Source organism: Aristolochia californica, unplaced genomic scaffold (assembly GCF_029961685.1).
Source record: "Aristolochia californica isolate CCGP_79_NKW_82.1479 unplaced genomic scaffold, dmAriCali1.0.hap1 SCAF_8, whole genome shotgun sequence".
In the NCBI taxonomy this organism is placed as follows: domain Eukaryota; kingdom Viridiplantae; phylum Streptophyta; class Magnoliopsida; order Piperales; family Aristolochiaceae; genus Aristolochia; species Aristolochia californica.
This window is the reverse complement of record NW_027182279.1, coordinates 37,969,883-38,041,971: the sequence shown is the minus strand read 5'-3', so window position 1 is coordinate 38,041,971 and position 72,089 is coordinate 37,969,883. Positions and strand designations below refer to the sequence as shown.

Genomic DNA, 72,089 nt, shown 5'->3' with positions numbered 1-72,089 from the left:
TGATTTGGTTTGTTCTTATGATGCAACTGTGGGTCTTGCTTGGCTTTATCCATTTTCCAATCCAGAACTGCTAGTTTTGAACATTTTTTTCTATTGGGGGGTCTTGGGTTCAAATCTCACCAGGGTATGGGGGTGTTCAACATTCGAAAAAGAAAGATTTGAACATTTGCTCAAATGAAAAGAAGGAACTTTTTGTAATTTATTTCTGAGAGTTTGGGTCTTTTTAGCTTTGATTTGAGCATGGATGTGGTAAATCATTTTTGAAGTTTTTTTATTTGCTTCTTTTTACTTGTCTTTTCTGTTATTAATAATGACGTTTGTGGGTTCTAGGGATTGTGAGCAGTGAGCGAAAATGGATTGAAGTGGCTTTGCTGATGCAATGTTAAGAGCATTAGGTCGTGGGCTTCTAATCTCATCCTTTGCTATATCTGTTTCTGCTCGGGAAGTGAAATTTCCTCATTGTCATTGTGATGACGAAGGGCTCTGGACCCTTGAAAGCATCTTTAAATGCCAAAAAGTGAGTGACCTTTTGATTGCATTGGCCTACTTTTCTATCCCAATTGAGCTCGTTTACTTCGTTAGCTGCTCAAACCTGCCTTTCAAATGGGTCCTGGGCCAATTCATAGCTTTTATAGTTCTCTGTGGATTAACCCATTTATGTACTGCTTGGATTTACGAGCCACACTCCTTTCAACTCATGTTGGCTCTCACCATATTCAAATTTCTTACGGCACTAGTTTCATGTGCAACCTCTATAACCCTATTGACCATGATCCCACTGCTCCTCAGAGTAAAGGTGAGAGAGTTGTTTCTGAAGTTGAAAACTCGAGAACTCAACCGAGAAATGGGAATGATGAAGAAGCAGACAGAGTCTAGTTGGCATGTTCGAATGTTAACTCATGAGATTCGAAAATCACTCAATAAACATACAATATTATCTACTACGTTAGTTGAGCTGTCAAGGACTTTGGCACTGCAAAATTGTGCAGTTTGGATGGAGAATGAGGACCATTCCAGGATGATCATGACCTATGAATTGAACCCACGAAACTCAGTTAGTTTGTACAAACTTTCAATTTCAATTAGTGATCCAGATGTGCTTGAGATCAAGGGGAGCAAGGGTGTGAAGATTCTGAGGCCAGACTCTGCACTTGCACTTAAAAGTAGTGATGGGACCCTTGATTCAAACTCTGTTGCAGCAATCCGCATGCCAATGTTAAGGGTGAGAAATTTTAAGGGCGGGACTCCAGAAATCATGCCGGAGCATTACTCAATATTGGTTTTGGTTCTTCCTGGAGTTGAACAGAGGGTATGGAGTGATCAAGCAACGGAGATTGTGGAGGTGGTGGCTGATCAGGTGGCGGTGGCTCTCTCTCATGCTGCCGTTTTAGAAGACTCACAAATGATGATGGAGAAATTAGCAGAGCAAAATCGCATGTTGCAGCATGCTAGAAGAAATGTTATGATGGCTAGTCAAGCAAAGAACTCATTTCAGAAGGTGATGAGTCAAGGAATGCGGAGGCCAATGCATTCTATCTTGGGTTTGTTGTCAATGCTACAACAAGAACGTATGGATCCGGATCAGAGGGTAATAATTGATACAATGGCTAAAACTAGCAATGTTATTTCTACATTAATTAATGATGTAATGGACACAGTGGACCGTGGAAGGCTGTCACTGGATGCAAGGTTTTTCCATTTGCATTCTATGATTAAGGAGGTTGGTAGCCTTGGTAGGTGTATGTGTGTTTGTAAAGGGTTTGGTTTTGACATTGACGTTGACAAGAGGATTCCAGATCGGGTCATTGGGGATGAAAAGCGGATTTTTCAAGTGATGTTGCACATGGTCGGTAACTTGTTGAACAGGGCTGATGGTGGGGCTGTGATTTTCCGAGTGGTTGTGGAAAATGGCAGTGATGTGATGAAAGATCACAGGCGTTTCCCGTGGAGAGTAATGTCTTCCAATGGGAATGTTTATGTCAGGTTTGAGATGGGGATTAATAATGCTCCAACTGAAGAGACGGCGTCATTGGAACAGCTTCGTGGGAGGCTTCTCAGGAAAAGTTTTGAAGAAGACCTCTCTTTCGAAGTCTGTAAAAGACTTGTCCAGGTATGTCCTTATCGTTTCTTCAATTTTAATCATATATAGGTAGATGATCATATTTCATAGGTTGGATCTGCGTCTCTGAAGTGTCAAGGCTTGCAAAGAGTGGGTTCACGGCATTTATAATAAAGAATGATGACATATCAAGCTGTGGAAGCATAGTTGAAAGCATCTGCAAAGCAAATGTAGGAAACATGTCTTAATAGTCTTAAAACAGACCTCTAGAATGAAGGTCTCCAATGACAGAATCTTTTCCTTGGAAATCTTAAATGTGTTAAAGTGGGTCGTAGCTCAGAACCATCAGTATGGGTTGGCTGCACTAAAAGACCTTATAAAAATTAGTGTCAATTTGATTCTAGGGCCCTATCTCATATTTTTTTCTATTTTGTTTTCTTTTTCTGTCTAACCATGTTACCATGATCTGCAGATGATGCAAGGGATCATATGGGTAGCCCCTAATCCGGAAGGCCTTTCAGACACCATGATTGTCCTCCTCAGGTTTCAACTTCAACCGCCTGCACCTATCCAGGAATCTGCAGGCTCCTCGGAGAAGCTTTACCTCTCTAATTCTTTCTTCAAAGGCCTTAAAGTTCTTGTCTCAGATGATGACGATGTGAACCGAGCTGTAACAAAAAAATTACTGGAAAAACTAGGTTGCCAAGTCTCAGCAGTTTCATCTGGTATGGAATGCTTGAGTGCCCTGGGGGTAGGAAATTTCTTCCAGGTAGTCCTGTTGGATCTCCAAATGCCTGAAATAGATGGGTTTGATGTGGCCATGAGAATCCGAAAATACAGAAGTGGTCCCTGGCCTTTGATTGTGGCCTTGACAGCCAGTGCAGATGATGGTGTACGGGACAAGTGTCTTCATACTGGAATGAATGGGCTCATTCGGAAACCGGTATTGTTGCAGAGGTTAAGCGATGAACTCCGAAGAGTCCTCCAACAGGCAGGTTGATGGTTGAAGATGGCAATCTTGCAGTTCACCCTTTTAGAGGCTGGAGATAAGCTTAATAAACCATTACGTGCTGACCCATTATGCATCATTCATATCAGCCCAGGTTTGGCTAATTCAATCACCAATGTTCACATTCAAAAATCTAGCTATACAGAAATGACCCAGCCGGGTACTTACATGCCCTGCAAAGGTGCGCCATGCTATTATACTGGCATTTATTTTACCGTTTAGTTACCAGGATAAGGAAACCTGCATTGTAATTTTTACACTGAAAACTGGAGACTCTTATTGATCTATTCTCTACCAGTCTCCACCACAAAGGATCTGTGCAAGCATTTCATTTAATTTTGTTGTCTCTTTTATTTGCAATCTGGGTCGAGTGGCTGAGTTGCTGTGATGCAAAAACAAACAGGCTTTGGAACTCCTTTTCCCGAAGACGCTTCTCTGTAATTGTCACTGCCGTACTTCTTTTGATCATTTCAGTGCACTCTGCCAGAAATTGCACCTACAGATCGTGGAAAAAAGAGGCCAAGGAGATCTTCTGTAAAATAGTAGTATCGATAAAATGGTCAGAGCTAAAGTCAATGGAAACATCATAGGAGAGAGGACGAGTTAGTTCTCAGTATCAGACTCACCTTCATTACTAACAGTAAATCTTCCTCACTCAGACGGTGGACGCGCTGGTTCTCAGTCTAGGACTCGCCCCTAGTCCTCTCGCCGACTCTCCCCTAACTGGCCCAAGTCAGGCACTCTGAGATTAGGAGATATTGACATGACTCCGGCGACAACCCAGGTCGGATTTTATGAGAACCAACGAGTATGAGCATGGATTCCCTTTTCAGCAGCCCACATGCTGGCATCATCGTTCCCACTTCAATTTCTCGCATCCCCTTCTTCATTCGCGGTATTTTGTTTCAGCAAAGTAGCGGGTTTCTCTGCCCACAGATTCTTCTTCATCTTCTCTTTTGGGAAAATTCCTTTTTTAAAAAAATTAACAAAGAATCGACTCAGATTATCTCTCAACCTTCCAATCAAAATAATAAACTAGCCCTGAAAATTCCTGTTAGTTATCATGCAATGGTAGTGGGCATCCTTAGTTGAAAATAAACCTTCCTAATCATAATTAAACTGTCATTAGTGTCGGAAAATATCGAGATATTGTATCTATATTTCTCATATTAATTCGATCAATCTATACATCAAAATGTGTTGAATTCAAAAAAAATAAAAATGATAGAACTCTTTGAATAACATTGTTTAGATTTGAATGAACTAAATCAAGTATCGACAAGTAAAAAATTTGCAAGTGGACCAATGTGGGAATCTCTTAGTCAAAGTGATAATTAAAATAAGACGAAATTCACTCAGATCCCACCTTTCCCCACTTTGAAGACTTGAGCTAAATCTTCCTCAAAAAGCTGCCTTCTATATTATACTAGATGAGAAAATCATGGAATATAATTGGAAGCTCTCCATGGGTTTTGGTCAAGCTCTTGGGAGAATAAAACCCCTTGGTTGGGATGTGTTGATTTGGGTACCTATGGCTCTATCCTCCTTATATAAATAGTCTTCTTTGATTTGTTTAAGAGACTTAAGCAGATAAACAAGGCTTCTCACTATCATGAGTCTTCTTCATTTGAATTACTTTTTTAATGCATGGTGGAAAATCAAGAAATGGGTTTGCCATGGATGCAAACAAGGAGGAGGGGCTGAAATTGAAATAGAAGATTTTATGGGTTAGGTTGCAAGGTAGTTTTTCCAAGCATATAAGGAAAGCTAGTAACCGGTCGGCAATTTTTTAAGTGTAAGTGAAGAACTAACCCGAAGTGCTCCTCATATCTTTCCCTTTCGGTCTGTTTGGAACCCCTAGAAAAGAAAGAAAAATGAGAATTTGATCATTATTATTCCAAAAAATAGTTAGTAAAAATGAAATAATGATCAAATTTTCCTTCTGGCTAACTATTTTTGGGAATATAAATTGTCAAATTCTCATTTTTTTTTCTTTTCTTTTCCATGGGGTTCCAAACAAACCCTTTGACTTAAATGATCCTCTATGCATGGAGGTACAAAATCCAAGTAGTATCTCTTGGGTTGTCTTGGGTACGGATGTTGTTTTTGTTGATCAAGCATAGTTAGTTTTATGGAAGTGCAAAAACTGAAGGCAATAGTGTTTGGGGTTTATTGTGATAGAGATAAGGATAAGGGTTGATCGACAGTTTTTTAAGTGTAAGTGATGGACTAACCTGAAGAGCTCTTCATATCTTTCCCTTCGGGTCTGTTTGAAACTCCTAGAAAAAAAACAAAATGAGAATTTGACCATTTTTATTTTCAAAAATAGTTAGTAAAATTAAGATAAAGATCAAATTTTCCTTTTCACTAACTATTTTAGGAATAAAAATGGTCAAATTCTCATTTTCTTTTCTTCTCCATGGGCTCCAATTAAACCCTTTGACTCTGGAAATGATCCTCCATCCATCGAGGCACAAAATCCAAGTACTATCTCTTGGGCTATCTTGGAGTGTTTGGAATGTGGTGTCTAAGCATTGTATCAAATACCTAGAATGTTTGGGGTTCATTGTGATAGAGATAAAGATGCAGGTTGATCGAGTTCGAGACTGACTGTAACTCAAACTGTAAATCTTGTATCCAACTACGACACGATAGCTGAAGAATTGCTGACAACTGGGCCTTTTTTTTCTCTAATTTAAAGCCATCATAACTGGATTGAGTGAAGAGGTGGGCCTGGCCCATTGTTTGGGGGAGGTCCGTGTCTACGAGCCCTATGTTTCCAGGCGACTTGCGAGCTACGACGCTTTTGAACTTCCGGAAGAGAGAATGGCCGAAGAAACTCAGTACTTCTCCAAAGATTTCGATTTTGACGAGTTCCGGGCGGAAATCGAGAGCGATGCATCTCTACGTTACCACTGTGAACCATTTAAGGATTCGCCTTCTTCGCCGTGTCCTCCTTCGGAGTGCTCGGATGCTTGGAAAAGATTCTACGAGCGTCATTCCACGGGAAGGTTTTTCAAGGTTTCTGTCGCCTGGAACTCCTTGCTTCTTACACTAACAAGTTATTCTTCCCTGTTTTTCACCGTTTCAGTTATGAACCTTTACGTTTTTGTCTCCTTAGCTTGCATGTATGTATGTGTTCTTCGTTATTTGGTTCACATTACTTCCATCATCTTCTTTTTTCAACTTGGAATTTTTATGCTTCTTTAATGCGTTTGTCTCCAGTAACTGAAGTTTCAGTAGTGGTGAATATTTTTCAGTATTCAGCGTAGCTTCACTCACTGATTCCTCTCTGTGTTTGTCCTACTCGAAAGTGTTACAGTTGTGAGAACTTAAATCCGTTCTTATCCAGCCTCTCTCTTTGACCATTTCCTTTTTTTTTCTTCATTAATTTAGGTACCTCTTCTATTTGGTCACTTGAGTTGATCGAATTTGGATGCTCGGATTTCTCTTAGCAAAATTTGTTCCAAAATGTTGAATCCTGAATGACGCTCTGGAGCTATTTTAACGTCTTTATTTTCCCATTGCAGGAAAGACGTTATTTGCTGAAAGAATTTCCGGAGCTGCTTAAGGATGATGTATCTTCCAAACTTCTGGAAGTTGGGTGCGGGAATGGGAGCACTGTCCTTCCCATTTTGCGGTAATTTAACAGTTCCATTCTGTACCCACCCACTGGGCAATGTTTCTTCAGTTCTCTATTTGATTGACCCAAATCAGGCAGTTCTATACATCACGAGAATGGGCCAGTAGGAGGACTGCAGATTTCCAATTTCGTACACATTTTGATTTTGATGACTTTAGGGAGTGTGTTTTTATATGGAAAAAGAAAAACTACTTATCTGATCTCATTGCAGATCTTGTTACCCTAAATGAAGGGCTATGTGGGCTACATTTGATTGGTTTTTTTGCTTAGAGGAGCTCACCGTCCTATCTTATTTTTTTGCTGATAGACTATTTGATGTATACACATCACAGTATTCTAACTGATAATATTAGCATTACCAACTCACGGACAACTATCTTTTCAATTAATGCTGAAACTTGACATTCATTTGTTTTATGGTCATTGTTCCTGCACAAAGTTGGGTTATGAATTTCTCATTCAACTTTACTGGTGGACACATAATTCAACTTTGTCATTTTTCTCATTTCGGTCTGGCTCACCATAGTTTCTATTTCCCATTCTTACTCTTAAAGTCTAGTAAAAAAAGGAGACTAGAAGAGTACAAATCTCATCGTAACGATAAGGACTTGGTCTTTGAGATGTAAAAGATTTCCATACAAGAGGTGGTGGCCTTTAAAGAATGAATGTGAAGTACACCAAGCTTTTGACTTGTGAAACGGGATTCTGTTAGCCTTACTCATATCTTCATGGCGAGTATTAATTAATGGCCTCGAATCTCATAGTTGTTTGTGAAACTTGAGCTGAATGATGTGGCCAGCTAGTTTTTAGCTGATGAGGTTATAGCCATTATGACAGACCACTCGCTGATTTTAAAGGTGATAAGAAGTTTTGCCTCTCTTTGGTTTTAGTGTTTCTTCCTTTACTTATTCCTTTCAATACAACCGAACATCGTCATTCCAAAAAAAAAAAAGAAAAAAAAATTGGATAAGTTGTAAGTGGGCCTCAAAGGTGATTTTTTATTTTTTTGTTTTTAGAAGAGTGGGGAATTAAATTATGTGGTATGGGAATTAATTTATTATACAGTCCCAGGGGCTATATCAAAATGCTGGAGTTCTGATAGAATCAGAACTTCAGCATTTTTAGTTACTGAAATTTGACTCTTTTCCTTCCAATGCTGGTAAGTTTATTCCTTATCTAATCTGCCTTCCGAATAGAAGCAAGACCTGGATATTGTTAAGCATGACCGGAGAGAAACAATATTTAAATCTTAAGAGGCATGCTATGCTGATGGCAGAGAGTGGGAAAGAGATCAAAGTTTCAATTAGTGCTCGAAGTAAAATGAAGCTTGTATTTTCATATGGCTTATGTTCTATTATTTTAAATGTTTTTGTGTTCTACATCTTGTACTTTGTTAAAACTTCTATAATATAAAAAAAAGGAAAGAATAATAGGGCAATTGGAACGTTGAGGAGTAGTTGAGAGCTTCACGTATTTGTTATGTCCAATTATTGTTATGTATCACTAAGTTCTGCTATTAGTTCAACGGCCTTTTAAAGTTTGCAGGGCACAGAGTCCAAAATAAACTTCATCTGTCAAATGTGACGTCTTCCTTTGATTGCCATATCTTTCTAAATCTAGTTAATGTTTTATAATTGTTATTTCCATCTTTCTAATATGGCTTATTTTCTTTTGATAGGGGAAATCGAAGTATTGTTGCTTATGCTTTTGATTGTAGCACAGAGGCCCTTGAAAGGGCAAGTGAGATGATAGATGCTGCTGTTGAGGTCTCACTCAAACAACGATTCCATCCATATCTCTGTGACATTTCTGTCAATGGGTTTCCACATTGGTTAGCCTGCAGTTCTTGTCGTAAAAACTCTCCAGAAATTGAATCAGATTGTTTACTAGGTTTGTATGACCTGCATTTAGTTTCTTCATCCTGGTTTTCCATCAACTCCAGTTAGTGCTGAGGGCAGTTTTTTTTTTTTTTTTTGATTGTCATTGTTTTCATTATTTTTCGTATTGTTGCTATCTTCATGTTCCTTTCACTTCATAGTTTCCTATAGATTCCATAAATGAGAGAATTGAGATAGTCTGTTTGTGTTTTGGATTTTGTAGATGTGGAAGGGAAGGAGAAATCAGACTTAAACAATTCACCTCACTTTGAAGGAGGCGAGTGTTGCATTAGAAGAGTTGATTTTATTACCCTGGTAAGTATTATGTTATGTCAAGGATGACGGTTTGACTTACATACTTCTAGTTGATAACTGTGGTAATTTGAAAGTTCATGTCTGTACGTCATGCTACATGTTGACATTTGGATACAGTTTTCTGAATGCAGCCTACTCTGTAGTTTGTTCAGTTGTCTTGTTGCACTTGTGGATACAAAGTGCGGCCCATCAGTTGGAGGCTCCCTGGATGAATAAACATTGATTTAATATTTTCATCTATTCAAAGCCCTTTTTTTTTATTAAGATGTATCTATATTAACAAGAGAAAAATTACAAAGGAGGAGGGAGCAGATCCCTAACAACAAGCGATTGCAGGATTACTCCCTGTTTGGCAAGCACATCTGCTGCCGAATTTGCGGATCTCGGAATGTGAGACCAAATACAAGAAAATAGGGAGACAATTTCTAGAATCTCCTGAAAGATGTCCCAATGGCGCCTCGGGAGAGGGGATGCACACTCACACCAACTAATGACCACTTTCGAGTCCCTTTCAATGTGAAAGGGACCGCTGCACTTGTCTTTGAAAACACAGAGCCCGTTGAGGAGGCCATGTAGCTCAGTTGACGTAGAATTGAAGATGCCTAAATGGCCGGCATACGAGAAATGCTGATTACCGGAAGGATCCGAAATAACACCTTCGAAGCCAGCAATATCAGGATTACCAAGAGAAGAGTCATCAAAGTTCAACTTAAGGTAACCGGGTTTAGGAGGGGTCCATTCCTGCATGACTTGGACCTTTGTCCCAATGTGCATCATTGCCAAGTTTCTCCAGTTTTCATAGATAGAAGTACTCACAAAGGAGGAGAAGAACTTCTTAGTCAGAAGCCAAGAAGAGATATGGTCCGCGACTCTTACCGCTGATTCACTTTTTACATTGAAACGCTTTCGGTTGCGTTCATTCTAAAGCCCCCACGGGATGAAACTATCACAAGCGGAGATCATCACTTTTCCGAGACCAGGAAGGGGAGTACCTATGAGCGACTTGCTGAAAGAGATCAGATCAGCCGTCATGTAGAATTGTAGCCCCAACATACAAAGAATGGAAGTCCATCTATTCAAAGACATAGTGAGTCATATTTGAGGAGTTAAAGTTATCTTACTGAGTTTCTTATTTTCTTCTTTTTCACTTTCCAGATCTTCACATTATCGGCAATACCATTTCAAAAAATGCCATTCGTCATTGAAGAGTGTATATCAGTCTTAAGGCCTGGAGGATCACTCTTATTCAGGGATTATGGTAAGAATACCTCCAAATTTATTGCTGAACAGAAAAAGAAAAAGAAGGAAAAATAAAAAATAGATGAGCGTTTCTCAGAAGCCAGAGATCTGAAAGGAATTCTTCTTACCATATTATGTGGCAAATTTTGATACCAAAATATGCATGACCTGATTGTTGATTGAACTGCTTTTTTTTTTCCACATTTTCCTTTGCTTTTGGTGGACACTCTAAGTTGGGCCACTTTGACACATGAAGTTTTTGTTGTGAAAAGAAAATATGCAGCAACTAGAGCAAACTACACAACTGAGATCACTGGTGACACCTGTAAATTAATTAGCTGATTCATACCAAAATATCATTGGAACTGTTCTCATAAGACTACTGATACTTAAAGAGGAAGCCCAACTCATGAAGCCCTTTACTGCTCTTTGTATCATTATAGAGGACTTCCTCTGCATTGCTATGTATTCTTTTTACAACATTGAATATTTTCTGATGTGATCCATTTCTAAAAATATTAGGCCTTTATGATATGACTATGCTTCGATTTGAGCCAAAGAAAAGATTGGGATTCAGAGAATACATGAGGGCAGATGGTACTCGTTCATATTTTTTCTCTCTGAATACTGTGAGGGACCTCTTCTTAAGTGCAGGCTTCATAGAGGTAATACTTAGTCCATCCGATGTTTTAATGAGCCTTTGGAGAAAAAAAATATTTTCTTTAGTTTGGGCATAGTTTCTGTAGGACTTGAAGTCATATTTTTTTGATGAAAACATGAAGTCATATTTTTTTGATGAAAACATGAAGTCATATTTCATCTACTGAAGAATGTCAGGAAAGTGTCTGGAATGCTCATGGGGTTATGGCAACATCCTTAACCATGGCACATAGTGGAAAGTCACTTGATCCTACTGAATGACTTTCATCTATTACTTAGATTTCAAAGTTGTCTGAATCATCTTTCCCCGCTGATTAATAAAGTTTATCACCAATTTTTTTTTTTTTAAAAGTCTGAATCGTTTATCTTTGTTTCTTTTAACATCCTTGGTCACAATGATCTGTTTAAATTTCATTCGCTAGAGCTGACTGTGCTACTTTCTGTGCGTTTGTTTTCTTTTTCTTTTGTACTATTTTGCTTTATGTAATTAAGTTTTCCTGGTACCCTCTCGATTGAAAAGGAGGTTTGTTAATGATGTCTGGATGTTCAGTTCTTATTGTAGTTGTTTAATGAGCAGCCCTTGATGACTGGTACATGTGTATGACAGTTGGAACTAGAGTATTGTTGCATCAAATCAGTTAATCGTCGCACTGGGAAACATATGCGACGGGTGTGGGTTCATGGAAAATTCCAAAAGCCCTTGTGAAGGCACATCTGTCTGTGAAGGAAGTTAGCAACTTTGTCTCTTACTTTTTAATATTTGTTACCTTTTTTTTTTGGATTGGTTGATCACCGTGCCCAATTGAGTTTGTGAAATCACTTTGATGCTCTTTAGTGTTCTTTATGGGAATGATGATGGTGGTATGCCTGCTTGTCGTAGAAAAGACGATGTTTATACTTATTTGACATGTGCATTAAAACCCACAGTATAGGAGGGCAAAGCCTTAATTTTCTGAACCCTTGTAGTAAGAACAAATTATCATACTTGGGAAAAAAATTGACTTTGACAAAGTCTTGGATCCATGAACTTCTTGTAACATGCCTCTGCAGTTTTTGTTAGAAAAGAGAAAAGAGAAAAGAGCATTAGATGGTCCCTAAAAGATTACTGTAAATGAAGTATGGTAAAATACGAGTTCATGGGTATTTTAGTCATTTCTCATATTAAGTTTTATCTTAACTTATTTTTGTTAGTTAGATAATGTTTTTATATTCTTATGTCTCAAGTTTCATTCAAAATAGAGTTGTATTTTAAGAGTTATGTGACTTTCTGTAACTAAGGGCATTTTTGTCCTTTCTGTAATTTTTCACTTAAATCACTAATACAAGAGAGGAGCTCGTACTTTTCTGGCACAAAATCTAATGCAGCCAAGGCTGCTCCTTCTCTTATTTCTTCCTCAAATATTTTTTTTTATATGGTATTAGAGCAGTGAAGGCAATCTTAGGCAGATTTTCTCCAATTTTGTAGCTTCTTTCTCTTCATTCAGCAAGTCTATTGAAGGTTCTTCGAAAAAAGTTTGGACTGGTAGGATAAAACCTCAATCGTTTCTCTTTTCTGCCAGCCCTAACCTATTGGTTGATGACTTCTACTCTCAATTAAATGTGATGTGGGACAAGGGTGATTTTAATTGTCGTATGCGAATATCTGTTAATTGCTGGAATTAGAAAGAGAAAGGCAGAAAATAGAGAGAAAAAAAGAAGAATTGGGAATGAAAAATAGGAAAATTGAGAAGAATAATTTAGAAGAAGAAGAGAAGGGAGGGAGAGACCAGAAACAGGGAGATTTGCAAAAGATAGGAGAACACAACCAAGGCTGCTCCTCTTTTTCTTTCAACTTTTTTTTTACTTCTTTCTTCCTCAAACCACTTTCTTTACAAAGTACAAGACTAAGTGGCTCCAGAGTTGCTTCTGAATCTTGCTTGCCTTACTCCTGACCCACCCTCTTCTTCTTTTTTCTGTCTTTCGAAAGGGATTCCTGATCTATCTCAAACTCCTTAACCATGGTAATTCACCTTCTCAGTCCTGGTTTTTCTCCTACTTATTGAAATTCTTCTTTCATGGTCATATTGTTACATTCACCTGTTTTTATCTTTTGCTGGTCGGTTGTTTCATATGTTAAATATTTTTGAATACGTATGTACTCTCTTACAGGTTCCAACCAATGAGCTGCCCCGTATAGCAGCATCCACATGACATGATTTCCCCTGTTAGTTTTTAAGTACATAATGGATCATCAGCCCTTGCCGCAGGCTTTGCAGCTTATTGTTAGTGGATCAACGGTGCTGGTCTGATGCAAGAGTCTGTGTGATAGTTTATATAAACTGAAGGTTGTTTCTTAACATTTCTTGTAGTAGCTCATGCCTTCACCTCTCTGCTGTTATGATTTATTTTTATGGGCTTTCTTTGTCAAATGATGCTAAAAATAGTGGAGAGTACAGTACAGTAGTCTGCTTTATTGATTGTGAAAATAACTTCTGTACTAAGCCAAGAGGGAGAAAAATTGAAACAAAAGTATTCCTTCATGCAAACCTAACTGCTTCTAATGGTGGAAGGTCTAGTTATGAAACGAGGAAATGGAAAGAAAATAAGGGTCTCTTTGGAACCCCTAGAAAAGAAAAGAAATGAAAATTTGATCATTATTATTCCCAAAAATAGTTAGTGAAAATAAGATAATGATCAAATACTCTTTTTCATTAACCATTTTTGGGAATAATAATAGTTAAATTCTCATTTTCTTTTATTTTCCATGGGATTCCAAACAGACCATAAAAGAGAAAGGGAAAAAGAAAGTCGAACAAAGCTCTGTGCAGTAAAAAGTGTTAAAAGTTAAATTTGATTTCATCCCAAAATGACCGGTCGAAGTTAAAAACCTTTTTCCTACTAATAATTTACATGATTTTCTAGGTTGAGGTCTTGAACTAGAAACCAGTAGCAAACCTTATGCAAATCAATTCAAAGAGTCTCTTTTAGTATTAAAAACCTTATGCTTGTGTTTCTTTGAGAGCCAGGTATGGCTGTTGCTAACCTCAGTTTGCAGCAATTGATTTGAAACATCTCTTTTTCTGTTAGCTTCCTTTCCACAAATTTTTTTTAATTGATTCTTGTAATGTCTTTAGTACATGGTAGAGTTCTTGAGATGGGTTTTGAGTGCTAATAAAAATTCCGAAGAAACTCAAAATTTTCTTCGAAGTTCCTAAAAATTTCCTTATAAAGGTTTAAAAATAATTTAAGCAGCAAATATGCTTGTAAAAATCCAAATTTGGATAAAGGAATAGGAGAAAATTGAGAGAAAAAAGAGAAAGGAGAATAAATTTCTAAAGAGCTTAAAAGGCTTCGTTGGGAATTATGCATAAATTCCGTAACTTCTTAAATAGGTGTTTTGAGTTATAAATTATAAAAAATATCCCTATACATTTAATAAACATTAATCTCCTTATATCTCCCTAACCATATATCCAATATACATGAAAATTTAACCATTGATATAATTTAATATGTAGAACAAGATTACATAAAAAAAAAAATATTAAAGCGACCAAAATACCCTTAAAGAGTAAAATAACCAAAATACCCTTAGATATATTTTCTAACTATACTAGAGGATTTTCTTGCTTACAATCATCAATTGATTCGATCGTTTTAGGTTTTTATAATGACTACAATGATGATATGTTCACAAGCTTATTTCACTAGTTGAGTTCTATCAAATATCAAGAAAAAAGAGCAAAAACTGAACTAAATTGGTCTATTTCAATACATTTACATTGAGCCAAACATTTCTTATTTATTTTTACTATAAACAATGCATCTACCAATATAATTCTTTTAAAAAAATTAATTATATATATTATTTTTTATACTTTAAATAGGTTAACATGAAAGGTTTTCTCCCCTATAATAAATAAGTAGCTTTTGTGTGGATCCATCTTACATTAAGTTTTGGTCGACCTAACTTGACTCGAACCTGTCTCATTGTCACCTTAATTATAAGATATTAAATAATGGATTTTATTTTATTTTATTTTCACTTTGACTAGTTTCTCTCATGATTCATAATAATTTTCCTATAAAAAAAAATCTACTATTTAGCTAGTTTTCTTACCTTATTCTTTCTCAATTTGTCTTAATCGTCATTTTCTATTGGAGCAATAGGAAACTCATTTTTTAACTCTTGCGGAGAAAAAACTCGAAGACGGGTATAAGCATTTCAAAATTTTGATCAGAGAAAATTTTTATTCACATTTTTTTCCAAGAATTTCCTATAGAAAAAAATAAACCCTAAAACAAAACATGTAAAGCATGAAAATTAAATAATGCTCAAGAACAAACGTCCAACAACCAAACCTAAACAAACCTGGTCAATTTTTTAATCCCTCGTTCCTCACATGCACACAGAGATGATAATAATGTAGTCTCATCAATGACTACTCCATCTTCAAACCAACCCAAAAATCTTTTCTGGGTTTGCTTCAACAAACAAAAACGCATGCATCTCGTTGCAGCAGTCATGAAGAGAATCTCTCAGGCCAGTCAACCTCATGCACATCTTTCTTTTTTCCCTTCGCAATGGATAATCTCGAAACGGAACTAGTTATCATGTGAAGGAAACTGTTTCTTGTATCGAACTCCAAAGTCTGCTGCCAGCAAGCTCTGGAGTTGACGATAATGGCGAAGCACATTTTCGATATCGATGATGAATTCTCGAATAATTTTAAGAAGCAATTGAAAAGGATTTTCCCCGACCTCAACAGAGTCGACATTGAATTGGCAATGGAATTGAATCTGATCAAAGTTTAGAATTTGGTTGCCTTTCATGGGACGGAGCCGGGAATCCGAGAAACGCGCTCCCGCCTCCGAGGACGACCGACGACAGCGACCGCGCGGGTAGTCGGCCCGGCCTGCTGCCACGCGTTGACGTATTCGAGCGTGGACCGGTAAACGGAAACAATAAGAAAGTATTTTCCGACGGGCGGGCCGGCCGGGGACCGGGCCTCGGAACTCGGAAACCGCTCCTCGAGCCGAACCCTTTTTGTCGCCGTCTAGACCCTTTTTTAAAAGTTAAAACTGGTCTGCCTTGGCCGGCCATCAGTCCGATCTGAGCAACAAAGAAGGTGGGCCCCGTTGATGACAAGCATGTGCCTCACTAAATTGCACACGTGTTTGTTTTGATCCATTTACTTTTTGGAAAGGAAAAGATGGCAAGTGATTAAATTAATCCTGCAATCTTTTTTCTTTTTCTTTTTAATATTTCTTCTTTAAAAAAATAATATTTGGTCAAGTTCTAAAATTAATGTTCATCTTTAAACCCTAGCCATGGAGGGAGAAGTTTTACAAGGAGATAATTTTAGAATAAGGTTATATGTTCTCTTACATTGTCATATATCGACTGATATAAGGTGTATCGGGTAGGGCAAAATTTGATAAATAATTTCCTTATACGAATATATTTTTTGAACATTAGGAATTCATTTTAAAAAATTCCATGTTAGAAGATATAAGCAAGCTTCGGTGTCATTGTTGTAATTATCTTATTTTTTTTGTTTCTTCTTCACTCCTACCAGGGTGAAGAGTATACTTGTAATATTGATATTATTGATATCTATAAATAAAACTTAAGGGAGAGGGTTACGACAAGTTCCATAACTTTAATTCTCCCCCATTCTCTTCTCTACTCTCTCTCGGTTGTCCTCTCTCCTTCCTTCTCTCTTCTTCTCCTTCTTCATTTCTTCTTCGTTCTCTCAACCTTGAAGACCTTTAAGTAATGGAGTCCTAAAAACAACATATCATAATAGATACTTTTATAAAAGGAAAATATTTTTAGATATTTACCCAATTTTCAAATTTATGTTATATTACAAAGAATAGATAAGGTGATATTTACATAATTTTTTTTAAAAGAAAATAAGTTGGTCAAATAGAGTACTTTTGACATTTTAAATTGAAAATAAAAATTGAGACTTTAAGGATATTCTACTTATTTTACATGCAATACAAGAAAAAGTAAGTGAAAAGTGTACTTTCATCATTCAATATGATTTTTTTGTCAATTTACATGAAAAAGATGAGAGGGTTATTTACTTAGATGTCATAAAAATATGGCATGATTATCTATAAGCCTTGAGCTTTCAATTAATGTACAAATATCTCTATGGCACTTAGGGAGGTGGTGGTGGTGAATTTACCGTTTACTATTCTACAACTTTTTCTTTATTTCTACATTCTTGTCGTGTGTCTCCCTTTGTAGCATACACACCAATTTTTTTATTACATCTTTTAGAAAATAAATGTGAAAATATTAATAAAAAATCACCATAAAGCTAATACAAATATTTTTGGTAGGATCCTTTAACTGTGAAAAATTTCTTGCATGAACACTTTGTTTGAGATTCTATAGTGCAAAAAATACTTTGGTTCACTAGGAATCTTAACTTTTAATTGTTCCTTCAGTTGGTTTCAAGATCCCCATTAAGATAATTTTAATGATAAAAATACTTGAATTACTAATGATGTGCCTTAAATATTTTTTATTATAAAAAAACGCTCAAACAATATTTTCTGGTAGCATATCCCTTTGATCGACATGATCCATCTCAACAGTACAAACATAAGGGAAGCAAATATCTAATATTAGAAAGCACATAATCCAATCAACCCAATAACACTTTTTGATTGAACAAGTGAAAAAAAGAAATCATTTTCTCAAATAGCTTGCCCGAAAAATGCAAGAAGAGTAAAATCGGCAAAATGAGACGATTATATAGGAAAAAGTCAACACTTCGGCTACGGAATTGAATAATTAAAGTGCAAAAGGTCAAAGGAGTCAAACCCATGCATAGAAGTTAAGCACATTTGTAAAAAGACATGAAGACTTAAAGTGAAAAGATTAAAAAAGAGCCAAGCATATCAAATTATTTGAGAAAAGCTTTTGTGGCCAAGGAGTAGAAGTTGGAAACTTGTGTTTGGTTCTTTGTAAGCCATAAAGACTTATGTAGGCAGGTGGTGCTAAAAATCTGTGGGTCTAGGTTGGTGTGTTTAGTGAGTTCTTAAAAATCGTTGTGTGGTTTTAAGCTTCTGTAGCCTAGTGAGAAGCTAGAAAATCCCTTAGTGGGTCTAGGTTAACGTGCCTAGATACTTTAAATCTAAGTGATAAAGTGTTATTGTAAGTTGGCTATTATGGTCAATTGAGTATCATAAGATTTTGTGTGGGCAACATTATAATTGACCTTAGTGGCAATTTGCTGAAGATGTCATAAAACTAACCAAAACATAGTGGATTTTCAAGGTGTTAAAATATCTTGGGGTGGAGAAACAACTGCAGAAGGATTGTGAACCACCTAAAAATCCTGTATGTACTTTGTATGCAATCATTTCTTTTAGTACTATTGGTCATAGTGCATGAATGTTATCTATAAAATTTCACCTTGCACTTTGAACTAATTGAAAACACATCGGAATTAAGGAAAGAGAAATAAAATTAAGAAAAAAAAGTGAACAAAACTATTTACACCCTCCCTTCCTTCGTCGTCCTCCTTTAGGTTTGTTCATCACCAAATCTTACACTTTCTCCAAATGAACCCTCATAGAAAACCCTGCTTGTTTCATGCATGGTACAAGATTGTCAAAGCACTTGAAAAACATGACAAAAATATAAAATTAACACTACAATTCAACTAGCACGACTTATTAAATTTTAGGACAAGAAGAACGAGGAGCAATCTCCACAGAGATGTGAGTAAGAGTTTGAAGAGAATTCACTATTGGAGCTCAATGTATAGATTTTCAAGGTTAGCCACATGAAAAATAAGGAATGTAAACTCTAGATTAATGACTTTAATAAAAAATTCAGCATTAATGAAGCTTACACGAATTTATAGAACAAAAAGGATTAAACATTTTTTGAGCATAGGAGCTTGAGGTGCTTTAGGTATAGAGAGAAAGAGCATTAAGCAACCCTTCATTCCTTCATAGTTCTCATTTACAATTAGGGGCATATATTTTACCCGTTTACCTGATTTTTTGTTTACTAATTATTAAATAGAACCATAATATGAACAAACATTCTTACCAAATTATCTATTTAGATTAATTTTAGTTTGTCCGATTAATACCCATTTACCATTTATCAAACCAAATAAAAAAGGATAAGAGTTATTCTGTTCCCAATTACTAGTTATATGTAAGGGTAATTTAATAATTTTAGTACAATCATTAATTCTTCATTCCCTCATATTGTTTCTTCTCCACTTTGTTAAGGTGTTTGTCACACCTACAACCAACTCCAATGTTTTTGTCTTCTTTACCCCTCTCTTGACATCTTTGTTCTTATTTTTTTCTCTTCTCTTGGCAAGCCTTTCTTTCTTTCTCTCAAATCTACAACTGAGACCATACCTTTGTTTTGATTGAAGATACAAATTTGACACTAGGGAAGGTGGGGATAGGGGAGTAGGCCTTGCTTCATTTCCTTGGTATACTATTTTTTCAGTTTTCTATTGCTATATGTTATTTTTATTGTCTTCATGTTATAGAGACACTTAGGTTAACAATTGGAAACAAATTTAAAACAACTGTAATTTTTTTCCTTAATAAACAAGCCCTTTTGTGAGTTTTAATTTCTCTCCTTTCTTTGAGATTTTAGTGTGAAATAATTTCTCTCCTATAGTGGTCATGTGGTTTCCATATCTTTATGATTTTATAGGTTTTAAAATATTTTTTATAATTATTCCATTCACTTACTGATTACTTGTTTTATCAATGGGCAATCAGGTAAATAAACGATGTATGGCCTAAGATATATATAGTTGGATAAAATGGTATATATATAATAAGGTGTGCATAAATGAAACAATCTTTGAAATTTTTTATTCTCCCATTTATATACCATTGACACCTTTGTTTCCTGATGTGACCTCCAAGTGTTCCAAAGATGTCATGAAGCAATTTACATTTTACTCTTGAATATCAAGGTGCTTTCATTGAAATTTAAGATGCTTCAACCCTAACTTGAGAGCAATTGTATTTTACACCTTGAGGTTGAGGTGTTTCGAGAATGACTCGATACACTTCAAACTCACATTGTTGAACTTTTGAAATTTAGCTTTCTTGGTATGTAAGCTTTTTCAACAATTTTAGATATTTTTAGACCTTAGTGCTCCATAATAACTCACTATACTTAGAGATTTTTCTAAGTCAAAATCATAACCAAAAAGCATACCTAGACTCAATTATATTAGATTTCCTAGATTTGGAGTCTAACATTCTTTTGCTTCATCTTTTCACTATAACTATTCTCCTTTTCTCTTTTTTTTTTGCAGTGTTCCAAGTTTCTTTCCTGATTTGAACTTGGTTATGAAGAGTAAGTTTAAATATAATAATATCATTATTCATATTATAAGATACCGTTTTGTTATCATCAAAATTTTGTAATTCTCAAATGCATTGAAACATTGGCCAACAATTATTTTGTCCTCAATAAACAATTCAAAAGCATACTTGATAAATTGTCATTGTATAATTCCTCTTACATTAACTTTGGGATTATTAAAATTGAATTCTTAGACACACCAATCCCTATATTTGGTCAAGGGAAAGGAACAATTTGATATGGTATGGACCTGTTTAATTCAAACATATATTGAAAAAAAAAGAACTTTTTTAAATTTGTTGGTGAAATGGAAAATCGATAGATTAAATTCATGAAGAAAAACTAACTCGAAAAGAATTAAGGATAACTTGGATATAATAATAGAAAGGGATTCCTCTAGTTAATTATTATTTCTAATGCGATTTATATCTCTTGGCTACTTGCTTCCTTTCATTAAAAACACTGGTCAAGGTTTTTCTACTAACGTTTTGCCAAAGAAGAAGAAGATATTGCAGCTATGTGTTAGAGAAGTTTTTCTCTTCTCATTTTTTTGCAAAAAAATCCTACCTATGCAATCATATAGAGCAAGATAATTAGTTGAGAGTACTTGAAGGCCGTGCTTGGAACACAGAAAGTGGAGAGAAAAGAGGTTTCTTTTCTCTTGTTTGGATGCCCGTAAAAAATGAGAGAGAAAATGGAAAAGAAATATAGTTTCTCTCGTAAAGAAAATCAACAATATTTTAAATTTTTGATGATTACGATTTTCTCTCAAGTTTCTATTTCTTTTATTTTCTCTCTAAATATCATTATTTTGTGAAAGAAAATTTATTAACTAAGAGTGAAAGTGGTTTTCTCTCTTATTTTCTTATTTTCTCAAACAGTAGAAAATAACTTTCGTTCCTTTTTTTTTCTTTTATGTGAGTTCCAAACAAACCCTAAATAGAACCGGTTCTGGTTAATGTTTTTGCAAGAAAACCTCCTAAAAATGCAACTAGCAATTTGCATCCTCATTTTCAATTTTTTATTAGTTGATATGTATTGAAAGAAATGGACAGATACCCTTCCATATATATATATATATGTTGTCTTGTCATTACAAGTTCAGTGTAAAATTTGATTTCTCTTTCCCACTCTTCTTAGTACTCATTTTCTTTCAATTCACATAGTGCAGTTGTATACTTTTTTTCTTTGAAGATTTGAATGCCACAGAGCAGTCTCAGTTGACAAAGGACCAGAGAGTTACAGAGAATTTAGAAGAAGCAAAAAATTGGCTCAAAAGAAGGCCAGATGCCGAGTGTGTGGAAGTCCATTTCATGTAAAGAAGTATGAGCACTAATTGAATTTAATGAAGACTGAGGAGATGAAACAGATCGGCTGCAGTAAAAGCACTGACAAACCAGGTAGGGACTAGATGGATGTGTATTCCTCTTCTTTCATGTCCATGTCTACTGATTAGATTGAGAATAAATAGATACTCTCTCTCTCTCTCTCTCAGTAGATTAATTTCTTGCTATCTCAAAGAAGTTTCATTCTGCACTTCTTGTTCTTAATAGTACTAGGATCATAAAATATGGCTTAAAATGAACACATGTTTAGAATCAATGAATCCTCATTTATTTTTATTTTTATTACTTAAATGCCACTTTAAATTTTTTTTAAAGAAGGTACTCAACCCAAAGTTCCATTCTCTCAAAGTTTAGCTGTCTTTCTCTTTCTTTGGAATCATATTTAAAAATAATCTATAATTTTAATTGTTAACTATCTCCCCCTTTTTCTTGAAATACATCTAGTTCAAATAATATCGATATCTATTTTTCCTGGAAGGATTTAGATCAACCGACGTATAGTAAAGGTTTTATAAAATCAAAATAAAATAATATCAATTTTCTTTAAAAAATTTATGAGATGACCCAGATGGATGAACTCTCCTGATTTCTTCTCATACAAATATGATTGACATAGGGGCACATTAAATAGTTCATATTAAATTTTAACCCTAGTGTTTATCAAACAAGAGGGATAATTAACAAAATCTTTCATACTTGTTGAGTGAGCTCATAAGCATATGGGTTACTTGAGTCTTCTTAATTAATTCCATATAAATTTTTTTTTAAAAAAATGGTTCTTAGAGAGAGAAGACATCAGAAGGAATGACTAAATCAATAATAAACTATATGCATAGGAAGCATCTCATACAATTTCAAAGTTAATCTACTTTTCACCAAAACCTAATTTCCTATCAATCTCAAACTTACCCCAAGAAAGCACTTGGCAAATGACTTGCTTAATGTTCACCTTCAAGGTCATGGACATATATTTTACAGCTCAAATGTGAGTATAGGTTAGATATCACCATCTCATACGTGATCCATCTCTCTATGATCTGAGCTACATTTGTCAAATTTCCTGAGACAAAGAGTCCCACATTCCCATTGGTAGTGGGCTACAAAAATGTGTAATCAGACAATCCCAAACATCCAATCAATCAACCTCCTGTGACTATTTAATGCAGATTCCCATTTTGTTTCTCAGTGCTAATCATTCACAAGAGTGGCATCTTTGTATGGGGTTCCACAAGAACAAATCCGTCGATCCAAGTCCTTAATTGGGTTCACATAGTAAACTAACCCCTTCCCTACCCTGATTCTCTGCTCTTGAAAATGGAGTCGGTCAGCTTTTAGAGAGAGAAGACTGCGGAAGTTGAATAGGAAGAAGGGTAGGGAAGCATGAAAATGGAGGTTGTTGAACTACGAGGGTCTGTATTTTTATTTTTTTTATAGGAAGAATGAACATTTGAACTGTTCAGAGTTTTTTTTTTTTTTTTTTATAAGATCTGTAAGGGTTAAAATGTTAAAAGCTGAAGCTTGAGAGAGAAGAATTTTTTTTCTTCCTGTTTAATGTTTGCGTTTTTGAGCTTCGACTTGCTCTCGGCATTCGTTGAGATGTCGGGAAGCGAGAAAACGACTTGCTCCCCACCTGCTCACGCGCACGCGGACCCACAAAACCCTAATTTCCAAGACCTCTAAAAAGAGGAGAGAGAGGAGATCGGAGGAACAAGGGAAAGAAGGAAAAATATTAGAATAAGCTTGGAATTGGAGGCCTCGACACAAACCCATAAAAACAGCGAAGAAAAAGGAGGAAAGAGAGAAAGTGAGAAGAAGACCCTTTTGCAGACATGGCGATCTTCTCCTTCTTCTTTGGCTTTTGGATCGATGAAGCAAAAGATTAGGTTTTCATCTTTGCTCTTCTTTTTATTTTTAGATGTTTAGTTTGGCTTGATTCCAGAGAGATTAGGAGACGTTTATATGTTGTTGTTGGTGTTGGAATGCTCTTCTGATCGTTATATTTCTTTGAGTGAACAAAAGGATTCTCTTTCTCTTTTCCTTCTTGTGTTTGGTTTCCTTCTTTTCTTCTGAATCCTTTTGAGATTATTTCTCCCCAGCAGAAGAAGAATCTGATTCTTTTGGCGTTCTTCCTCATCTTATCTTTATATCCAGACGGAAGCTTCCTTCGGTTTTTGCCCTCGATTCTTGACCAGAAGGCCCTAGCAGGAGGGAATAGTAGGGGAAAAGAAGAGCAAGGCGTCTTTCGTCTTGGCTCCGTAGTTTTCTAGGTTGTTTTGATCGTCGTCTTCGTTAATGCTATCGTACTTAACAAGGCGGGAAGGGAGCAAAGTGATTGGAAAATAGTTCAACAGAGAGAGGGAGAAAGGTGTTTGTTGGGGTTTTTGCTGCTATATTCTGTGTAAACTTTTGCTTCAGTCATACTGGCAAACCGGTGGTGGGCCGGCCATGTTGGCCTGCCCGGCGTCGACCTGGCGGTCAGTCCCGGTGGTCTCAAGAAACGAGACCGTGAGGATGGAATCAACGATGTCGCCGGCGGTGGAGGTGCCAACAGCAACAACAGCAATACCAACAACAATGGAGGAGAGGAAGAAGAGGACCGCGAAAACGGCGACGAGCCGAAGGAAGGTGCTGTCGAAGTGGGCACTCGTCGGCCACGCGGCCGGCCTCCAGGATCGAAGAACAAGCCCAAGCCCCCCATCTTCGTCACCCGTGACAGCCCCAACGCCCTACGCAGTCATGTCATGGAGGTAGCCAGCGGCGCCGACGTGGCGGAGTGCGTCGCCCAGTTCGCACGCCGTCGGCAGCGGGGCGTCTGCGTCCTGAGCGGAACGGGGTCCGTCGCCAACGTCACTCTCAGGCAGCCGGCGGCGCCCGGTGCAGTCGTCGCACTTCACGGCCGGTTCGAGATCCTCTGCCTGACCGGATCATTCCTCCCTGGGCCGGCTCCACCAGGATCAACGGGACTCACGGTGTACCTGGCAGGCGGACAAGGGCAAGTCGTCGGTGGCAGCGTTGTGGGCACGCTGGTCGCCGCAGGGCCTGTTATGGTGGTTGCAGCCACGTTCGCCAACGCCACGTACGAGAGGTTGCCATTGGAGGACGAAGAGGACGCAGGCAGCAGCGGAGGTGGAGGCGGCGGTGGTGTCAACCATATGGGTGGCGGAGGAAGCCCTCCGCCGGGAATTGGTGGCGCTGCTCCTGGGATGCAGGACCTCTCACCCATGCCGATGTATAACTTACCGCCTAATTTGATGCCAAACGGGGGACAATTGGCACAAGATGCATATGGCTGGGCTCATGGCCGGTCACCTTACTGATCAGAAACCAACAAGAACAACCCAAAGGAAGAAGACGAAGATGAAGAAGATCCCGTTTTTCTTTCTCCTTTCTTCTCTCTTCTGTCGCAGATACAGGAAGGAAGATTGATCAACATGGTCTTATTTGCTGTTATTGTAGTGTGACGCAGTGCAGTGTAGTGTAATTCCCACAAAGAAGAAAGAAAAGGCTGTCATGTATATTTTACATTTTCAAAGGGATGCTTATTTCTCACTTTGCAATACATCCTGTGAGTTAGTATATTTATATTCTTATAGTGCTATATCATATGATCTGTTTTCTGCTTCTTCTCAAAGATAATATTCTCTAATGGTGATGATAGGAAATGGGTTGTTTTTGTTTCAGAAACAGAGCTTGAGGGGCCAGAAGCTGATATTCTCCTGTTTATTGATGTGGGAAGTCCATGGATCCATATTAGTATTCAACTTCTCTCTTCTTATATTATTTTTTGGTTTCAGATTACTTTTCCAAGTCTGTTTCTTCCTGTCTGGGAGACGACAAAAAGATAAGAAATTTTTTTTATCTCTTCGTATGAAGAAATCTAGTGTTTTTGCATGCAAAGATGAACTGTCAGGCTTTGGGGTTCTGTGAAACGAACAGGAAAAAGGAGACTTCACCCCTTTTGCTCCCCTTCTTCGACTCCATTTAATAGCACATTTACTTGAAGATCAGATACTGTAACCCAATTCAATGACAGTGTCGTATGCATTAAATGGGGTCAAAGAGCTGAATTATTGCTCAATCCTTTCGTTGAATATCTGCAAGAAGAAGGATAGTTCTTGAAGTTTGCTTGATTCGAAATATAAAAGAGTAGGAAGGGCCTGGAGTTTTCCTTTGGCATATCTCCATATTGGGTCCATTCAGGATTGAATTCTACAGAGATCCATTAGCAGGCTTTCACATCAGTAGATTGTCTTGGACTGTGTGAGAGCAAAGATGCTCATGGAAATAGGAATAAAGGGGGAGGTTCTCTGGGATTTCCTCTTAAGATAACCCACCTCTAGATAATTCTAGTTCTAGCGAACGACTTTCTCTCTCTAGTAGGGAACAGCAATCCCATCCTTAACTAGGAGAAAGAACTAAGAAGAAATCTGCTTTTCCTCTGCTTAGACATCTCAGTACCCCATTCAGTTCTAAGACTTCATAATCTATCGTTATAGTATTCAAAGAATCAAGGGTTTTTTGAGATAAAATAAGATTTGATATATACCTTCATTTTTATCAGTGTTGCTTATATAAAATTGAAAAAAGGGATTTTTCCCCCTTCTATGTTAAAAATTTTGTTCTTTTTCTTCTTTCAAAGTAACAACCCTTGGGAACCCAATAATTCAGTTGCCTCAATCTCCACAATGGGGAGAATGTAATAGAGAGCAGGCACCAACTTTAGCTGAGGTTAGCACAACAACTACTTGTTTTCACTGGTCAATGAATGAAGAAGGTGGATCAACATGAGGGTCCCCTTTCACATGGATCCCCAGGTTGTAGCTTATGTATCATAATATATTTTAATTAGTGACAACTTGCCACAACATGCCAATTCTAAAACAATAGTGCTGATGGACCCCATTGATTAAATGATTGTATTTCTTTTAATAAAATTTATCATCTTTGGACTAACACCAAAGTGATTCTTTACCATGTATCAAACATCATTTTTCTCCAATGAGCCATGGTCTACAATCAAATTTCATTATTTAATTAAGGCAAACAGGCGTGTAGTTGGCAAAACTTTTTTATAGTACTAACTCATCAATGAAGCTTGGTACAGACTCTTTGAGTTTTCATGCCTCAGAGTTGAAAGGAAGTGCACCCTCCAAAACCTAGCTAGCTCATGGGTAAGTTTAGCGGAAGATTAAAGGATAAAAAAACCCTAGAATTGATCCTCAATCTCATTCAAGTTGACTTTGATTTGTAAGTCATTTCCAAAGTGGCACGAGTTGTTGTTTCATTAGAAAGAGAGAGAGAGAGAGAGAGATTGACCGAGTATTGACTCTCATCCATTATTTGATGATAAAAAAACTAATTTGATCTAAAAATTAAAAATTTAGCTTTTTAGATGCCTTTCCTTGAAGATGTTGAAGAGCAACTATTTACATGGCTCTCACAACAAAAAGTTTCACAGAGTCAGAATTAATAAGGTGAAGTCTTACATGAGTCTCACAAGAGGAGGTCTGACAGAAGAGTCTCAATTAAAAGTGTTTTAGTTATGTTAGTCTTCAAGTTATGTTCAATTGTTCTGGGACTTATCTTTTAGTTTTTAACTTTGGGTGTAACTAGGACAAGGGTAGTTTAATTATAATTGAATTCTATCTCATAATTACATTAAGTCAATGAAGTTTTTCTCCTTTTCATAAATTCAGTATTGTATCAGAGCGGGTTCTATGAGTTGACTCGATCAACCCATAGAGATAATGTGATCCTTTTCTGATTTATCATCTCTAGCAATTTAACTTCGTATTTTACATTTTCCTTTCTTCCATGTTCTTGTACCTGTTGTTTCCTTAGTACTTGCACCTTCAGACTAAACTTTTAATACAGTAACTTATATATTGACGAAAAGGCTTTTGAGTCTACTTCCCAACTCAAAAAGAATTCTGGCAATCAGAGTTTTCTATAGAGGTTCGAGTTGTAGCAGAAAACTTCAACTTCCAAGCCATTTTATACCATTAAGAATGAGACTTTATATGGATAATTATACACCAAAAGAAAAATCTATAAGTCTATTTTCTTACTTATCCAACCAATTCTTAATCTGAGTTTTCTACAAGGAGATATCAATCTTACAAGAGTTAAAGATCATGTTGGCCATTGAAGAAAGAATACTCAGTTCGGCCAAATTAAAGAGGTCAAAATTTATCAGATTATTTCTCTCAAAAGAAGTATATTTTATGAAGAAAGGTTATACTTGGATGAATGGTATCAAAGTCTAGTTTCAGAAGTGTTGATTTCTAGGGTCAACACATAAACCTAAGACATCTTAAGGGAAGGAGTGAAGAGAGGAACTCTAGTTCTTGGGAGAGAGCAGAAAAGAAACCAAGGGAAAGAAAGAAGAGGAAAAGAGAGAGAGAAGTATATGGACGAATGTGAGCCAAGAAGAAGAGGCTTGAATGTTGTACCCTATGCCTTGAGGTTGTATTTATAGTTGTGTGAAGGTGTTTACAATTACTACAAGGCCCTTAGGGCTACATAGTTCAAATGAAAAAAAACATAAGAGGACATACACCGGCTTTCGTAATTACAATTCTATGTCATCTCTGAAAGTTCTCCTTATTTATTAGTCATGCCACCCCTACACATGTGGGTGTCTTTTAACACTCCCCCTCAAGCTGGTGTTTGTAACTTCACTTTGCAAATAATCTTGGTCAAGAAGCTTGTTTGCTTGAAAAATAAATTTTGATTGCCTTCACTTGATTCATCTTCTTCTTGTTCACATCTTGCTGGTAGTCTTCATCTTGTTCTCATCTTGTCTTCCCCTCACTTGATATTCTAGCCACATAAAACTTAATTACCACAACATGTGAAATTCTTTATTGTTGGTTACTTCTTTCTTGTACTTCTTCTACTTCTCCCCCTCAAGCTAGGGGCCCCTTTGTTCTTTACCAAGATACCCAGCTTGCACAACATAATGGTGAGAGAAGAAAAACTACTTCTAGTTATACATCAAAGCTCCATATACCAATCAAAATGGTCATAGTTTAAAACACACTCCGCTCAATTCTAAAGGTGAAAAATAACCCAACTTTAGGGCACAACAGAGAGATTACTCACTTTAGGGCACAATAAAGAGATTACTCACTTTTAATCACAAATCGCCTCTTGGGTGAAAATAAAAGATTTAACTCAAGGTGGATATTGGGCACACTCCTATACTTTTAGGTAATGGCTCTACAGGCATTACTTTGAACTGATTTTACCAAACACAGATTGAAGGAAGTACTTTAAGGAATTAAGGATGTGAATAAAAAGATAGCAGTTCTCATACTTCAAATAGAAGGCGGCGTATAATGCAGCTCTTCATACTTCCAAGTAAGGAAACACTTTTAGACTAATAAATGGATAAAAAACAACCAAGTTTGACTCAAGAGGGAGATAACAAACAGTTCCTTATGAACATGATGATTGAGGAAACTTAAAAAAATATGTCTTCAATAAGAATGTTTTGAGATGAAACATAAGGATGAAAATTTTCTAAAAAATAGACTTCTCATATAAGGCAATTACCTTTTAACACACCTCGACTAATTTGGAAAAAATATTCAAGAGATAAATTCTGAAATAAGGGAGATTTAAGACAATAATATTTGAAATTTAGAATGAGAAAACAAGACTTTCTATTTGAATATTTTCAGACTTTATAAAAAAGAAAAATAAAATCATAATGGGAAAGACTTCACTTAAGGAAACTAATGTAATATGAGATTAAACAAAAAAAAGTTTTATGGAAGGAAAGATAATCAAGTTGGTAAAATCTTGATTAGATTTTGAGAAAATCAACCAACATTAGCAACTCAAAAAGTAAAGCAAAAAATTCGGCATAAATTTGTATATTCACATGCAACAAGATACCGATATGGGCTATATGCTTTAAAAAGAAGAAAAAAATTGTAGTTGTGTGAAGGTGTTTACAATGACTACAATGCCCTTAGGGCTACATGCTTCAAAAGGAAAAAAAGACATAAGAGGACATACACCAACTTGCATAATTATAATTCTATATCTCTATGAAAGTTCTCCTTATGTACTAGTCATGCTACCCCTACACATGTGGGTGTCTTTTAACAAGAAGGAGAAAATTTCATGTCTTGTGAATTTATGGAAAAAAGAAATACTTCATTGACTTCATTAACTCATTATAATCAGAGTACATGAACCTCTATTTATAATAGAGGAAGGTAGTAGAGTCCAATTACAATAAAACTACCTTTGTCCCAATTACACCCAAACTCATACTCTTAAAGATAAGTCCTAGCATAATTAAATAACTCAATATTGATAAAAGACAAACATAACTCAAACTAGAACTCTTCTAGGATGTGACCATAAGATAAAGATGCCTTTGTGAGTCCTTCTTGATCTTCCAACTTATGTGAGAATGATGCCAGCTCGTGGTAATCATGGTGGATCTTACCTCTTGTGTTCTTGGGCCCATCTTGTGGGCCTTCCTTGGTCGTGTGACCCATCTTATAATACTTTGAGATATGTGGGCCTTCTTTGGTCGTGTGGGCTTGGACCTATCTTCCAATACTCCCCCTCAAGCTAGGGGTGAGAGAACAACATGAACTCCCAACTTGCTGCAGATGATGTATAAATTTTTTTTGTATAAAATGACACATCTTCCAATATGTCTTCATCTTCCAACACTCCCCCTCACGCTGTTGCGTCCTTCCATGAGGCCCTACTGGCATAATATAAGTGAGAGTAAAAATCACTCTTAGCCGGTAAGACATTGCTCCATACTCTAGTCCTAATGCTGGATGTAGGGCACACTCCATCTTCTGTACGTAGTGTGTCTATCGGCATTGCTCTGAAGTATCCATCACAGTGTCCCTCCACAAGACAATGACTCTCAAGTGGTAGGAGTAATAAAAGCCATTGCAAGATGGTGGGGGGGGGGGGGGGGGGGGGTGTAATAGGTTTATTTATAATGGTGTCCCAATCCGGACAATGACTCTCATGGTATTCCAACCGTGCTATTTTTGAGAGTTAGATTTATCATGGTGTCCCAACCGTGATATTTTTTAGAGTCAAATAAATTATGGTATGAAAGAAGGTATTGCGGCCACCTCTTCTTCATTAATAATGTCTCATCCAAAGAGACATAATAGCTGCAGCTGAATATAACACGACCATCTTCCAACCTATATAACACGAAAAAAAATAATAAACCTTGTAGAAGGACCCATGAAATAATCATAATCCGATATAAATATTTTTTCTTAGATCCAGAAGCTTCATCTTTTGTGCACCCCCTTTCTTGAATATTTTGGTCAGATAAACTTATCCACAACATATGGAATAAAATACTTCTTTCTTGTACTTCTTCTACTTCTCCCCCTTGAGCTGGGATGTAATGGCAGTGATCCCAGCTTGAACCAAATATCATAGATGTAGCAATAAGCTCAATAATAGAGATGTAGTAATAAGGCCTTAAACCAGGGAAAAGTGAGATATTTTCCTGATATAGCAACTCAAATAGTGATGCAAAACAATCGGCTTAAATTCGGATTTTTCAATACAACAGAATACCGGAATGACATTTGATTCTTCCAATGCGAATATATCTTTAAATATAGATCAGATTGACAACAATTTTTCTCCTTCTGAAACTAGACTTAAATACCTTTCATCCAAGTATAAATTTTCTCCATAAAATATAATTATTAGAAGATAAATAATCAGATAGATTTCGGTCTCTGTCATTTGGCTGAACTAAGTGTTGTTTCTCCTTTTTTACAAATTGACCATTGACTCTTCTAAGATCAATATCTTCTTATAAAAAACTCAGTTCGAGAATTGGTTGAATAAGTAAGAAAATAGACTTAAAAATATTTATTTTTATATATAATTACCTATATAAATTCTCGTTCTTGATAGCATAAAATACCTAAGAATTTGAAGCTTTTTACTGCTGCTCGAACATGTTTTACAATCTGACCTTTGCTGGTTTAAATATAGATTTTTCTTTGTAGATAACTCCGATTGGAAAAATTATTTTTTCCTTGGAAATTAGACTCAAATATATTTCCGCAAATATAAAATTTTCAACATTAAACTCTCATTATAGAGGTGAAAAACATAAAAATCTAGCACGTGTAGGGATTGAAAAAAATAACTACGAACCCTAACTGCTAAAGATGATAGATCAGAAAAGAGAATCTCATTACCTCTGTGGGTTGACCATGTCAACTCACAGAACCTGCTTTGATACCATGTTAAATTTATGGAAAAGATAAATATTTCATTGACTTTATTAACTTATTACAATCAGAGTACATGAACCTCTATTTATAATAGAGGGAGGTAGTAGAGTCCAATTATAATAAAACTACCTTTGTCTCAATTACACCCAAACTCTAACACTTAAAGATAAGTCCTAGCATAACTATAGATAAAAGATAAAAATAACTCAAACTAGAACTCTTCTAGAACGTGACCATAAGATAAAGATGCCTTTTTGAGTCCTTCTTGATCTTCCAACTTATGTGATAAAGATGCCAACTCGTGGTAATCATTGTAGGTCTTACTTTCTTGGGCCCATCTTGTGGGCCTTCCTTGGTTGTGTGGGCTTGGGCCTATCTTCCAACAATGTCAATATGTTTTATATTTAAGGAGATATTCACATTGGAGTTGGCAATGGTCAAGATACAAAATGAAACAAATCAAGAGGTCATAAAAGATTCAAGAATGAAGATTTTATGTCAAATTACGTATCAATTTAAATATTTTTTAAATTTAAATAATTGTCTGTTATGTATTGGTTTGTCGTATAACATACCAATTCTGAATTTTCACCACCATGAGGTGAGAGGAAATATTGATGAGTGAGAGCTGTTGAGGAAAATCTCTAAACTGAATTAGTAAAAGTTGGATTAATCGAGGTTTAATTTAAGAACACAAAAAATCCTTGGGTACCTAAAGGAAGAAGTCGATATAATTAAGTATGAAGTGGTGGCCAGCATTGTTGTTTATGGAGAGGAGAAGACACAAGTGTCTCATTCTCTAATGCCTCGAGTCACCTCCCTTCTATGATTCCTTATATTTTAAAGAAAACAAATAAGTATGAATTCAACTATACAATGAGAATCAGAAATAAGACGACTAACAAAGACTAAACTCTTCTATTAAATTCTTATACCCTCTCTCCTCTTTCTCTTTCTCTTTCCCCCTTAAGTGTGACTTGCTTGTCTTACTGATCCTTGAGATTTCTTTTGACAGTCACAGAATGCATTATCTATGAAGGCCATAAGTTCAGAATCAGAAAGGCAGTGGCCAAGGTACCAAAAACAGTAATCACTCGCTTGGCTGTTTCCGTCTCCAACACCTGAAATATGGACAAGAGATTCACTCAACATTGTAGAAGTCGCAAAAAATTTACAGTAATGATGAAACAGAAGAGAGAGAGAGAGAGAGAGAGAGAGAGAGAGAGGGAGAGAGAAGTCGCCTACTTCATTGATTCGACCAAGAGTTCTGTAAAAGAACCCATCTGGAGCCTCCTTATGATCGTCGTCGTCCTGAAAGAAATTCATGACGGAAATTACATCTTCAGCTTATGCTGTTGAGAATAGTGACTTGTTATCAACTGTGAAAGAATTTGCAAACCTGTTTGTTGAGGAAAAATTCACGAGCAGTCATTTCTTCTATGTCACTTTCGGTATTTTCAAGACTGAGTCTTCCATCAGGAAGCTTAAATATCCAATATTACGATCCAATGTCAAAAAAAGAGAAAAAAGAACACAGTTGTAGCAGCTAAGGTTGTATTCGGATAGTAGAAAAAAACCGATACAATATAAACACCAATAAATGTGACAGAAGAAGAAATATAAAAACCTCTCATTCAATCAATTTTTTTCTTCCAAAATAGTGTATATGTAGAAAGTAAGTTAAGATGGTCATTAGATTGCATAACTAGTACCCTTTTACTTGTTTAGGCAGCATAGCAATCAGGTATAGTGACCTCATAAGCTTATGGAACACTCAAATCTGTAAAATTTCTTCTCCTATTCACTATTATAATGTTAAAAAAATGTAACTTTCAAAAGAATCAATTAGATTAACTTGTAAAAAGTTCATCCATTTAAAATGACAATCAAAATAATGGTTGGACAAGGGCAATTTTACATTTTATAGGGCAAATGACTCTTTTTGTGTGTGTGAATGTGTGAATCTTCCATCAAATTTCTTAAACAACTAAATTACAACTTACTCTTTTCAGCCTAGAGATGGGTTTGAGTTGCAAACTATCGTTATTCTTTTCTTCTTCTTCTTCTTCTTCTTCTCCTTCTTCTTTTTCTTCTTCTTCTTTTTCTTCTATCTCTTCAATTTCATTACAGGAGTACAATGTGAATGCCCTTACTCCACCTTCCTCCATCTCATCAAACAAGGATTCTCTAATCTCCCTGTATTCAAAAAAGGCATCTTAGAATAGCAAATGGCGAAAAAATCATTAAAGCAAGATATCTAACAACGATTAAAATAAAATTCTACAAGGATATTAGAGAGACAGAGACAGAGAAAGAGGAGGGGAACCACCTATTATCCATGGCTTCCATTATTCAACTACCTTCTGAGAGATGGTGATGGAAACTAGAGTGGATCTTTTTATACCTTAAAACTCATTCGCGGCACCCATGCATGAGAACACAGTCCAAGTGGTATTGCAACCAAATAATATGTGTTTTTCCATCACGGAGTTTTGTAGAAAAATATAACAAAAAGAACGGCCAAGATCACTACATTTTCACAAAGGTGAAACGGATGTCAACCACCATATTTTGTTTTCTTCCCTCCAGTGTCGTGTATTTTAACTTTATAGACAATTGGAACAAATTGGTATGTTATACGACAAACCAATACATAACAGGCAATTATTCAATTTGATTTTATCGATCATAAAAAGCTTAATGACAATCTTGAACTCACACAAGCCGACTTCTTTACTTAGATTTGTCGAAAGCTTACAAAACTATCGTAACTATTATTGTTTGCTATGTTGCCTATTCAAAATATTTTTTACACTAAATTTTTTTTTTATATCACAAAGATCTATACATTTCTCTAAGTTGCACTTCATTGAAAGTTATCAATGGCATTGTGTGTCTTAATTATATAAGGTATTAAACCCTTGTGCAGAAGATTTTATCCAAATCGATAACAATGTTAATAAAATAATTCTCTTATTCACATTTTTGTATGTTAGACAACCACATATGGGGCAAATGGACTACGAGAGGTTAGATTAAAATAAAATATTACTTGTACGTAGCATAGGATTGAACCGAAGGCCTATGAAAATTTTCACTGTCCTATCTAGATTTCCTTGATCGTATAGACTAATTTGATTCTTTTATGAACAATATTATCATTTGGAGTAGCAAAAAAAAAAAAAAATATAACTAAGTTGATTATTTGGTGCATATTACCAATTTAAAAAAATTATTTTTTAAGGAATTAATAGGTACTAAGAAAAACTATAACTAGGGGTAAAATCATTATGTTTAGAGAAATTTATAAACCTAAGAAGCTATCTACCATAGTCAAGCTTTATGTTAGGATTTAATTCCCTACATGACTTTACAAATTACCATTTTTAAAATTTTATTTTAAGAAAGTTATCTATAAAATATATTAAAAAAATTATGACAATATAATGAATCCTACGTAATGGGCATCAATTAATTTGGAATCAAATTCTAAAAAAAAGGGGATACCTTGTCTATCTAGAACTCAAATTTGAGTAGGGTAAAAGACCCTCATCACTTAACATTAGTATACCTTTTGGAGGTTGCACCACTCTCTAAATGGAGAAAGAGACTTGGCATGAATAATAGTTTGAAAAAGATCAATAGACTTCAGGCATAGTTGGGATGTTCTCCATTGAAAGATAAGTATCTTAGATTTATGTACTTTGCATTGTGATGAAGTTGTAATAATTATCTGATAATTTGAACCTAACATTTCATGAAATTCTTGAATTGATTATTTCAATTATTAGATGAATTTGACTTTCAAAAAAATTGAATTAAATTATTTAATGAGTTTAATACTTATTCTTATACATGTTATCTTGTTATTTGGTGAGTTTAGTATTTGTCAGAATTAAGTGATAGGTGTCGTTTTAATTATTGATAATCCCAATGACTACATTCCTTGGTAAGATGTTTAAGAAAACAATTTTAACTCTAATATTTGTTAGGTCTAGTGGGAAACAAACCTAGATGAGGAGGGGGGGAAGGGGCAATAGGTTAGTTAAAATTATTGATAATTTTAACTTTTTTCATTTTTTTCAGCCCTTTTTAAAAGTTTCTATAGTCTTATATAATTAGTTGTGCAGTGTAATTATTAAAATCAAGATTCAAGCACAAGTGGTAATTTAAACAACAAAGTCACAACAGACATGCAAAGATTGATAATGATTCAAATTTGACATTGTCTTAGATTACTAATCTACTCTCAAGGTGTTTTTACATTGGAGTTAATTCACTATGTTAAAATTGTCAAACGACACTTACATCAAATTGCTTCTTAGGCCAATTATAATGCTGCTGTTCTAGGGACTTACATCACTCAATTGATTAAAACAGCCACGTTGCAAAGTTTACCCTCACATACGAATACAAAAGTAAACTAGGTTATCCAAACTCGACCCACAAGGGGATTTTTCAAAAGTTAACTAGGCTATATAAACTTAGACCCCTCCAAAGATTTATAAAAGTTTAGTAGGTACATCAGGCCTAGACCAATCAAGGAATTTTTGACACCATCTAACTTCTCAAGGACTTATGGCTCACAATAGCCAATATGGATTAATAGCCTTTTCTCTTCGACTGCATAGGTCTTTCTCGTCCAAATTGAGTTTAGGATGGTCTTGCCTTGCCAAGGGTCATCAATATTTATCTCAACCAAACTGCAATGACTATAGCTCAGTGTACTTGACCAAGTATAATCGAAATATTTAAAGTATGCGCAAATAATTGGATTCCTGAAATTCTGCCCCCAAATCTTAATAGGTATGCAAAAACCTCTTCAAAGACAAATGTGAGAGTGAATACTATGATTTTAAAACACACAAGAATTTCTCTAGCACCAGATGTGCTAAGTAAATGGATTTTAAAGTCAAGGCTTAGATATACTTTAACTCAATTAAAAAAAAAACTCTCAAATTCGTCTTCCTTTGATTCTTGAGGAGACAAAAATTCTAAAAATTATGTGTCATAGCTTATGAGGCTTAAGGAACACTGTGATTAAGAGAGTTCAACCTTTTGGGAGAGTTTGATTATATAGAAAGCTCCCTAAATGTTCAAAAAACTTGCTATGACTAGAAAATGATTTTAGTCATTTTGAAATTTTAGGAAAAAATAGGTCCAAATCTTTGAAAGAATATGCATTAAATCTTATTTACACTATTTAATGCATTGGTAGGTCACTAAATTTTTTGGAGACGTAAAACTCTCAATTCTAGGCTTGAAAGATTTGCCAATTTGAATTTTTGTGCGTGTGATCCACAACTTCGACAATGGTCGACTTCTTTTCTACTTTATAACAAGTTCTACTAGTGGAGGTGATTGACTCCTTCTAAGTAATCGGCTACTTTTGGAATGGTCGACTTTTTTTGCTCTTCTCCACAATTTTCCTTAATGCATGTAATCGACTCCTTTACACATGGTCAACTACTTTGTTTTCTATGTTTCTTCATGTAATCAACCCCTTTGCTTTTTACATTGAAATGTGGTCGACTCCTTTATAAGTAGTCAACTTCTTTAACTTTATGTAATTTGTAGTTGACTTCTTTGGACTTTAGAACTTAAAATTTTTAGCTCCCTTAGTAAAGTGCTCAACTCGTTATGTGGTTGACTTCTTTTGCCATTTTAAGTCTTTTCCCATCTTTTTGAGTTAGCCATTCTAACATTTGGGTAAATGGACTTCAACAAAACCTCTTCTTTCTCTTATTTAGTCAATTAGTGCTACTAGGCCATTCATATGGTATGTTTTCTGCCATGAGTTGCTTGTTATCCTTTTTTTTTGGGCATAGTTGGTAGTATAGACATACTATGGAAAATTTCTTTGAGGGCTTTTTAAGTTACAAGACATGTTTAATGCACCTTATTAGTATTTTAAGTGTTTGTCATCATCAAAATTATCTCAATGGTGATTTTAAAACCAATAATCTCCCCCTTTTATATGATAACCAACACTCATAAGCATATTAAAATATAAGCTCAAATGAGTTCAAATGAGTTCATGTGCATGAGTTTTTTTAGAATACTCCCCCTAGGTTTTTATTTATTTACTATCTTTTCTTTTGTTGGAATTTTAGGAAAGAAAAATAATTTCTTGATTGTTGTCAACCCATTCAGAGAAGTAGTCTATAGCTACCAATATATAACAAGCTCCCCTTAAGTTTGATTTTTTTATAACTTCGGAGTTATAGGACCATGATGTCCATTCATCATGCTTCAAAAGGCCATGAACCAACATTGGATGTAATGTTGTGGTTAGGGGTGGCATTGAGTCGAGCCAAGTTCGAACCTGTATATGTTTGAACTAGGCTTGATTTAAATATTTTGAACTCGAGCTCAAACAGAGCACAACCTCGAGCTTAAAATTGGAATCAAACTTGAGCCCAATAATTTTAACCGAGTTCGAGCTTGAGCCTGGTTCGAGCTCCAACCTAAATTTAAATTTTTTCATAAAATACATGTCAAATAAACTTTATATAAAATTATGCATAAATTTTACTTAAAAAACTAACACGTTCAATCTATAGAGAGTAACAGACACCATTCGAATGCCTTTCCTCCTAGAAGTATCCTCAATGTTTTGAGCAAGAAATTTTGAAGACAACTAACCACCAGTTTAGTAAGCTAACTTTAAGATAACACTAGGCTAAAGTCTACTAGGGCACACAATGATAAATAACTTGAAGTAGAAGACTTGTTATTCATGCTTAGAACAAGTGGGGAAAGCAAACCAATCTGGTAAGTTGTCCATAACCTGAAAAATATGGCAGCATCTTTCTATGATCTCTTATGGACAACATTAACAAAAATAACAATTATGCAGCTCCTCTATCTTGGGAATTTCTCAGTCCTCTAAAAGAGGCTCCAAAGTTAAAAATTCTACATACAAGTTTTGAAGTAGAACAAAAAAATCAGTAAATTATACTTTCATTACAGAAACCTACCCTTCAAATCCCAGACCTTTCTTTCCCCTTCCTGTTGGCAGCCACAAAGAAATTGGCAAGAGAATAGTCAACAGAACTTGAGGGTGTACATGAACACACTATGCATAAATTTTCTTCAGGCTTGAATGTTAAATGGACATCCTAAAATACATGACCTTGACTGTTGCCACTGACATCAAAGTGGCACAATTCAGTGCCAATCAAATCTAAAAGAACTCTAAAAATTCATCAGATACAACCTGCAGCTAAAAATTCCAGAATTTCTCCTGAGCATTTGATGTCACCCCTCTGCCCATCTTCCTGAAAGCACCAATCTCTCGCTGCTGCAATTTTTTCACCGAATTACATAAGTATCTCTCTTGTAGCTTTTGGATGCAATCGCATAGCTTGAGCGCCTGGGTGACTAACGAGCCATGACCCAAAGGCAGATTTGAAGAAGCAATTTCCTATTCTCCATTGCTTTCACTTTTCAGAAAAGAATCAAAACTTTGTTTCTCCACAAAATGACAACCGAAACCAAGAACTCGGGATAGGATTGTACTTTGCTACTAAGTCACGAAGAAAGAAGAGAGGTTTCCCTCTTCCACCTCTGTCACCAATTGTTGGCTCCAAACTTTTGCACTATCCTAGCAAGAAGGTTTTTCATTTTCGTCTCCTCATCTTAGACTGTCCCGACTCCTGATTCTTGAGTCCTGACCCTAGGTTTAAGTAAATGAACTAGTTCGCGAGCTCACGAAAAGAACCGAGCCTCATTTGAGTTTGACTCGTTTACTTAACGAAGTAGGAAACCTAATCTTGAATTTAATTCAAGATGGGGTCTATGCGAATCAAACCGAGCCGGAAGAACTAAACTGGGCTCAAGCTATACGCTAACCGGCTCGGTTCGATGCCACCCCTAGTTGTGGTGGTTGATGTATAAAGTCACCATGGAACTGGTAGGCCTTGCAAAATCAAGAGAATTAAACAACAACTCTAAGCATTGATGACAAGTATTGCAACTTTAGTCCGGCATGATAATCAACACAAATCTCATTTTGCACTTCTTCTAATGGTCACATGTGCATAAATGACGTGAACTTGGTCACTATGGTCAACCTCAACTTGAAGAGGTGGAACTACCCATCTTTTGCATATAGGCACTTGGACGGTTCTTGTATCAAAGCATGCAAGACTTGTAGCTAACCAATCTAGAGCAGCCGCCTATTTGTTCTTCATCCTTGGGACATGAATTAGCATGGCACTAGAGATTCTCAAGAGAAATTTCTAAGCATAATCATGATAAGACACCAATTCTTGTTTCATAACTTCGTACTGGTCATACAACTGTTTGATCACTAGTGCTAAATCACTGCACACTTCTAGCTGCGAGATGCACCCATTTCTACCACCATCCCTAATCCCATTATTACAACTTGATATTCCACCTCATTATTGGAACAACACTTGATTAATATGAACTAGTAAGGAAGGTCTTCTTTAGATGACACAAAAAGAACTCTTGCCCTTGCACCATCTCATCGTGTTACCCCATCAAAGAAACATTTACACTATGGAAGAATGTCAACAAAGAAGATTTCTAATTTGGATAACACTTACAGTAATTCCCACTCTATAGGGAGAGGAGGATCGACTAAGAAGTTGGCCAATGTTTGACCTTTTACTTCTTTTTGAGGTATATATGTTATTTCAAACTCAAACAGTAAAAAGTGCCCATTTGGGTAGTAGACCTAATAACATTGATTGATTCATGATGTATTTTAGCGGATCAACTTAGGAAATTGTTGATTTCTAAGGCCAACACATAAAAATAAGACATCTGAAGGGAAGGAGAGAAGAGGGGAACTCTAACTCTTGGGAGAGAGGAGAGAAAGAAGAGGGAAAAAGAGAGAGGTATATGAACGAATTTGACCCAAGAGTACGAGGCTTTAATGATTTACCCAATATTTTGTGCCTATATTTATAGTTGTGGAAAGGTGTTTACAATTACTACAATGCCCTAAATAATTCAAAAGGAAAAGGACATAATAGAACATACACCAAGCTTGCATAATTACAATTCTATGCCATCACTATGGAAGTTTTCCTTATTTAATAGTCATGCCACCCCTACACACATGGGTGTCTTTTAATTCTCCACCTCAATTTGGTGTTTGTATCTTTACTTTGCAAATAATCTTGTTCAAGAAACTTGTGTGCTTGAAATGAAATTATAATCTTGTGTGGCTTGAAAAAGAAATATTAATTGCTTCCTTTGATTGATCTTTTTCTTGTTCACATCATGTTTGTAGTCTTCATCTTGTTTTCATTCTGTTCTCCCCCCTTGGATATTTTAGTCACGTAAAATTTGATTATCACAACATGTGAAATTCTTCATTGTAGATTATACTTCTCAAACGTGGAATTTGGAAGGAGGCAACCACTATAGCACTCAACTTCCAATTTGAATTCTTACACGTAAAGAAAGATGGAAGAGGTTGTACAAAAATCAATAGAGTAATGAATGTGACGTGACTTGATTTAGCTTGGAGAATCCTTCATGGTAAATTATGTAGCCTACCACATCCTGAATACTTCTCCTTCTATTCTCCCCCTCAAGTTAGGAGGTAATGGCAATGAGCCCAGCTTGAAAAAAATAAAATAAAAAATAAAAAATAAAAAATAAAAAATAGTTGTAGTAGGAGAAAAATATGTCCTAAGAAAAATTATTCAATTAGACATACTCTCAAAAAGTAAAAAAACATGGATGATAAAGTAAGAGTCAAAACTTAATTAAAAAGGATTTCATATAAAATGGTGATAAGAATCACTAAAGAGGGTAATGTTTGTCACTCAAAAGACGACGATAAAAACCTAGAGGGTACCAATAAAAAAATTTCGATGAACTTAAAAACACCCATATATAAAAAAAAGGACCAACCCAAGCAATGCACCAGGTTGGCCTAAGAGGATAAACGAGAATAAAAAAAGATGGTAGGAGAAAGGCAACCCAATAAAATTTTAATGAGGGATTAAAGGAAGAGAAAATAACCACCACCATAATAAGAAAGAGACCAGAACAGTAGTACTATAATAATTTAACAAATTTGACCAAATATGACCCAAGAGGGAGATAAAAAAAATAATTTCTCTGTCAACATGATGATTGAAAAAACTTTAAAAAAATAAGAAAGTTTTTAGGTGGAATATAATAATGGAAAATTTTAAAATAGACATCTCTTATAAGGCATTTACTTTTTAACACAACTAGACCAATTTGGAAAGAAAATGTTCAAGAGATAAATTCTGGAATAAGGAAGATCTAGGACACTAATATTTTGAATCTAGAATTAGGAAAAAAAATTCTAATTCAAAATTTTCAAATTTTGTCAAAAAGGAAAATAAACTCATATAAGGAAAGACTTCTCTTAGGAAACTAATGTAATATTAGATCAAAGGAAAGAACTAAGGAAAGAAAGATACCCAAGTTGGTAAAATTTAAAATAGAATTTGAAAGAAAATGAGAAACTTATAAAATATTAGCAACTCAAAAAGTGAAGCAAAAAATCGGCTTAAATTCATATTTTCACATGCAACAAGATGCCTACATGACCTTAGATTCTTTCCCTGTAGATATCGCTTTCTAGAAAGATCAAATTGAGAAATTGCTTATTGTGATAAAAATTAGATTCACATAGCTTTCTTTTTAGATATAATTACCAATATGAATTTTCAGTTATTTTGGTACAAATTGTTCAGGAACTTGAGGTTTTCTACTACTACTCGAAACTTTTCTACTGCTTGACATTTTTTGCTTCAGATGTCAATTTTTCTTTCTATAAAAAATTGATTGCAACAATTATTTTTGAGTTGGAAAGTAGACTCAAATATATTTCTAAAGATATATAATTTTTTATATTAAAATAATGGTAAGAGAATAAAAAATCCAATGAGAAAAGGAACTGAAAAAGAAGACTAAAGGGAAAAAGGGGAAACTCCTCTTTTTTCTTTTTCTTTTTCTTTTTCTTCCCCTTCCTCCTTTTCCTCTCCATATTCTTCTCATTTTCCATGTCAAATCTTTCTTTGTTTTGATACCATGTTGATTTTTATGGCCAACACATAAACACAAGACATCTCAAGGGAAGGAGAGAAGAGGGGAACTCTAACTTTTGGGAGAGAAAGAAGAGGAAAATAGAGAGGGGTATTTGGATTAATTTGAGCCAAGGGAAAGAGGCTTTAATGCTCTAACTCATGCTTGAGGTTGTATTTATAGTTGTGGGAAAGTGTGTCCAATGACTACAATGCCCTTAGAACTACATGATTCAAAAAGAAAATAACATAAGAGGACTTACACCAGCTTGCATAATTTCAATTCTATGTCATCTCCATGAAAATTCTCCTTATTTACTAGCCACACCACCCCTACACATGTGGGTGTCTTTTAAGAATAAAGTGAACCGGGTGCGCTAAAAGATAATGTCACAACTTTTGAATAGCAAATATCAGGGCTAAGCACATCTTTTCGATATGGGTGTAGTTCAATTCAACATCTATGAACGTGTGACTCAAATATTACAATGCTTTATCTTCATCCTCTTGGTTCTTTTGTGCCAAGAGTGCTCTCAGGCATTGCTCTGACCTGCAATATACCAGATTAAAAGTTTTCCTACAATCGGTGCCCCCAACACTGAAGAATGAAGGAGATACATCTTTATTCCTTGAAAATATTTCTTGCAAGGTTCATCCCATTCAAATGGCACATCCCTCTTCACAAATCTACTAAATGGTTGACATCGACCTAGAAGATTCAAAATGAACCTTTGAATATATGCAAGGTATTATTGAAGACTTTTTAAGTTTGATAAACTTCTGGACTCAAGCATCCATTGGATGGTGTCAATTTTAGATTGGTCAACTTCAATTCCTGATGTTGAACTATGTAGCCTAGAAATTGTTCTGAGGTAGACTTCGGATCTGTATTTCAACAGACTCATCTTTAGTTGAAACTACCTAAGTTTTTCAAATGTAGCTCCAAGATGCCTAAAGTGATGTCCGCATTCCTTCGTCTTCACCTCTAGGTTATCAACATAACATTCTATGGACTTATGAATGAAGCTATAAATCTTTTGCATAGCCTATTGGAGGGTGTGGCTCATACATTCTTTAACCCAAATGACAGTACCTTGTAGCAAAAATAGGCCTTTTTTGGCATTGAGAAGGTTGTGAGCTTTTCATCCTTAGGATTCATGTGGATTTGAGTGTAACCTTAAGACTCATCCATGAAAGACAAACCCTAATGACCTATGATATATGTGCCACCATGCTTCATATTTTATCCAAGTCATGAGAACAAAAGATAGACATTGTTCTTGTTAAGTTGTGACCTTACACTCCGTCGCGGACCAACTTAATCTGGCATGTCTACGATATATTGGATGTTGTTTCATTGAATGTAGTTTGGGGATTACACTCTTGTATTGCGATTGCCCTAATTTTTTCTTTATATTGGGGCACCATTATTAAGGTTTTAATTCCTCGTCAAGGAGAATCATTAGTTGCAACTATGAAAAGTTAGAGAAGAGATTTCTCTTATAAACTATTTTTTATCTTTATAGTGAATTACTGTAGCGGTGAAAGATAAGATGTAGTCGCTCCTTGAGGCGAACGTATATAAATTTTGTTTGTCTTTCTTCATGCTTATTTTTCTTATTCTACGTTTACTATTATTACTCTCGCTAGTTGGGAATTAAGACATCTAATTTCTAACAATTTAATCTTCTGCTATGATTTCTCAAAGTAGAGGATAATTCACTTTAGAGAAAGACCGAGGCAAAAACAAAGAAGCTACATGGAAAGCCTACTCACATGAACCAAGCATCTATTATTGCAGAAACCAAAGAAGTTGGCTCCTCACTCCAACTAGCCACCAAAAATCTCACATAATAGAATTATGATGCACATTAAAAGCTGAAGAAGATGTTGGCATCATCCTTAAACCTCCTCTTGCCACTATTTCTATTACAAGTATGCTATTTTCTTTTTTATGTTCCAACACTTCACCTTAAATTATTGACTCAGGTACCTCAGAACATTTTATTGGAAAACTAGGCAATTTATCCACCTTAACTCCATGTCATACTGATCGGTTTGTTTCAATTGCTTAGGGCTCCCATACCAAGGCCTTGATTATAAAGCTATTGCTCAAGTGACATAGAGTTGATATAGACAAAAATTAAATTTGATATTGAAGTACAAAAGGTCTATCTGTTGAAAGCAAAACTGCGTTACTACCTTTGTATCATCTGATAAGTGACATTTTCACAAAACTTCTTGCTAGGGAATTTGGTTTTGCACCAATTGCTGGTTATGATCAAGAGTTGTGTCTCTATAGGGTTGTGCCTTGAATACCGATGTCTTATTCTCGAAAACAAATAACATCAAGTCATATATCTCTGGTCACTCTGGTCACTCCAATTCATCAAAACACAAGGCTGCATTTGCTTTGGGCCAAACGCAAGAAACAGTTAGTTCTTGCTTTACAGAATAGTATAATAGGACAAGAACCCTTCTTGAGGTTTTTGCCTCTCCTCTGAGCAAGCAAAACCTTTTGCATTTATCTTCTTCCTTCATAAAAGACCATACAATCACATTATATCACAGTGGAAAGGAAGAGAAAATAGTAAGACATTGCAAGAAACATCAAGTGCCATTACTTTAAATAACACATTAGTTCTATTAGCCATGGCAGATAATACTATCCCCCTTTCTAGAGAACGACAGCATGGCCCTTCTTGAGGAACTTGCAAAGGGTCCTGAGAGTTTCATCTTTCAGAACTGTGAGCCTGCTTGGATATGGAAGATCTGGCCACTGTTTTCAGGTAAATAAACCATGCAGAATAAACTTGGTTGTACAAAGAGTCAACTCTGTTCTTCCATGTAACCCTCTTGGCCACACTGATTACTGTTTTGTCCTGCTTGCCGTATTCCACCATGGATGCACCTAAAGTTCAGTTCCTAGTACAAAATGGTTTATGGATTTCAAAGTTCACTAAATTTATGGATTTCAAAGTGCACCTAACTCCGCTTCACCTTGCACAACCCCAATGAGAATGTAAAAGGTTAGCTAAAAATACAGTCCAGATTCCAGAATTAGCAATCTTTTTTTTGCCCTTTGACAGAAAAGGGTTGAATTTTCAAAACTCTCTCCAAATTCAAGTGATTTGGTATGAAAACTCTTTACCATCAATTTCATTTAAGACATGATATAGGCATCATCAAGCAGCCTTACTTGAACCCTTGCATGAGATGATTTTTTGTATATATATTTATGGATAGAGTAATAGAATGGTTAGTTATGCAAAATTGTCAGCCCTATCTTCAACTTCTAGACACATCATTTTGATGAGCAAGTGCTTGGGGTTTCAAGGAAGAGAAGAGTTAATTTGCCAATAATTTTTGCCCAGAAATAGTGGTAGAAGGAATCTTGGATGACAAACTGCCTCTTTCTTGGATTCCATTGTTTTTCAACGAAATCCTTCTTGTGCATTCTCTCTCATTATCTTTCAAGAAAACTGTCAAGTGGCAGTTAGAATTGCTTTTCCTTTTATGTTTCCAGACAAATAGACACGAATGTACAACCACACTCTAGACTCATTAATCCTTAAACACCTTAAAACCCCTTCTAAGAAAGGGTTTTCTAAATCAAGGCTCAAAGTTGACTAACTGATAATACTTACTAGAGGCACCCACAGAAGGGGAGAACTAAGAGAGAACTGTTTAAAGTGTTTTGACTTTCTCCTAATACATTCGTTAAGAGGGTTTTGTCGACATTGACTGATGGACCACACACAAGTAGAGGAAGGTAAACAATGACAAGGACAGAAATTGGCACTAGTAAAAGGGTAACAGTGAAAGGTTCTACATAGCAGAGCTAAACATAATTGAGACTATGCTTTGATGATATTAATGACAATCTTGTTATTCTTTTCAGACCAGATGATCCAGTAGACAAGATATGACCATGATTGACCTTCCCTATTCAGTTAAACAGTGGCAAAGAACTTGTCTCAAAGAATTTACTATTTCTGATATTTTTTACCTCAAACTATTTATGTTGATTTCCCTTGAGATATATAAGTATTTTATGATACATTGAGGTGCATAAGAGATCCCATATGCAAAAACTCCACAAGATGGAATATACAAGATTTAGGAGATCCGACATGGGTAATGGTCACCTCTTCACTATGTATTATAATTTGGAAACTGCAGCACATTGATGCTTTGACATGGAAGATGTAGAACAAATGACTTCAATCGCTTTCATACCTTTCTTTACAAGACAAAATCAACAATCCTTGTAATACAATATTGAAACGGTATTTTTACATGTTATGCTTCAAACTGAGATCAACTGTATCTGCAAATCAAATAAGCCAAAAGTTAATCTTGATGGGAAAAGTTCAACTGAAACAACTGCAGTGCAGAACGAACACCAAGAAAATTTTTCCATATTGTCATTCATAATAGTACAAACAAGAAGATAACTGGTTATTCAAAAAAAAAAATTCATCAGTGCTTCAGTTTTTCAACAAGGTATATCTGGAGCTGTTTAACAGGGTAATTCATTCCAAACTTCTATTAAAATGATATGGAATTAATCATCTAACATCAGCAATGGCTATCTTGAGCTAATACAATTTGGTTACCCGTGTTGTCCAAGAAACAATAACAAAAGATTTTTCATTTCTTTTGATATTCAGAAGGCAGCGGGACTTACAAATAAGAGGTGTGAACGGGTAACCCCCAGTGATGAGCTGATTAAGGGAGGTGCAGATAAGCTCAAGCACAAATTGAAAATGTGATATGCATATAACTAAAGAAAAATGACATGTAGCAACATAGAGAATAAATACATGCACCACTGTTTTCAAAAACAACAATTAATAAAAACATGCATCACTGTCACAAGTTTCTGCAAACAAAACTACCCAAAATAGACATGAGTAGATCAACTTCCTCTCTAATTGACACTCTCCTAAATTGCACATTGCCAGAAAGAGATTTTCAAAAATATAAAAGACCATTAAACAGAACACCTGCAATTAATCAGCCCTAGGAGATTAATTTTTTTTTTTTTTCTGTTAGAATGTTAAAACTGTAACAGACTCTTGAAAAACTCACGAAGCATTCTTCACCTATTTTGTGCATTATGTCTAATTTCACTGGTTACGAGAAAATGTAAAGATGTATAATACGTTGAATAAAAAAAAGTTATATACCTTACAAGAAATTATTTTAGCCTTCAGGAAGCATCAAGGGATAGCACAGATGTGAAAAGTGAAGACACTCCATGACTCCAAGTAGGAGTAGGTGGGCCCCATTGATGCTTGTAATCACTGATAATCTAATTAAAGTACTGCATTTGCCAATCCATACAATTATCAAATTCTGCACTACTCGTACAATCCAACAAAGCATTCTGCTGATGCTCATATCGACATATATAATTCAAGCCAACAAGAAGTTCACAGATAGCTGTCTCAGTCTTCTCTTTATCTGCAAAGTACAATGTTTGCAGCAGAAGTACATTGGTCCTTGCAACTATCTGGTGTTGCTCAAAATTACGCTCAGTTTGCCACCTGATCATATTATGAGCCAGAGGAGCCAGCCATCTCAAGATTTTATCCAGTGTTTCCTCCCAATCATGAGCCAATGGAGCATCATATATTGCCAGGGACTTCACATAGGACTTCAGATGTTTCCTCAGAGACATTCTTAAGCTTGTGGGTAACATCTGGTATAAATCATCTCTAGCCTCCTCACCAACTAAATGTGGGTAACGAAGCAACTTTTCTATAATAATTATGACATTTGCATAATGCAGAGCAAGTGCAGACCCACCAACAGTTGATGGTGGTGCATGCGTTAATTGCCTGATCTTAGGCCAAGTTTGCAATTTTCTACCTCCATTACACTTTTGAGGGCCTAATTCACTTCGATTTAGGCATCCAGAAGGACAAGGGATCTCTCTCTTAATGCCTGCTGAAGCACTGTAATAACTTGAGCATCCATTCTGACTCACAATCCCATCATGATCATCATCCAGCTTTGATAAGCCCGAAGTGCTAAGGCTAAGGCAGTCCATAAATAGCCTTCCTGGGCTAGTTCCACATGCAAAACGAAAATTCTCATTCCGCAAGGTACTAATTTCCCTTCTCTGCAAAATCACCTCTGATCTACCATGTGTCCCACTTCTTTCCAATTCAAGTTTCTCAATCATCCCTGAATCGACATCACTTGAATCCAGTTGCAGGGATCTAGAAGCCCTTAACCTAAGAGGAGCCCCTGCAATCTGACCTGAAAACAATCTACTTCCATCCACAAATGAATGTGAAACTTGACCTACTCCACCACAGAAAAACCCTGAACTGACGAGTACGTCCTCAAAAACATTGCAAATCCTTGCATAAATGGTACAGATTGTCCTCGCCAACAATGCCACAATCTTATCATAACTCTGATTCCACAGTGAAACTTCTTTGAGGTGAGCGACATCCTGCCCTTGCCAAATAACTTTCTGCTCGAATGCTCTCCTGCTCTCTTCCAGTTGATTCTGCTGGAACTTCTTGGTTGCCAGCTCCAGTTCATTCAAAACCTCTAGTTCGTTACAGAGATGAGCAGTAGATCCCACGTATCTCTCCATCTTTCTAATCATCCCATCCATGTCTTTCACCAAAAACCCTAACTCTTTCACATCGATCCTTCCCGTTACAATATCATTATAAATGTGTTCAAACCCTAGCAATGCGGGCTCAGTACATTTTTTTCCTAACCTCGAAACTACACTAGCAACCCGGTTTAGATCGTCTAGTCGCTCGGTAAGAGCAAGCTCAAGTAGGTAAGATTCGTCCTCAGAGACGAGTTTTATCACTCCTTCCGACTTTAGGGTCTCGTTTTTCAGTTTGGAGACCTCTTGGTCGGTAAGAGATTTGTGGAGATGGACGGTTTTGGACATGACATTTGCAACTTCAAAGGAGAGAATACCGATGGGCTCCTTTATTTCTGTTTTTTTCTGGGTTTTCTTCTTGGCATGATCAAGAGAAAAGGCTGTTTTGAGATTGTGACTGACCTGATTGCCCATCTTCAGAATCCAAGGCTCTGCCACCATGGTTGCTGGTTCTTCCGGCAGAGATCAGAGAAAGGCAAAAAGTAAAAGCTACCTTTTCTCTGTCGACTTTTCGAGCTCTCCCCCAAAGCAGATCAGAGAGTCAAAATGAGGATAAAATAAACGTTGAAGAATTCGAAATTATAAAAAGAAAAAAATGCAAAATCAAAAACAGGAACCTCTCTTTTCCTCTTTTTCCGCTCCCCTAGATTCTCCGAGAATCTCGTACTCAAAATCACCCAAAATTTTCACTTAAAAAAGAAAATCAAACAGCGAAAAGTAGCCGCTAACTTCACTCACGTAACAGAGCTCTTCACTTCTAGAGTAAAGCAAAACCCAACACCCAAAACCTCAAAACAGAGTGAGGGCAAACAAGCATCCCTCACTTCTGCAATCTTCTCCTACCATCACAATAGGAACCAAACACGAAAGATTTTCAAATTACGTCACACACAATTTTGATATTTCCCCATTCCCGGGCTCCCATCTTGAACGATCCCAGGAACCGGATCTTCGAGAACTTTCCCTTCCTTTCTCGAGAGCTCACCAGGAACCGAGGACATCCACAGAAAGGGTGCGTTAATGGAGGTTAAATGTAGAGAGAGAAAGCCAGCGAACGAAGAAACACGCAGGCAAGAAAGAGAGCATCACAGCCAGTTAAATGTAGAGAGAGAGAGAAAAGGGGAGATGGGGGAGAGCTTCATAAATGGAGGGGGGAACGAAAAAGCGAGAGCCAACAACATACGCTGCAGAGTGTAGCTCTTTTGTAGCAGATTTCAAAACGCAGAGACGAGATTGATTTTTTCTCCGCGGAAGGAGCAGACCACTGTAACAATTTCAACACGAAAACACAATGAGAGTTCACCCTCCATATCTCCCTTTATTACGTAAATGCCACTGCTTACATCTACAGGTTTTCTTAATATTTCCCTTTGTTAACTACTAACTACTAACTACTAATTACTAATTCCAACAAAATTTTACTTGGCTAATTCTGATTAGATAATTAATTTTCCCATTAAAATAAATGATATAAAAATAGATTTCAACCAAAAATTAACAATGCTCAATGCACTAAATTAATATCAATATATTTATTTTTATCTTTAAATTTATTAAATTCTCAATTCATTTTATAAAAATTTAACCCAAACTTTTGGATCTTATATGCCCTAGAAGGACTAACTAATTGCCCTTATACCTTTCAAAAAAAATTTAAAATTTTAAAAAAAAATTCCTATTATTCAGAGTCGAGAAAGTCCACTCTAATTTAAATTCTAAAATTTCCATTAAAATATTCCATAAATCTATATATTTTGAACATCAAGATCAATTTTTTCAACCATTTTAGCATTTTCTTCATTATAATCTATATGTTTCCACTATGAAATTAATATGTCCCTTAGGTTTTTTATATGTCAAAAAATATTTTAAAATATTATTGGTGTTTGATATTAATTTCCCAAATGAAACTTTACCTTAAATGTAAATGTTAGGAGAAAACTGGGAGCTTAATCATGGGTAAACCATAGAATTACAAAAATAATTTTATGTATGGGCATGTGAGCATGATGATTTAGTTTCAATAATCTATGGTCTTATGCCGCCTTAGATAAATGGGGACAAGAGGAGGAAAATCATTTGAACATGTCATAACTTAAATGGCTTTAACTTGAACAAAAAGTATACTCCCATAATTATTGATAATTACATTCTTAATTTGATGCTTTCAATGGGCAAGCACATGAAGCACAAGTTGAGGTAATAAAGAAAGGAAGAAGCATATTTGATCAAAATAATTAAGAATAAATTAATGTGTTTAGACTTGAGATTAAAAAATTATTTTACTTGTTAAATGGTAGTCAATCCCCTGTCAGTGTCGAGGCCAAGATGTAAATAGAGATATATCGTCTTCTAAATAAAATGTTTATTTTCTCTAGCATGAGATTCTATTTCAACTTTGAGAAAATAAAAATATTATTCCAAAGAAGAGAAAATTTTTGTTTCATTTTTCCTTTTTATATTATTCACTAAATTTAATAATTTAGTTATAATATTTTTTTTGGCTATACACTAAATTTAAGAAAATTTAATTATAAAAATAATAATATATTTTTATAATTAACATAAAAATTTATAAAATATTTTTATATTTTAATAAATTATTAAAAAGTAAAATTTACACAAGTTTTTATCAGTCAAAACACTTCAAGGAAGACAAAATTATTGTTTCATTTTCCTTTTTTTATTTCCTTTTTATATTATTCACTAAATTTAATAATTCAATTATAATACTTTTCTTTCTATACACTAAATTTAAGAAAATTTAATTATAAAAATAATAATATATTTTTATAATTAACATAAAATTTTATAAAAATTTTTACATTTTAATTAATTATTAAAAAATAAAATTTACACAAGTTTTTATCAGTCAAAACACTTCTAGGAAGAGCAAGATCACAAATATCACTCATCTTACAATTCCAAAACATGATGTGTATTTATATGTTACAATGTAAATAATTTATTTATTTTTATATATTAAAGAATATGGATATATAATACTATTTTTTTATAAAAAAAAATACAACTATTTCACAAAAAGAAAACTATGTTTGACTTATTTAAACCTTAAAAAATGAACATAAAAATATAAAACCAAAGTGGCAATCCAAACATACTCATAAACAATTATTTAAATTATGATTTCGACTTATAAAATGCTTTCGGTCAATTTACAGATTTTATATTCAATGAAGGTAAATCCACAATTCGTATATCAAAGATGTTATATTTACGATTAATATTCTTTAGGACAAAAATACCCTTATTTTCAATTCCTCATTACCTTCTCACTTCCCATATAAAATAATCCATTACTGTAAATTATTTATGTGTGTTGTTTGTCACATTTATGTTCACCTGTCCCACAGTTAAGGCTCCTGACCCCAGCCTTGCTCTCTCTTCACTTATGGCTCCCTTTGTTTTTGCTCTATTTGGGACCTGACCAGTAGCAAGTCTGTTGAATTTCTATGAGAGATTGTATGAGAAGTCCGCCATTGAAGAGGCACCTTGAAGAAATTTGAGTGAGAAACTGAAGAAGTCAGGGAAGTCACTGGTCTTCTTCTGGACCATCTCTTCCCTTTTCAGCATCTCACATTTGTCCATGGGAGGAGGAGGAAGAAGAAGAGTGATACGTAAACCCAGGTGAGCAAACAATCATTATTTTTACTCTATTGGGGACCTGACCAGTAGCACGTCCGTTGGGTCTCTATGAGAGATTGTATGAGAAGTCTGCCATTGAAGGGACATCTTTAAGAAAATTGAGTGAGAAACTGAAGAAGTCAGGGAAGTCACTGGTCTTCTTCTGGACCATCTCTTCCCTTTTCAACATTTCACATTTGTCCACGGGAGGAGGAAGAAGAAGAGTGAAACGTAAACCCAGGAGGGCACTAACGATAATTTAGTGATGGAGAAGGGTGTTCCTGCCAAAACAAAGCAAACCCATGATTTCGAACCAATCTGTATAAACAAAGACTTGCTTGTGTCATTCGAGAGCAGCTGATCAAACCCTATTTCACCCCTTCTAGAACCATCCTCATGGGGACCTACCACAGTGGGTCCCATTTGAGGGAACAAGACCCCACCGTAAATGGGACTTATAGTGCTTGGAGCTTCGTAAGTAGAGAATATGTTTGAGATAGTCTCTTCAACAAACCCCATCGAAGTGCAGAAAGTAGAGTCTAGTTTCGTGACACACTTCTCCCTCTCTCTTTTCTCAATAGTGGAGTTGGTTTCTTCAACTTTTTCTTTGTGGAATTGTAGCCTTTTTGACTGAAACGTAAGTTGATTTTGTTTCTTGTTTGAATGTTAGAGGAGGGAATGTTTTAGCTGGCAAAACGGGTATGCATGGAGCAGCAGGGAGAGAGAGAGAGAGAGAGAGAGAGAGAGACTTCTTTAATAAATGGGATTAGGTGAGCTCCACATTGACTTGCTGTTCAGTGTTCAGGGTTTTAGTCTATGTTAGCACCTAATAAGAGAAGCTTCTTTCGGTAGAAGATAAGAAACTGGGAAAACACCATTTCTAGAAGTCTATTTTGGAGTAGAATGTGACCTTACTTGATCACCTCAAACTTAGAGGAATTATTTCTTTAATCTATATCACAACTTATCAAATATATTTTAGAATTTAAAATATATAATAATATTTGTTTAGTTATTTAAATACTCATGCTTATGCACATTGAACAATTGAAAATGAAAGTACTTTCACTAGTGAAAATGACCCAAAACATGTTAGTAAGCACTGTAAGTGGCAAGTGAAAGTGAAATCACTCTCCAAAGCTAGTGAATTCACTTTCGCTTGCGGGTTCACTCTCTCTCACTCTTGTTCTGCTCATTCTGTCCTCTCGCTCTTGCATTTGGATATTATAAAATTTATTATTTGTTTAAGTATTTTCTTTTATATATTTAATTAAATTAAAATTCTTAATTTTTTTTATTTATTAATTTAAACAAGTTGAAATTTATCTTAGCTTATTATCAGAATATTTAAATAAGAAGGTTTTTGGGTGTTCTCATTGTTTTGAATTTGTCACATTTGATGACAAGGATGCTCATAGAAGCTATTGAAGCTACGAATGGAAAATGGATCTTGATGGGCATACCATTAATATAGATGGAACTCAGCTATGAAGCTCAGTAGAGACCGAGATGGGCAGCGACATTTCATGAGAAGCTCATTCGTGTCAAGGAGGTAACTTGGCAATCTCCAACTCTTAAGACAAACTTTCTCGACCGTCTTGTTTCGTCTGGTTTGGTCTGATTTAGTCAATAATTATTATGCAAGTTAGATCAAAATAAAATTATTATTTTTATGTTGAGGGGAGATCACACGAAGTGATTTGTGTTTGCGTCAGTTTCTACGTCATCATCTCCAAATAATTTAGCTCAACCCCAAAAATTCCCTTGAGGTCATACTTCCAACTTGTTTGTTAAGTTATTTTGGTTCTACCGTTATAGTTTCTACAAATTTTTTTAAAACAAAATAAAAGTCACACTCATTATTGATTTGCTAAGCAAGTCTTAATTTTTTTTTTTTAGAAACTCGGTTTGAAGTAGAGTGTTGCATAAACACCTCCTTCAGGTTAAAGTATGACTACTTCTATCATTATTTTCCTCTAGTATTTCTTCAATTTATTATTTTTTATTACTTCGAAGGAATGCCTAGACCCACTAGCTACAAACTATAGGAGTGCATCCAACATCTAGTTTGAGCTAAGTCTTTCATTCTTCACCCAAAAGGTGATTTTTGTTTGAGCTACCCTTAAATTGTGAGTAGTCTCTTCTTTTTTTTTTGTGCCTAAAATTAGGTCCTTTTCGCCTTTGAAATTGAGCAAAGCTTTTTTTTCATACTATGGCCATTTTTTACTAGTGTATGGAGTTTTATTGTATGAGTAGGAGTGATTTCTCCCATATATGTTTTGACCAAGTTAGGTCTCTATCCATTTTTATCCCTAGTTTGAGGGGGGGGGGGGGGGGGGGGGGGTTGGAAGCAGAAGAAAAAGTACAAAAAAAGAGGCATTTTATTTTTGTGCTAGAATAATATAGTAAGGGGAAGAACAAAATATGAAGATTTGGCATTTATGAAGAAAAATTTTAGCCACAGAAGGTTGAAGATCAAGAATATTTTTTCTTGCAAGCTAAAATTATAAACTCCAACTAGAGGGGAGTGTTGAAGACCAGGTATGGAAGAGTCATATACTACTCTCACATAAATAAGTCTCACAAAGCAATAATTAATATGGCAGAATCTTAATGAAGTCTCATGGGAGGAAGTCTCTCATAAGTGTTTCTCATTAGAGTTCTAGCTATTTTAGTTTTCAATTTATGTTATAATTATTTAATTATTCTATGACTTATCTTTAAGAGTTGGACTTTGGGAGTAACTAAGACATGGGTAATTTAGTTGTAATTTTATTTTACTTGTTTCCTCTATTATAAATAGAGTCTCACTGTACTCAATAATGAATCATGTCAATAAATTATTTCTCTTTTCCAAAAATTCAAAATTTCTAAATGAGTTAAGACCATCACTAGCGAGGCCTAGATGTACATTATTTTAGTTCTTATCAAATCACACGTATTCTTTGTCAATGTTACACTAGATTTCTAATTATAACAAATGTCAAAATATTTTTTTCATCTACAAACATCTCAAATGCTACCAAATGTTTTTTTGTTGTTTCTTTTGATGTGAATAATTGTTAAAGTTGGTGCTTGAGTGAGAAGTAGCATAAGAACTTTGTAAAGCACTGGTTTCCATTTCTTGCCTAGTTTTGCATTCCCGGACTCACCATAGTGTAGACAATTGTCTTCATTCTCATACTCTTAAACAAACCAGAATCATCTTTCTGTGCATGTATCTTGTCATAATGAAATCCCAAACTTGCTCTAAAAAGTTTTTGTCTCATAATAGTTTTGAGGTAGTGACTCGACCAAATGAAATGCTTCTTTCATTAGTTACAGTATATTATCCTTTGTTTTTTTTTTTATCATGTTTCATGTTGTATTTATGTGGAGGAATTAGATAAGAAATTTCAGCTTTGAGAAACCCTGACAACTGGGATATCTACTAACACCCATGAACAAGTGTGCAAACTTGTCATCACCGCTTAATCCTTGTTCTGATTGATGGACTCGACTATTAGACATTGGTTGGACATCATTGACAATGGTATGTTATTCTTACACATCATAGATGAGATCCTGGATTCCATCATTCATGTTTTAATTTTTCCCAACACTGACATCAAGTTGGCACTAGAAGCCCATCTTTGATGACTAAACTCATGAATATTAAACTATTCCCCATGAAAATCTCATTAGGGATAACTTGGTGACATCTCATATATAACCAAATGGTCTTTTACTTCTCTTATATCCTAAAAATTCTTACTATTACACACTATGCAAGGGGAAGGAATCTTGTTATCTACCCCAACCATAGATTGTGCCATCTAAGTAGAAAACATCTACCTCGTTCTTATATTTTATACTAAACCTATTGTGCAATTTCACCCAACTCTTCTCCATTGTCTACTTAACACCTATATATTAAACAAAATATCATTAATCAAATAACAACTTCCTGGGACTCGATGTTAGAATATGATCATAGGAACAAGGTTAGAAAATGCAGGATAATATCCAAAACATTGATTTCACATGGAAGATCATAAAAACTACAGTTCTATCATCACATCCAATTTATTTTTTCACTTGAATTTTTACTGCACCTCACACATTTGGAACCTAGTATTAGTTTATAGTATGGTTACAATTTAAAATACTTCTGCCGAAATTTTGGCAGCATTTCCCTACTCTCCTCATGTTATACCAATTTAGTTTGTTAACATGTACACACCATGCTTTATCACCAAAGCATGATGCATAGAGGTCCACAAAGAATACAACATAACAAAGAGAAAATCGGAGAAATGTAGCAAGAATGCATCAACTACTCTTAAATTATTACATCAACAATATTAGATAACATTTTGAGTTCCAAACTATACAACAACATAGTTCAAGAGCTTGTAGAAGTATATTCCATACTTGTTTGTTTTCTTTGGAATGAGGAAGCCCAAACACTAACAAAACTTAAATATAGGTTAAGATCTCTTGAATAGGAGAAAACAATTTAGAATATAAGCATGGAGAAAACACTTAAAAAGATAGATTAGACTACGGAGTCTCTATAACCTCTACCAATCTTGATTTAATGAGATAAGGGTTGAGGTCAATCAACTTATTATTAGTAACTAAATGAACTCCCAAGGAGGAGCTTCACCAAGCATTTTAGTTATTATAAATGTACATGTACATTATGCATCACTAAGAAATGGTTAAAATTAAATGATTAGACATGTTGGTCTCAAGTTATTTAGCTTTGTTTGTGCTTGTATGCTTGCATGAACACTATTTTTTTTAATGAAATACAAAGCCTTTTTGTGTCCATTGGGTTGCAAGCCTTTAATTTTAAGATTGGGAGTAAGTTTGATGATGTCAAAAAATGGTGAGAAAATTCAAAGAAAGCCATGTAAAATTATCAAATAAAACTAATTTAGGTGGAAAATAAAAAATAACATATTTATGCATTGAACTCAAGGGGAGCATGGACACAAAAAGGAGACAACAAACACGGAGGGACTTCTTAAAAAATCATTCATACATATGAACCCATCTACACTATGAATTTTTCTACGCTTTTGAGTGTTTGTCAACATTAAAAAAGGGGATAACACAACATAATTCACCATCTGAACAACTTTGCCGCACCTGTTTACTGAGCAAGGGAGAGAAAACTCTTGGGAAGAAGTTGTCTAGGTCAATGTTTGAATGACCAAAAGAATTCTCGACACATCAAGCAAGACAAGTTCTCTATCCAAATGGTATGAAGCCAACCGTACAATTGAGCAAGAGAGGAAAAATTCTCAGTCAAGATCTATTCACCCACTTGTTCGAACAACTTGCCCAAAAGATTCTAAAAGAAAAACCGTTCCTCATCTCAACTTGACTGAGTGAAGCATTTGTGAGTATAAGATGTGTTGTTTAGTATTGGCCCAGATGTGTTGTTTAGTATTAGCCCAGGTGGCTTCTCAAGAGGGGTAAATGGCAGTGGGGGGGATCGATCTATTGACCCACTTGCTCGAACAACTTGCCCAAAAGATTCAAAAAGAAAAATCGTTCCTCATCTCAACTTGATTGAGTGAAGCATTTGTGACTATAAGATATGTTGTTTAGTATTGGCCCAGGTGGCTTCTCAAGAGGGATAAATGGCGAGTGGGGGAGAGTCAATTAAGGATTTAAATTAAAAATTAAGCACTTAATATGCAACAATAAAATATGGCAATTAATTAACGAACACACACCATAAGGAGACAATTATTTTTTTCTCAATGTTTCCATAACAGTAGTCACTACCCAAAAACCCTTGCTTGAGAAAATTTCAGTAACAAGCTCTATTAGCTGAAATTTATAACCGAAAAAGATTTTGGTTCCCCTTAAGCCTAGTGTAATACCCAATTACAAAAATCAAACATCTCCAAGACAATGTACAACTAGATTATGGTTCTAGTAAGTTCTTCTCTTCTAGATTGATGTTCTAGAACACCTGTTACAAAATAAATAAAAAATACAAAAGTAAAAAGACATAGGAACAAATTATGATAATGTTATCATGATAATGTTGACTTGCCTTAGATGCAAATTATGATAATGCCACTATGATAATGTTGACTTGCCTTAGGTACAAGTTATGATAATGTCACTATGATAATGTTGACTTGCTAAGTTATGTAAAACAATTCTTAGACTAATATAAATGTACATAAAATTATCAATACATAAGAGTATTATAAATGTACCTAAAATAATACTTTGACTATTATAAAAGGACATAAAACAATACTTTAAAACTATTAAAAATGAACACATTTTATGCAAAAGTCCAAACATCAATATACTATCAAATTAAGATCAACTTGCAAATCATTTGAATTCATTTCTGTCGTGAATTACATGTTTTTCCTAGTCTTTTGCCTCATCCACATGTGAATGGCTGGAAACTGGTGGTCAGGTATCTGCCTTATCATTTCACTTTTTTTTTTTGTCTGGAGGTAGAAGATCAGACAACCTAGACCACAAAAATCGGTCACTCGATTTGCTACACTATTTCACTCTGGGAAACCATGCAAGTACTGTCCATGAATCCAGAGTAGTTGATGTGCTGGTGTAGCTACTCAATGCGATATGCAGCACCAGAGCTGTTAGTTCATGAATGCAACCAGAAAATTAGATCCAACCTAGCAACTTATAACAAAGATTCTCTCCTCTCTTCCTTTCGTTGAAGCAGGCCATATATTGGTTGAATTGAACCACACTAAATTTCGTTTTACACCTTCGTTTTGTTTGATGTCCTTTGATTAACTAGGAGGGCATTTGACCCCATTTACGGTTTCTTCATCGTTCCTCCATGAACAGAGGCTATTTGAAGAACTCGCGCAAACAGCAAACTCCCCCATTTACGGTTTCTTCATCGTTCCTCCATGAGCAGATACTGGACGCAGAGTTTTTACCTCTGGGATCTGAATTTTCACTGTCCAACCCATGGAAATGCTCTCTCTCGTTAATTCATGTTAATCTCTTTTAATAGGATTCAAACTGTAGGGAATAGGGTTTGATCCGTCTCTTTCATAAACAAGGGAGAAACGAGCAAAAAATTCCCACTTTTTTGTCCAACCCTGTTTTTAGGGTTTTGAGTTCTTCGAGCTTCTCTAAACCTTTTTCCTGTATGGATAGCAAGTTTTAACAGTCACGAAGGATCGACTCTCGACTCCAGAAACACGAGCAGTCTGCATTGTTCACAGAGTTGTTTCTTTTACCTGAAATACTTCTGAAATCAATGACTTCTGAAAGCATGTTAGGAGATTAGGCGAGACCTTGTTTGAGATTATATCAGAGATGCTTGGCCTGAGGAGTGGCCGCCTGAAAGCTGCAAACTGCACGGAGGAGATGACAGTGGCTTCCCACTACTATTTTCCAAATACCGACTCTCTGCCCATCATCGGCAATGTTTCACATTGTGATCTGTCTTTTATCACAGTTTTGCTGCAAGACCAAGTTGGATGGCTCCAGTTTCTTCATCAGCAAGCTTGGGTTGATATTCCTCAGCTGCATGGTGCTCTTCTGGTGAACACAGGAGTCCTCCTTCAGGTATGACTAGGCTTATCTGCACGAGATAGAGTCAGGGAGGTCGAAATTGAAGGTTTTTCATGGGTTACTTGTTGGTGATCGATTTAAGAGAGTTCAAATTGATTACACCACTTCTATGGTGAATCTACCAACAATTCCAGCATAATAAAAGTTTCTTTTTTTAAATAATGATCTTGAATGCTTTAAAAAGGCTGGCAATATGGAAGGATTTTTAAAATCAGGTCAAATGATATAAAATTCAAGATCAATAATCAAATCACTTTTCACAAGTCAAAGAACCCAATGCACATAAATTCTTAGCTCTCCATGACAAATTTATCTTAAAACACCCTTGGCTTTTGATGGTACTAATACTTTGATAAATCACTTGGGGGAACTTGGGAGCTATTAAATCTGGTGATCAAGTTGGTCTTGAAGTTTAGGTCGATTTTCACATACGTAGCACACTTTTCAATGTTAAAAAAACTAGCCATTAGAGTGGATAAGGTTGAATTTGATAAATATTTTTCAAACAAGGGTGTAATATGCTCCATAAATGTCATAAAATAATTAATAAATCCCAATTTTGCTATTAAATATTTTGGTAGGTCACTTACAAGACCTACAACCCATTGAAAAATCTAAAAAGAGTTTTATTTTAGCAAGGGTTGAATCAAGTGCCAAGGATTCGAATCCATTCCGTGCAACGGTCTGTTTCTACACTTGAATCCACCCTTGGGTTCAATACCATAGTCTTCAGCTCCCTACAAGTTTCAAATCCTCCTTTTAATTCAAAATTTTTCTATAAGTCAGGTTTGCATCTTTGTTTATTTCTTGGCATAATTGAGGGTTTACATCCCATGGGATGGGTTCGAATACATCCTTCTTGATATGCTTAGTTTAGCTCTTTGGTTCACATCCGTTTTGTTGTTGGAGTCCCATCCTTAAGGGGGTTGGGGGTTTGAATTCTTATTTAATTTCGAAACTTTCTATAAGTGGGATGTGCATCCATTCTTTTTACTTCCCATGGGTTCAAATTCAGGCCTGAATTCGTTTGTAGAACCATCTGAGAAGACTTTCTTTCTACAAAATTCTTATTTCACGATTAGTGCAACATGTCTGTATTTGTTGTCATCAAAATTCATGCGTTTGGGGACATCATGAGCCTCTTCTTTTACATCTCCATGTGATTGGAAGGGATTCACTTTATTGTCGAGTTCATGGCTAAGCAAATTCTAGTGATAACTATTTTCCTATATTTGAAAGAATATATTTTTTTTTTGAGAGATCTGATTGATATTGACTACATAAGTAGTAGTACTTTGGTCCTTTATAAATAATCCAATCTATTTGAATAAAAAAATAATTTCCAATTAGATAATTGATAGGAACTGACTTGATAAATACAAATGTTTTAAAAATCTCCATATAATCTTCACATATACTTCATAAATAGTATAACCTGGTAATTTTAATTTTCTATAATGAATCACTAACTGTGTTGCTTCAATTGTCCATTAGATTGGAATTACAATGCTGTATTTGAACATATGACATTTATTTAGTCACGTTATGAAACATAACATTTATAATGGCCAATTTTTAAAACTACCCTCTTTAAATTTATACAATGTTAGGTCTTGTGAGAAACACACCTAGAAGGAGGTTAATAGGTTTGTCAAATTTTAGTAGTTCTTTCCTATTTATGTTTATGTACAACGATCAAAGAACTAGTGAAAACAATCACACATGCAAACACACACAAGATTCTTAGGTAGTTCACAATACTTCTATGAATTGTTTGTCTAGCCCTCAGGGTTTTTAGAACCTTGAGGATTACAAAGCTTGGGTAGCCCTTTGACATCTATAGCAAATCCCCTCTAAAGACAATTACATTGTTGTCCATATAGGAACCTACACCATTCAATTGACCACATTAGTTAATTTACAATAGTACACTCTCACTTAGATTCAAAACAACTATCTAGGCACACGAGCCTCAACCCAAAAATAGGACTTCTAGCAGTTAACTAGGCTACACGAGCCTAGATCTACACACGGATTTTCATTAGGTCACTAGGCACACCAGCCTAGACCTATAAAGGGATTTTCAACACCACCTATTGACACAAGGTCTTATAGCTCACATGGAATAAAACACAACATCCCAACTTGTATTCCTCAACCACAACAAGTTTTCTCAAACAATTTGGGAGTGGAAACTATCTTACCTACTAAAGGATTGACCGAATTGCAAGGATTACTTGCTTAAATCATAGCCCAATGTAGATTACATATCAATAGGTAGAATTTAACAATCCAAGCACAAACAAATAGGTACATTGATTCTAAGTACCTATCCAATGTAATTAACCATTTTAAATAGTCCTTAATGACTTGATTTGAAAATGTAATCAACTTGAAATAATCCTCAATGACTTTACTTGAAAATTATGGTGTAATCTATATCTGGGATCGGTTTTTCCAACAACGGAATGCATCAAAGTGTAATTGAAATATATCAAAGTGTATATATGTAAATAGTTGAATTTGAAACCTTATCCAAAATTTCAATACCTAACAAAATGCCTTTCAAACGCCTCAATAAAATAACACACAAACATGTATTAATATGATATGAAAATAGAGAAAGGTGTAGAAATGGTTTCAAATGGTTGTCAATCTCACAACTACTCACAATGTCATGGCTAAGTCAAATATGATCTTATATTTACTTGGCATACATTTATTAAACTGAAGTATAAGTATTCAATCAAGCTTTAAAAGGATAAGTACTAAACACTTAGCTCAATGGAGAAAACTTCCAAATTTGGCTTCCTTTCAATGCTTGGAGGAGGGTAAAACTTCTCAAAACAAGTGTGAGGGCTTGGAGGCTTTGTTATCATAGTGAGGAGAGAGGGAATTCATTTGGGGTGATTTTGGATAAAATGACACAATTTCCATTATTAAAAAAACTAGTCATTATGAATGGATAAGGCTATTTTTTATTTAGAAAAACAAGAAAAATTAGGTCCAAAAATTATGAGAAAATAGTCAATAAATCCTATTATTTCTGTTAAACATGTTGGTAGGTTACTTACAAAATTTAGAGACCTACGACTTCCAAATCTAGTCTGACATTCTGAAAATTTGAATTTCTATAGCTTGGGTTTGAATTGTATGCCTCGGTTCTACTGCTATTGTTTTTGTACTCTATAGGGGTCGACTCTTTTTTTTTTCAAAACTTTCTATTAGGTGGATTCAAATCCTTTTTTTCATGCAGAAGGGATCAAATTCTTCTATGGGTTTGACTCCTCGTGCTAAAATGCATTCAAATTCGCCCATGGGTTCAACTCCTCGTGCTAAAATGCATTCAAATTCGCCCATGGGTTCAACTCATCTTGCTCAAATGGATTCGAATCCTCTGAGTGGGTCTTAATCCTCTCATTGGGTTCTACTCTCAAGTAGGTTCTAGTCACCTAGTGGGTTCTACTCCTCTTCTTCTTTTGAAACTTTATGTTTCTTTTTGTGTGAGGCTTTTACTCTCTCTATCATGTCAAGGGTTTGAATATTTTCATACGAGTTCACTCCTTTTGCTCCTTTTTCACCAAATACTTGATTCTCTTTGTCTTATTACTTTAGGGCTTCATCTTTTTCACTGATGTCTTTTACTTTTATGGATGAGTTTAACTGTTTCGACCTTTGGCACTTGAATTCTTCAATTCTGTAGCTGAAGTGGCTACTTCCTATGTGGTCTCTTACCTTTACCTACTCATCTTTAAGCTCCAAAAGAGAGAACACTCGAACTTTCTTCGAGATGGTGATCGTTCAAATCCACCAAGATCCTTATTCTAAATGTAAGTTTCTTTCAAAGGATATTGGTTCAAAATTATATTATTAACACTTAGTTCTAAATGCATGCTATTATACTCAAATAATTTTATATTTCATGTTCATGTTAAGGGTATTTTGGAATTAAACAAAGATTATCGTTACTCTTGTAGTAGATATCTTTTATTAATGTTCAACAACTAATGTATAATTAGTTTTAATATTAATATTTAATTAAAATATATAGAAGGGTATTTTTGTTTTAAAACATTTAAACTTTAAAATAAGTCAAAAGAAGCAAAAAATAGATGTGCTATTGGGAGGATCATGATATGAAAAACCATTTGGGTGTGAAGAGGATGAACCATCAAACATAAAATAGAGTGTGCCACTAGCAACTATGAACTTCTTCATGCTTCTGAAACACTTCACTTATTAATGCATTGTACATGTGCACGTCTTTGTCCCATAATTCCTTCAACTCATCCATCATTGGCTACAAATAGATATCAATATTGTTTCTCGGCAATTTAGGACTTAAAACGAGTAAACTCATGATGAAGTAATGATCCTTCATACACTTCTATGGAAGCAAATTATATGGCATCAAAATCACCGGCCAAATATTGTACGATGTGTTAATGTTGCCTAACGGATTAAAATTATCACTAGCGAGCCAAGACGTTCATTTTGTGAATCACTCACAAACCATGAATGTTGTTTGTCTAATTCATTCCATGTTTTTTAGTCTATCAAATGCCTCAACATCCCATATTCATCGCTAATTTTTTTATATGTGACCAAGCAATGAAGGCATGACTTCACTAAGAAATAACACAATACCTTGTGAGACACTAGTTTCCAATTAGACAGTGATTGTGTATATCTTGTCTTGCCGCATTGAGGACACTTGTCTATGTTCATATATTCTTTCCAATTCAGTACATAGTCCTTCTTACACACATGTATCTTGTTATAATAATACTCTTAAATCAAGTAATAGAGTTTTTGCCTCGTAATAATTCTGAGGAAGTGTCTCACCCAGAGGTAGTATTTCTTTAAGTAATGAGATTATGTTATCCATTGTGTTTTTTTTTTTTATGTTGCTCGTTGTCTTAATATTAAACACCCAACTAAAAAACTTCAACTTAGAAAACTCTGACAACCGGGATATAACTCTTTGTTCGCATCCATCAATAACTTCGTAAACTTATTACTGCCATTGGTTCCGCCTTCTAAGTATTAGCCTACTTGACTACGCATTCCCTGCCCATCAAGAATGTTGATTTGTTCTACTTGTAGGTCGTGCTTGAGTGTGTCAATTCTCTCATTCATGGTTCAAATATGTTAGTCAAATTATGTCCCAAAAACTTGACCTCCATGCCTTGATCCACAATATATCATGATCATCTAGTGTAACTCGATTCCATCTCATGGTCCATTGATCGATAACACCTAGTAGCATACTTCTTACATGGCCATATCACTCACTACTATCAGCCACAAATTGAGTCATCTGAATAAAGGCATCTACTCTTTTCTCTTAATACGCATTCGATCATTCAACTCTTATCCATAACTGTTTTGTCACACCTATTCTTTACAGCCAGTGATTGAATTCTACCAGAGCTCTGAGTCAAGAAATTCGATTTCTAGTCTACCTCTGCTTTTGCTCGCACCTTGACACTCAAAGCATTAATAGAACAGCGTCAAGATCAAGTTGGGTTATTCATCAGAGAAGCTGTCGAGGAAAACGCTCAGAGAAGAAGCTAATTTTCTGCAACTATGGGAGATAGGAGCGAAGGAAGAAAAGGTGGAAGATCTTTTCTCCCGTTTCTGTTTTCCTCCTCGTAGGAGGAAAGGAGGACAAGATGAAGCCGCCGGAGATCGGCGGAACAGAAGCTGTCAAAGAGGTGAGGATAAAAGTGACATGAAACAACCAGCCACAGAAAACAAAGAACAGAAGGCGACAGGGTGCGCAAAGAGAAACACCGGGATGACGAAGAAGAAACGATTCAAGAGCAGAAGCTGCTGTGAGGTGTTTGAATTGGCGATGCTCAGTATGAGGCTCACGGTACTCGCTTTCCATTCTCAAATCCGTCAATCCCTGATTTTCGATGAGGACTACAACAGTGAATTGTTGCTGCAACTGCTATGGCCATGGCCTCATCATGACTTGCAAGACTGGGGCGTCTTGGGCACTGAGTTCTACGAAAACGACTATGACAAGGTGAAAGACGCCGACTGTGACCGGCTGAAGGGGGAAGATTATATCTCGAGGAAGGAGGCATAATGGATTTTATCTAATTACACCCCAATATACAATTTCTGCTAGGGTTTAGAATTTGTTAGTCTTGATCTAAGTGATCATAGTTAAAAAAAATTCAAAAAGAAAAAGAAAAAGACGATATGTAAGAGTGTTACTATTTGAAAAATTCCCTTATGGTTTTTTATTATTTCGTGATTATGTTTCTTTTGGATATCATATAAACACCAAATTCATAATCAATAGATCTTCATAGAATTTGTAGTCAACCGATTTTGATCAAACTTATAATATTTGAGTACAAAAAGATCAAGGTCATAATCCTCTAAACACCAAAGATTAATTTTCACAACTTCTTATATAAAAATCAATTTTTATGTAATATAGATTAAAGTCTCAGTACATAGCATGGAAAAGTAACCAGAAATCACTTATCTTTTATGGTTGAATTTCTTCCTTCGAGAGCAACTTGCATGAGACTTTAAAAGCACATAAGTATCACTTCAACGTGGGAATCCTAAATCCTTTGGTCTGATACCATATAGAATTTAAGATTCCATCACAATGATCTCGAGCAAAAGAGGGAGAGACGAAGAGGAAGAACAAGAAGAAGGAAAGATGAGAGAAATGAGAGCGTTTAGAGTTCGGCTACCAAGAGAAGGGAGAGGAGAGCTTGGACAAATTTGAGAAGAGAGAAGAGGATTTAATGCTCTACCTCTTAGCCAAGGGCCTCTATTTATAGTTTTTAGAGTGTATGTTACAATGACTACAATGCCTTTAGGTCTACAATCTTTACAAGAGAAGAGACATAAATAGAAATGTAATACATCTTCTTGTCATCTTTATAAGAAGTCTTCTTATTTACCAAGATGCCACCTCTTGGACGTATGGGCTTTCTTCCTTGGACGTGTGAGCTTGAGCCCATATTCTAACACCAATGAATGAAGAGAAAACTATAAATCCCTACCCTCCTAAATGAGTCCTTAAACTCCATAGGGATCTTCTTACCTAGCTCTCTCATAATGTCATCCACTCCCAACCCTTCAATAGACAACATCCTCATTAAACTCCATAGGGATCTTCTTACCTAGCTCTCTCATAATGTCATCCACTCCCGACCCTTCAATAGACAACATCCTCGCTTGATCGAAGATGTGGATAGTGATATGGATGAAAATTATGTGGATGTAGATGGGTATGATGTGGACAGACGTGACGTGGATTTAGAGGATGTGGTGACATCTATATACACAAAATTTATACGCAAAGTAGCTAATCAGATGCAAGCCCCACCTTAGGCAGATTTCTCCTTTTTCTCCTCAGCCTATGAGGTATATGCAGTTGTTTCCCTCCCAAGGGCAGGTTCTTATGCGTTTCTTACCCGTCCACCATTGGAAACACCACTTCCGTCTGACTAGCATAAAATGTATAGTAATTTAAAATAAATAAAAAATACATCTCGAGTAGACTTTAGTACCCTAGGACTTTGGAACTTGATAACCCTTTCCAAGTGCTTCACCATCATGCATCTCCAAACCTATCAAAATTGAATGATCGTCCTCGAATAATGCAAGATGGGGCAGTAGTACTCAAGGTGGATGAGGAAACATGATATAAGATGACATACAAATTATTTTTTGTAATATCAATAATGCTACTAACAAAAAATAATACCGAAGACTTTTAAACATCATTGACTATGAAAAATTATTTAGATTCATTATCATCTAAATGCATTTATTTTTCATTTCATTCCATATCTTGTTCTTCTCATGTTTCTTCGTGTTGTTCTGCTTCCTCATACTCATCTTCTTCCTCTAGCTCATATTCATTGTCTTTATTCTCTGCTATGTGAATCAGCACACTTATACATTTAGGAGGAACATCTGCTTGCCAAGTGTCCAACTTCATCGTCTACTAGGGCAACATGGAGATTGACATTTGACACCTCCTATTGGAAGGTGTTTGCTTCATTAAATATGGTTAACGGTTGTTTTAAAACATCAAATATCCAATTTCTGAACTACACACCACGGGCAACCATTTTTAGGATAATCCATGCAATAAACTTGTTTTTCTTGAAACGCCAATGTGAAGGAGTTGTCATTGCACCATGTCCATGGCATGTTAATAATGTAAATTAGTTATCAATCTTAATACTTTTTCTACTATTGCTTACACCAAATCACTTGTACTTGAGCACATAAACTGAATTATTGCCCAGGTATAGTAGTTCGTTATATCAGTTACAACCCTATAATAGTCAAAGTAATTGTATTTGTAATATTCTTTTACAACGATGTCACTATTTTTAATCCTATGATTGGCCTCAAGTTACTCAGTCGGAATGTTCATGCCATTAAGATTACAACTTGAGTAGTTGTTGCTTAATATAGGACTTATACCAAAATGGTAGATATCATTGTTTAATTCAAGTTGGCACATGGTATTAAAGTTTTGACATGTCATAAATGTTAAGTTGAGGTACCTAATCAATGTCTTACACTAAGTCAGTATGTCGTAAGGTCGTTGTTGGGGTTGGAAAGGGGGCAAGGATCCCCAAAAGTTCACGATATATTGATTGTTGTTTCATTAAGAGTAGTTTGAGAATTTCACTCTTGTATTGCAGTTGCCCTAGTTTTCTCTTTATATTTGGGGCACCGCTATTAGGGTATATTTTATCATCCGAAGAGCATCATTAGTTGCGGCAGAGAGAGGTTAGAGAAAAACACATGTAAGTGTGTGCAATTTCTCTTGTAAACAATTTCATCTTCATAGTGGATTACTGCAGTGGCGGAAGACAAGACGTAGTCTCACCTTGGGGCGAACCTATATAAATCTTGTTGTTATTTTTTTTGCTTGTTTTTCCTTCTTCCACAATTATTATTATTGCTCTCATTAGTTTGGAATTAGGGCATCTAATTCCTAACAATAAATTATAGGGCATCATCGATACTAATACTTTAAAAAATTAATATATGAGTCCACATATACTTAATAGACACAACTGACGTTATGTATAAACCAAGCGACAAACTCTTCTTCATGTCATTGATCCACATTGATTGTACCATCACTTTGCAATACTTCCTTGTGTTCACTACTTATGATACATACTAAGTTTCTATCCCTTTGCTACTTATCATCCATGAATAAAAAACGTCAATGGCCCATATAACATTCCTTCCTTCCATGTTTCAACCACATAGAGTGTGTTTAACTCTTTTATCTTTGACATGTCAATTTTCCCTTGGTACTCCAACTAGAAAGTGACCCATAAGCTAGAAAATCATTTTGGTTCAATGAAGTGCAATATGCATTGTGACCACCTCTCCTATATATGCATCAAAAGTGTACACACTTTCTTCCTGTACCTCTTACAACTCATCCACCAAAGGACATAAATAAACATCAATATCATTGTTTGGAAACTTCAGGCCTGAATTATTAAGTCCATTATATAATAATGATCTTTCATACATTTCCATGGGGGTAGATTATACGGTATCAACACCACAAGGCATATGTTGTACGGTGTACTCATATTACTTAGGTTTAAACCATCGCTTGTGTTGAAGGGTAAATATGGAATAGTTTTATATGACTCTCACAGCTAGAAGTCTCACATAGTCAGAATTAATATGGAAGAGTCTTATAGGAGTCTCACAAGAGGAGGTCTCACAAAAGAGTTTTAGTTAAAGGTGTTTTCGTTATGTTAGTCATCTATTTATGTTTAATTGTTTAATTTTAAGAGTTATCTTTTAGTGTTTAACTTTGGGGTGTAACTTGAGGCTCATTGTATTCAAATTAATTCAATTTAGTGAAGTTTTTCTCTTTTTCAAAAATTCAACACGGTTTCAATGCCAAGTTCTATGATTTGACTTGGTCAACCAACAGAGATAATGTGATCCATTTTTATCTATCATCTTTAGTCGTTAAAGTTCATATTCAATTTTTTTTCTCTCTTTTCTATCCATGTACCCGTTGTTTTCTTTGTGTTTGCCCTCCATACTAAACCTTTCATATTATAAATTATATATTGACAAAAATATACTTGATTCTACTTTCCAATGCAAAATGAATCTTGGAAATCTTAGTTTTCTAAAAAGAGATAGATATTTGACATAGCAAAGGTTAGATAGCAAGAGAGCTTAGAGTAGTAGTAAAAAGCTTCAACTTTTGAGGAATTTTATGTCATCAAGAATAAGACTTTATATAGATAATTATATGTAAAAAAATAATATTTAAGTCTATTTTCTTACCTATCAAACCAATTCTAAATCTGAGGTTTCTAGAGGGAGATATCAATATGGGAAGACTCATTGGGCAAGCTGGTCATAGAAGAAAGAGTATTCACTTTGACCAGATTACAGAGTCCAAAATTTATCAGATTATTTCTCTAAAAATAAGTACATTTTATGAAGAAATATTATACTCGAATAAAATTTTTTGAAGTCTAGTTTCAGAGGAGAAAATTTCATGTCAATCCGACCAATATGTCAAGAGATATTCACATTGGAGTCGAAAACCATTAAGCTACAAAATGAAGTAAATCAAGAGGTCATAACAGATTCAAGAATGAAGTTTTTTTATCAAGTTAAAGATATTTGAGTCTAGTTTCTTGAACAATAAACTTTTAGTGATTCTGATTTATATTGTGGAAGATATTGATATAAGAAGTACTATAGGTCAGTTATGCCAAAAATCTCTTCTTTTTTCCTATTGTCTCCTATTATCTCTCCATGCATTGATGTGAATTGAGTTTCTTTTTCTCCTAGAATCCTAGTTTTTAGCCAATTTTATCTTCAAATTAAAGAGCTTTGCTCAAACTTAATCACTCCATGTTGCCCTCATTCAAGATATATAAAAATTTCCTGCTTAGATGTTGTTTTCAAGTTTTACGTTTTTGTTATTTGGTTGTGTATCTTCCACATCATCAACTCTAAAAATTGTGGTCACCCTAAAAAAAGTTATACTTAGTCAAATTTATTAAGTTCTACCATAATAGTCTCCCCTATTTTTTTTTAAAAGGTCATATTCTTAATTCGTTTGGAAGTATGAGTGTTGCATAGTCGATTCCTTCTAGTTAAAGTTGATTTCCTCTAGTATTTCTTCATTTTATCTTCTTGTGTTTTCATTTTTTGAAAGTAATGCCTAGACCCACTACCTAAAAAGTATAGGAGTGTGCCCAACATCCAGCTTGAGTCAAACCTCTTATTCTTCACCCAAGAGGTGATTTGTGTTTGAGCTACCCTTAAATTTTTTTTTATTAAACCCTAAAGTTGGGTCGTTTTTTGCTTTTAAAATTGAGCGGAATGTGTTTCAGACTATGACCATTTTGATTGGTAT

At 35.3% G+C, this 72,089-nt stretch overlaps 4 protein-coding genes across 4 annotated transcripts in view; 3 read left to right on the top strand and 1 right to left on the bottom strand.

Annotated features, from left to right (window-relative positions):
* LOC137939202 (protein EIN4-like) overlaps window positions 1–3,357 on the top strand; it is a 4,248-nt gene extending 891 nt beyond the window's left edge. The window contains exons 2-3 of the mRNA XM_068784425.1: window positions 331–2,110; window positions 2,532–3,357. Of these exons, the coding sequence (XP_068640526.1) occupies window positions 380–2,110; window positions 2,532–3,059 (2,259 nt within the window). The 5' untranslated portion in view covers window positions 331–379 and the 3' untranslated portion in view covers window positions 3,060–3,357. The remainder of the gene's footprint in view (window positions 1–330; window positions 2,111–2,531) is intronic.
* A 2,537-nt stretch (window positions 3,358–5,894) lies between these two features.
* Window positions 5,895–13,313, top strand: LOC137939004 (uncharacterized). Its single transcript, XM_068784158.1, has 8 exons — window positions 5,895–6,089; window positions 6,599–6,708; window positions 8,390–8,601; window positions 8,812–8,903; window positions 10,059–10,161; window positions 10,665–10,807; window positions 11,410–11,531; window positions 12,951–13,313. The coding sequence occupies exons 1-7, from the start codon at window positions 5,895–5,897 to the stop codon at window positions 11,506–11,508; spliced, it is 954 nt and encodes a 317-aa protein (XP_068640259.1). The 3' UTR covers window positions 11,509–11,531; window positions 12,951–13,313.
* Window positions 13,314–23,335: 10,022 nt separating this feature from the next.
* Window positions 23,336–24,864, top strand: LOC137938470 (AT-hook motif nuclear-localized protein 20-like). Its single transcript, XM_068783425.1, has 3 exons — window positions 23,336–23,377; window positions 23,603–23,750; window positions 23,922–24,864. Exons 1-3 carry the CDS (start codon window positions 23,336–23,338, stop codon window positions 24,821–24,823), a joined length of 1,092 nt encoding a protein of 363 aa, XP_068639526.1. The 3' UTR covers window positions 24,824–24,864.
* Window positions 24,865–46,946: 22,082 nt separating this feature from the next.
* LOC137939207 (protein PSK SIMULATOR 1-like) lies at window positions 46,947–50,578 on the bottom strand. The gene is made up of 2 exons (XM_068784432.1): window positions 48,000–50,578; window positions 46,947–47,137 (listed from the first exon to the last, which is right to left on the bottom strand). Exon 1 carries the CDS (start codon window positions 49,886–49,888, stop codon window positions 48,125–48,127), a length of 1,764 nt encoding a protein of 587 aa, XP_068640533.1. The 5' UTR covers window positions 49,889–50,578; the 3' UTR covers window positions 46,947–47,137; window positions 48,000–48,124.
* Window positions 50,579–72,089: the final 21,511 nt, after the last annotated feature.

What these genes read in the sequence shown, in the direction of transcription:
- LOC137939004 (XM_068784158.1), top strand. Translation starts at nt 5,895, where the DNA reads ATGGCCGAAGAAACTCAGTACTTCTCCAAAGATTTCGATTTTGACGAG. An exon ending in ACTGTCCTTCCCATTTTGCG is followed by an intron (nt 6,709 to 8,389) that starts GTAATTTAACAG and finishes TTCTTTTGATAG; the next exon opens with GGGAAATCGAAGTATTGTTG. An exon ending in ACTCTTATTCAGGGATTATG is followed by an intron (nt 10,162 to 10,664) that starts GTAAGAATACCT and finishes TAAAAATATTAG; the next exon opens with GCCTTTATGATATGACTATG.
- LOC137939207 (XM_068784432.1), bottom strand. Translation starts at nt 49,888, where the DNA reads ATGGTGGCAGAGCCTTGGATTCTGAAGATGGGCAATCAGGTCAGTCAC.
- LOC137938470 (XM_068783425.1), top strand. Translation starts at nt 23,336, where the DNA reads ATGGCGATCTTCTCCTTCTTCTTTGGCTTTTGGATCGATGAA. An exon ending in TTGGCTTTTGGATCGATGAA is followed by an intron (nt 23,378 to 23,602) that starts GCAAAAGATTAG and finishes ATTTCTCCCCAG; the next exon opens with CAGAAGAAGAATCTGATTCT. An exon ending in AGAAGAGCAAGGCGTCTTTC is followed by an intron (nt 23,751 to 23,921) that starts GTCTTGGCTCCG and finishes CTTTTGCTTCAG; the next exon opens with TCATACTGGCAAACCGGTGG.